This window comes from Martes martes, assembly GCF_963455335.1.
Source record: "Martes martes genome assembly, chromosome: 1".
In the NCBI taxonomy this organism is placed as follows: domain Eukaryota; kingdom Metazoa; phylum Chordata; class Mammalia; order Carnivora; family Mustelidae; genus Martes; species Martes martes.
Window position 1 is genome coordinate 45,642,920 of NC_137888.1, and position 72,089 is coordinate 45,715,008.

At 37.6% G+C, this 72,089-nt stretch overlaps 2 protein-coding genes and 1 pseudogene across 3 annotated transcripts; 1 reads left to right on the forward strand and 2 right to left on the reverse strand.

The window, feature by feature from the left end:
- Positions 1–16,501: 16,501 nt before the first annotated feature.
- LOC308345748 (olfactory receptor 5K1-like) lies at positions 16,502–17,430 on the forward strand (the record flags this gene model as incomplete). Its single annotated transcript, XM_080808195.1, is given in 3 exon segments — positions 16,502–17,281; positions 17,285–17,408; positions 17,411–17,430. Coding segments are annotated over 3 exon segments (924 nt in total).
- Positions 17,431–27,332: 9,902 nt separating this feature from the next.
- On the reverse strand, positions 27,333–28,300 carry LOC308345739 (olfactory receptor 5K1-like; the record flags this gene model as incomplete). The annotated part of the gene is given in 3 exon segments (XM_080808181.1): positions 27,333–27,383; positions 27,385–27,930; positions 27,932–28,300. Coding segments are annotated over 3 exon segments (966 nt in total).
- A 21,227-nt stretch (positions 28,301–49,527) lies between these two features.
- Positions 49,528–50,250, reverse strand: LOC308345763 (olfactory receptor 5K1-like; annotated as a pseudogene). Its single transcript has one exon. The product of its transcript is annotated as an olfactory receptor 5K1-like (transcript).
- Between the last annotated feature and the right edge of the window lie 21,839 nt (positions 50,251–72,089).

Genomic DNA, 72,089 nt, shown 5'->3' on the forward strand with positions numbered 1-72,089 from the left:
ACTTAGAGAAAGAGAAAAATCTTAAATCTTGATAGGATTTTTGAGATGGGTTGCCTGGATGGCTAAGATATTTAAGCATCTTCCTTTGGTTCAGGTCATGATTCTCCAGGTCCTGGGACTGAGCCCCATGTCTGGCTCCCAGCTCAGTGGGAGTTCTCCTTGTTCCTCTCCCTCTGCCTCTCCTGCTGCTTGAGCTCTCTCTGTCTCTCTGTTTCTCTCTCTCAAATGAATAAATTTTTAAAAAATCTTAAAATAATTATGATTTTGGAGAACAAATTTTGTTTTACCTCAAAGGCTCTCTTCTATTATTACTTAGGGATCCATTAGGATATTTTGACTGATGTGTCTAATTATGTACATTCTATGGTCAAAATGGGTTTATTTTTCCATACTCAAAACATCAAAATAAAAGCACAGGCTGAAGGTTTCACTTTCTTGTTTTAAAGTACTAAAGGTAAGCCATTTAATTATTCAGCTATGTTAGAAATAACTTTCAATGTACTTTAAAAGAATTAAGCTGCACTCTTACCCGTATGTTTTGAAGATCTACCTTATAATCAGAAAAGGTCGGCATGAACTGAGTTCAAATCTCATGCTAATTTACAATAGCCTTCAGTTTTGACGGTGAGAATTGAAACCTGAGAACAATTAAAAAATGCTAAATAATTCAGATAAATCAATATTTGTGGATGCTAATTGTAAAGGTAAAGATAAATCTGAATACTTCCTTACCTGAATGCTCTGAGAAGAGTTTTGTAACAGCACGTTGCTTTTGTGTGTGTGTGATGTTAAGTCTCATTCAATTTCAGGATATAAGTTTTTGCCTCAGAAATATTTGAGATTAAAAGAATGAAAATCTGGGAGATGACTAATAAGTCAGTGTCAATAATTATGTTTCTTTCAATGCAAAATTAAGCTTTCCATCAAATGCTTATGGGACTTCCCTATGATGACATCAGTGTATTTCTATGGGGAGATTCAGTTCCCAAAACATATTAACTCTGTGACATATATTAAAGATGACCTGTGAGAAATGAGGTTAAAGTAAATGACCTTTGCTAAAGTCACTAAGTCATTTGATGATCATCTTGCTGATTCTTATGTAACTGACATAATTTTTAGAATTCTGTTCTTTATCCTGTGCCTAAAATGTAAAATGAGCTGAAGGGACTCTCAGGTTGGTTTGGACAGTTACTGGAGAGAATAATAGGGTTTATGAAAGATGATTAGCATTTAGAGTGAAGAACAAAACTTGTGGTGGTGATAGCTATCTCATCAACTCCTTCACTCTGAGTTGAAGTTGTTCCCATGTATTGAAAAATCCTCATGGAGACTTCGTTGTTACCCTTCAGCCACACATATGATTTACTGAGTTAATATCTCTGTTCTTTTCCGTTACACCAATTCCTTTACCTTTCTTACCCTGTCTTGACCCTTCAATCCACTAATCATATAAATGTACTTATATTTAATAAAATTTAATTTAATAAAAATAATACACATAGAGTATGTCTATAATCCATCATTTGTTGCCTGCTGCTACCATTAGCTATAGACATAAGAGGGAAGGGATTTCTGTTATGTTCTTTCCTTCTTTCTGAACACCTTGAACAGTGGTACTTTGTAGTGCTTAACAAATGTTTCTTGAATGAGTGAAAAAATGATAGTCTACTGCTCAGGAATCTGAAATGGTCTCTAATTAGTTTCAAACCAAATCCTTTTTTCTTTTTTTTAAGTGTTTTTTAAATTTTGTTTTAGCTTTTTTTGGTTTTACTTATTTACTTGAAATAGAGTAAGTGAGAGAGAGAGAGAAGGAGCAGAGGGATAGGTAGAAGGAGAAGGAGAGAGAGAATCCAACTCTCTGTTGAGCAGAGAGCTGGACATGTGGCTCTGGAGCTTGATCCCAGGACTCCAGGATCATGACTCATGCTGAAGGCAGACACTTAACTGACTGAGCCACCCAGGTACCACCAAATCCATTTTTCTTGTTTTGGTATTCCAGATTCTCCACAGTCAACCTGTGTCTTATCTATTTCTTTCTTTTCTTCCTCTTACATCAGGGCACTTGGCCATGTGCATCCCTTCACGGCCCTACTGGCAGTTGCTTCAACTAATTCACTTTCAACGTTTCCCTCAACTAAAACTCCTTCTCTCTTTCCTTCCATCTCAGTACTACTCATCCTTGACCTCAAATCAGATTTCCATGGGGACTTTCCTAGGTCCTTAAATAGAATTGATTCTTTCTTTTCCTGATTTACATATGACACTTCACTGCTTTTATAATGCATTCACCACCATATCAAGTGTGACTCATATGTGTCTTGATTGTAAAAGTGTTGACTGCAAATTAAGTCAACAATCATGTCATGCATCTTTCTGAGAAACTGACTACAAACTGAGCTAAATCCTGCTGCATTAACTGCTGACATTACCATTCTGTTTAACTTTTATCAAGTACTTTCAATATGTAGGGTATAGGAAAAGACAATGGAGAGCGTGTACACAGGATGTGAGGACTGATGGGGATAATTTCCTAGTTTTTATATAAGGCTTCTGACAAGATGCTCATCATCTAGTGGGGAGAAAGAAAGGCACTTACATTGCTAACCAGAGTGCAATTTAGGCTGTAATATATAAGAAGTGTAAACAAGCTGTGTAAAAATATAGTGAGGGAAGTGAATAGTGACCTGGAGGAAGAAAGAAATGTTTCCCAGTGGAAGTATTTCAGATAACTTTATAGGACATGTAGGATAAGAATTGGGGAAGAACATGAGGAAAAGCAGTAGACTGAGGCAACCATGTTTAAAAGCTTGGACTCTCAAAAGACACAGACCAAATTTTTTCTTAAAAATGGATAGTAAACTAAAAAGGCTCAAGTTTATTCATACATGGTACAAGTAGACACAAGATGTAACATAAAAGGAATAGGAAAAGGGATTGGAAAATGTCCTGTTTGATTTCTTTGCATATTTTCTCTGCTCTACCAATTCATTAAAACCTCTCTGTAAGGCAACGACTAAATTTAAATACCAAAAGTAAAGAATATTTAATCATTTTCCTAATCAAGTGTAGTGATTGGTACTATTAAAGTCATCTCTGGCTTCTTATGATAACCCTCTCTGCTTCTATCTTCTTGATAGCTGCATCTCAGTATTTCACACTAGGTCATGTTTCCCTCTTTGCCCCTAATGATGCTTCCTTCTGATTGTTCCTTGACCTCCCTGTATTTATATTCTAGAGTTTTCCCCATATTATTTTGTCTACTCTGTTTTCCACTATCTTTCTTCTGATGGCTTCACTAGAGAAGATATTTCAAACTATGTTTTTTTCATTAACATATAATGTATTATTTGCCCAGGGGTACAGGTCTGTGAATCATCAGGCTTACACACTTTAGAAAACTCACCACAGCACATACCCTCCCAAATATCCATAAACCAGTCACCCTACTCCTCACCTTCCAACTCTTAGCAACCCTCCATTTGTTTCATGAGATTAAGAGTCTCTTATACTTTGTCTCCCTCCTGAAACCATCTTGTTTCATTTTTTCCCTCCCTACCCCCCACAACCTGTGCCCTGCCTCTCAAATTCCTCATGTCAGAGAGATCATATGATAATTGTCTTTCTCTGATTGACTTTTTTTGCTTAGCATAATACCCTCTAGTTCCATCCAGGCCATTGCAAATGGAAAGATTTCAATTTTTGATGTTGTATTGTATTCTGCTGTATACATATACCACATCTTCTTTATCCATTCATCTGTTCATGGACTTCTAGGTTTTTTCCATAGTTTGGATATTGACAACATTGCTGCTATAAACGTTTGGGTGCATGTGTCCCTTTGGCTCTCTACATTTGTATCAAAAGGTACAAATAAAGGGCCCTTGGTTGGCTCAGTTGGTTAACCATCTGGTTTGGGCTCTAGTCATGAACCCAAGGTCCTGGGATCTAGCCCTTTGTCAGGGTCCCTGCTCAGGGGGGAGTCTGCTTCACCCTCTCCTTCTGCCCCTCACCCCTACTCATGCTGTCTCTCTGTCAAAAAAACTTTAAAAAGTCATTTAAAAACATCAACAAATAGCAACCTAAGCATATTTAAAAGTTCAGACATGTCTAACCAAAGGACAGATAAATGACATGAAAGTGGTGTGAGAATTCATATTTCTTCGTTAAAAACTCTGAAGTTTTATGGGGATAAAGTGATCTTGAATAAGTAGATGAAATAATTAATGAATACTTATAATTAAGAGCAAGGATGAGCTGGCCCAATATGACACAATTTGTAAGTGACGGAACCTGGATTGAGACGCAGGGAAAGGTTGGGAGAACTAGAGCAGAGTAAAATCCAGTCAGTAACCTAGGGCTAGAAGGGGAATTTTTTCAACTTGGTGAGAACATTTCTGAAAAAGCCATAGCTTAGGTCCACTTCCGAATGGCAGTATGAGAAGTTCCACAGCCCAGTTCCCAACAGAACAGCATAAGTGGTGACAATTTTATGTTATAAAACATGATTTAAAAATCTTTGGGAAGTGAAGGCGACTGTGCTAGTGCTCTGGCTGGTTCCAGTCCCAGAGTCATGCTGCCACAAGACTGTGCAATGGGCCAGGGTGCCACAGGGTGGTGAGGAAGACTGGCTCAGGGTCCCCAGGGGACTGGGGCTCTTCTGGATGAGCTTATGAGTGCATACACCCATATATAAGAAGGAGGAGGAAGAGAGCAGCTACTACAGCTGCAAGCGCCTCTGTACGCTCAAGAATATGCTTGCATACAGTGCGGGGCAATGTGCTGGCCTCTGATTTTCCCCTGGGCCCCTGTAGATGCAGCAGAGCCTGCACTATGATGAGAACTACCACCAGGTGAACTATCACAACATGGGGCTACCTGACATCAACAGCATTGTGAGGATGGAGATCAACATGGCACCTACCGCTGCTTTGCTCTACACACCTGTGCTCATCAGAGGCCATGACTGCCTTGTGCTTTGGGTTCTATGCCCACATTAAGCTGTGAAAGCTGAAGTGTTGTGAGCACAGGACTCACCTGAAAGCACCAGTGAGTCCATATCTATGCTATTCCATCTTAGGGCCCCTGACTCCCAGATCAGGGTTTGCTGCAAACCTCACACTTCCTCATGAGCTGAGACCTGGAGCTGTGGCCACTCTGGTTTCAGGCCATAGCACTTTGGGTAAGCTCATGGTGTCTGCATCCCTCCCACTGCCCACAGGTTTCTTTGGTACCAAGTGGATGATGTTCCGGGCTGTGGGTATTTATGTTCTCTTTAAAAAAAAAAAAAAAAAAAAAAAAAAAAAAAAAAAAAAGAATGAAAGAAAGAAAAGAAAAAAGTCTCTGGTGGGAAATTGTGCTAGGGTATGCAGCAAATGAAACATTCATTCACAAAAATGTATTAAAATTTGGTAAGAACAGTGAGAATCTACAGCATTTGAATCATAACCCTGTGCCTTCCCAGCTCAGTGTGAGGAAAGGTCCACTTTATTCAGGTTCAGTCAAGAACACAAAACTCCCTCCCCACATCCCCTCTACCTCCTAATAGTTGACTGTGTTACCTCCCAGGAGGGCTGCACCCAACAGCTTTTCTCACCTCTTTCCAGCTATGTATTGTGGAAGTTAAATTCTAGGCAATTGTGATCAAGAGTCTGGGGCTCTCTTCTACCCAGTCCGCACTCTTATGATAGAGACTCTATCTTAGGTATGATTTCTATAGCAGGGGTATCATATGCAGGGAAGTGGGTCACTATCACTACTCCCATGTCTAAAAGTTGAGTCTCAGAGATTTTACCCCAAAGGGAAGAAAGGTCTTAAGAACAGGGACCTACAAAGGATCCCTCAAAGAAAGTGATTATATTGGCAAAAGATGATTAGTGGAGAATGGTGGAACTATTGGTGTAACATCCAGCTGGTTTACCTAGAAAAATGCAGGATGGGAGAAAATAAGAAAGAGCTTGCCCTGAGTCAGAAAGACCCTCAAGCATTAGCCTCAAAAACCATCCTTTAAAGGGGCCCAAATGTAATTGCTTATGAATATGGAACAACTTATTCCCCAAGGCATTAAAAAGAGAGAGAGAGAGAGACAGAGAATGCTCATGCTATTGCTGGGAGTTTATGGGGCCTAAGAGCTGGATGTGATCAAAGTAGGAAATAAGAGGACTTCTGTTAAAGCCATGGTCATCCCAAGGGAATGTGTGCATGCTGCATCCCCTGAAGGGCAGTATCAGAGGCTTTACACTGCAGAGGAAATGGACTTCACACGCACACACACTCCACCAAGTCACTGAGCAAACAAAAATATAACAATACCCAAGGATGAATGAGTATCCAGAGTTCTACAGTGCACTATCTTAAATGCCCTGTTCTCCATAAGAAAAGGTCATGAGATAGGCAAAAAGTGTCACCCATCTATCAGAAAATTAACATTAAACATAAACTGCCTGTGAGAGCAATCATATACTGGATTTAACAGAAAAAAACTTAAAAACAATTTTTAAGTGGTTTAGTCCTTTAGTCTGTGACTATTTTTAGTCACAGACTAAAGGAAACCAGGATTAAATAAACAAAGGATTAAATAACCAGGTTAATAAACAGGTTAATAAACAAAGGATTAAATAAACCAGGATTAAATAAACAAAGGAAGGTATGAATACAGTGTTATATGAAACAGAGACTATCAATAAAGAGAAAGTTTAAAGAAAAAGTGAAGTGGAAATTCTGTAGTTGATAAGTACAACTGAAATTTTTTAAAAAATCGCTGAAGAAAATCAACTGTAGATGTAAACTGACAGAAGAAAAATCTATGAAATTGAAGTTTTATCAACAGAGAGTATGCAATCCAAAGAAGAAAGGAAAAAAAAGAATGAGGAGACATGCCATACACTCAGAGAAATAAAGCCAGCACTAAGTGCCTCAGCATGTGCTTTTGGGAATACCAGGAAAACATGTTTCTTTTTTTTTTTGTAATAAACATATAATGTATTTTTATCCCCAGGGGTACAGGTCTGTGAATCGCTAGGTTTACACATTTCACAGCACTCATCATAGCAGGTACCCTCCCCAATGTCCATATCCCCACCACCCTCCCCAGCCCCCCTCCCCCCAGCAACCCTCAGTCTGTTTTTGGAGATTGAGTCTTTTATGGTTTGTCTCCCTCCCAATTCCATCTTTTCATTTTTTCTTTTCCTAGCTCCCCCGCCCCACATTGCATCTCCACTTCCTCATATCAAAGAGATCATATGATAGTTGTCTTTCTCCGATTGACTTATTTCGCTAAGCATAATACCCTCTAGTTCCATCCACGTTGTCGCAAATCGCAAATTTCATATCTTTTGATGGCTGCAGAGTATTCCATTGTGTATACATACCACATCTTCTTTAAACATTCATCTGTTGATGGACATCTAGGTTCTTTCCATAGTTTGGCTATTGTGGATATTGCTGCTATAAACATTCGGGTGCACATGCCCCTTCGGAGCACCACGTTTGTATCTTTAGGTTATATACCCAGTAGTGCCATTGCTGGGTCATAGGGTAGCTCTATTTTCAGTTTTTTGAGGAACCTCCACACTGTTTCCCAGAGTGGTTGCACCAGCTTGCATTCCCACCAGCAGTGTAGGAGGGTTCCCCTCTCTCCGCATCCTCGCCAGCATCTGTCATTTCTTGACTTGTTAATTTTAAGCATTCTGGCTGGTGTGAGGTGGTATCTCATTGTGGATTTTGATTTGTATTTCCCTGATGCCGAGTGATGTGGAGCACTTTTTCATGTGTCTGTTGGCCATCTGGATGTCTTCTTTGCAGAAATGTCTGTTCATGTCCTCTGCCCATTTCTTGATTGGATTATTTGTTCTTTGGGTGTTGAGTTTGATAAGCTCTTTATAGATTTTGGATACTAGCCCTTTATCTGATTTGTCATTTGCAAATATCTTCTCCCATTCTGTCAGTTGTCTTTTGGTTTTGTTAACTGTTTCCTTTGCTGTGCAAAAGCTTTTGATCTTGATGAAATCCCAATAGTTCATTTTTGCCCTTGCTTCTGTTGCCTTTGGTGATGTTCCTAGGAAGAAGTTGCTGCGGTTGAGGTCAAAGAGGTTGCTGCCTGTGTTCCCCTCAAGGATTTTGATGGATTCCTTTCTCACATTGAGGTCCTTCCTCCATTTTGAGTCTATTCTTGTGTGTGGTGTAAGGAAATAGTCCAATTTCATTTTTCTGCATGTGGCTGTCCAATTTTCCCAACACCATTTGTTGAAGAGGCTGTCTTTTTTCCATTGGATATTCTTTCCTGCTTTGTCAAAGATTAGTTGACCATAGAGTTGAGGGTCTATTTCTGGGCTCTCTATTCTGTTCCATTGATCTATATGTCAGTACCATACTGTCTTGATGATGACAGCTTTGTAATAGAGCTTGAAGTCTGGAATTATGATGCCACCGACTTTGGCTTTCTTTTTCAATACTCCTTTGGCTATTCGAGGTCTTTTCTGGTTCCATATAAATTTTAGGATTATTTGTTCTATTTCTTTAAAAACATGGATGGGATTTTGATAGGGATTGCATTAAATGTGTAGATTGCTTTACGTAGAATAGACATTTTCACAATGTTTGTTATTCCAATCCATGAGCATGGAATGTTTTTCCATTTCTTTGTGTCTTCCTCAATTTCTTTCATGAGTACTTTATAGTTTCCTGAGTATAGATTCTTTGCCTCTTTGGTTAGATTTATTCCTACGTATCTTATGGCTTTGGGAGCAATTGTAAATGGGACTGAGTCCTCAATTTCTCTTTCTTCTGTCTTGTTGTTAGTGTAAAGAAATGCGACTGATTTCTGTGCATTGACTTTATATCCTGACCCTTTACTGAATTCCTGTACAAGTTCTAGCAGTTTTGGAGTGGAGCCTTTTGGGTTTTCCACATACAGTATCATATCATCTGCAAAGAGTGATAGTTTGACTTCTTCTTTGCCAATTTGGATGCCTTTAATTTCTTTTTGTTGTCTGATTGCTGAGGCTAGGACTTCTAGTACAATGTTGAACAGCAGTGATGATAACGGACAGCCCTGCCGTGTTCCTGACCTTAGCTGAAAAGCTTTCAGTTTTTCTCCATTGAGAATGATATTTGCAGTGGGTTTTTCATAGATGGCTTTGATAATATTGAGGTATGTGCCTTCTCTCCCTACACTTTGAAGAGTTTTAATCAGGAAGGGATGCTGCACTTTGTCAAATGCTTTTTCAGCATCTATTGAGGGTATCATATGGTTCTTACTCTTTCTTTTATTAATGTATTGTATCACATTGATGGATTTGTGGATGTTGAACCAACCTTGCAGCCCTGGAATAAATGTCACTTGGTTGTGGTGAATAATCCTTTTAATGTACTGTTGGATCCTATTGGCCAGTATTTTGGTGAGAATTTTCGCATCTGTTTTCATTAAGAATATTGGTCTGTAATTCTCTTTTTTTGGTGGGATCCTTGTCTGGTTTTGGGATCAAGGTGATGCTGGCCTCATAAAATGAGTTTGGAAGTTTTCCTTCCATTTCTATTTTTTGGAACAGTTTCAGGAGAATAGGAATTATTTCTTCTTTAAATGTTTGGCAGAATTCCCCTGGGAAGCTGTCTTGTCCTGGACTTTTGTTTGTTTGGAGATTTTTGATGACTGTTTCAATCTCCTTACTGGGTATGGGTCTGTTCAGGTTATCTATTTCTTCCTGGTTCAGTTGTGGTAGTTTATATGTCTCTAGAAATGTATCCATTTCTTTCAGGTTGTCTAATTTGTTGGCGTAGAGTTGCTCGTAGTATGTTCTTATAATTGTTTGTATTTCTTTGGTGTTGGTTGTGATCTCTCCTCTTTCATTTATGATTTTATTTATTTGCATCCTTTCTCTTTTCTTTTTGATAAGTCTGGCCAGGGGTTTGTCAATCATATTAATTCTTTCAAAGAACCAGCTCCTAGTTTCGTTGATTTGTTCTATTGATTTTTTAGTTTCTATTTCATTGATTTCTGCTCTGATCTTTATGATTTCTCTTCTCCTGCTGGGTTTAGGCTTTCTTTGTTGTTCTCTCTCCAGCTCCTTTAGGTGTAGGGTTAGGTTGTGTATTTGAGACCTTTCTTGTTTCTTGAGAAAGGCTTGTACTGCTATATATTTTCCTCTCAGGACTGCCTTTGAACCGTTGTGTTTTCATTATCATTTGTTTCCATGAATTTTTTTCAATTCTTCTTTAATTTCCTGGTTGACCCATTCATTTTTTAGAAGGATGCTGTTTAGTCTCCATGTATTTGCGTTCTTTCCAAATTTCCTCTTGTGATTGAGTTCTAGCTTCAGAGCATTGTGGTCTGAAAATATGCAGGGAATGATCCCCATCTTTTGATACTGGTTGAGACCTGATTTATGACCCAGGATGTGGTCTATTCTGGAGAATGTTCCATGAGCACTAGAGAAGAATGTGTATTCTGTTGCTTTGGGATGGAATGTTCTGAATATATCTGTGATGTCCATCTGGTCCAGTGTGTCATTTAAGGCCTTTATTTCCTTGTTGATCTTTTGCTTAGATGATCTGTCCTTTTCAGTGAGGGGAGTGTTAAAATCCCCTGCTATTATTGTATTACTGTCGATGTATTTCTTTGATTTTGTTATTAATTGGTTTATATAGTTGGCTGCTCCCATGTTAGGGGCATAGATATTTAAGATTCTTAGGTCTTCTTGTTGGACAGACCCTTTGAGTATGATATAGTGTCCTTCCTCATCTCTTATTATAGTCTTTGGCTTAAAATCTAATTGATCTGATATAAGGATTGCCACCCCAGCTTTCTTCTGATGTCCATTAGCATGGTCCATTGTTTTCCACCCCCTCACTTTAAATCTGGAGGTGTCTTTGGGTCTACAATGAGTTTCTTGTAGGAAGAATATTGATGGGTTTTATTTTTTTTATCCATTCTGATACCCTGTGTCTTTTGATTGGGGCATTTAGCCCATTAACATTCAGGGTAACTATTGAGAGATATGAATTTAGTGCCATTGTATTGCCTGTAAGGTGACTGTTACTGTATGTTGTTTCTGTTTCTTTCTGATCTACTACTTTTGGGGTCTCTCTTTGCTTAGAGGACCCCTTTCAATATTTCCTGTAGAGCTGGTTTGGTGTTTGCAAATTCTTTCAGTTTTTGTTTGTCTTGGAAGCTCTTTATCTCTCCTTCTATTTTCAATGATAGCCTAGCTGGATATAGTATTCTTGGCTGCATGTTTTTCTCGTTTAGTGCTCTGAATATATCATGCCAGTTCTTTCTGGCCTGCCAGATCTCTGTGGATAGGTCTGCTGCCAATCTAATGTTTTTACCCTTGTATGTTACAGACTTCTTTTCCCGGGCTGCTTTCAGGATTTTCTCTTTGTCGCTCAGACTTGTAAATTTCACTATCGGGTGACGAGGTGTGGACCTATTTTTATTGATTTTGAGGGGTGTTCTTAGCATCTCCTGGATTTTGATGTTTGTTCCCTTTGCCATATTAGGGAAATTCTCTCCAATAATTGTCTCCAATATACCTTCTGCTTCCCTTTCTCTTTCTTCTTCTTCTGAAATCCCAATTATCCTAATGCCAATTATCCTAATAAGATGACTAATGCTGTGTCGTCTTATGGTGTCACTTATCTCTCAAATTCTCTCCTCGTGATCCAGTATTTGTCTCTTTTTTGCTCCACTTCTTTATTCTCTGTCATTTGGTCTTCTATGTCACTAATTCTTTCTTCTGCCTCATTTATCCTACCAGTAAGAGCTTCCATTTTTTATTGCACCTCATTAATAGCTTTTTTTATTTCAACTTGGTTAGATTTTAGTTCTTTTATTTCTCCAGAAAGGGCTTTTATCTCTCCGGAGAGGTTTTCTCTAATATCTTCTATGCCTTTTTCGAGCTGGGCTAGAACCTTGAGAATCATCATTCTGAACTCTAGATCTGTCATATTACCAATGTCCATATTGATTAGGTCCCGAGCCTTTGGTACTGCCTCTTGTTCCTTTTTTGTGTGTGAGTTTTTCTGCCTTGTCATTTTGTCCAGATAAGATTTGCTTTCTCCTCCTCTGGAATTCCGCTGTTCTTGGTGAGTGAAGTTGATGTTGGCTGGATTTCCTGTTGATCTTCTGGGGAAGGGGCAATTTGTTCTCCTCTTATCTGTTTTTCCAATGATTCTTTTAACCTGCAGATAAAATCAATGTATGGCTCTTTAGGCCCTTTTATTTTTGTATAACTGGCAGTATAATCAGTGTCTGAATGAATTTTTTGCCAGGTTTGTAAGGCCACATCACATACATGGGGAAGGGCTGCAGGAGGGATGTTATGAATTTGATGATTAGAAGTCATCCAAACTCTTATTCCCATGAGCATATCATAAGAACAGCAGCTACATTCCCTCTCTGTCCTAACCTCCTGACCTTTTCATGTGCCTCCTCAGAAAGCCACATCTTCCATTGTAGAAATTCAGAAGAGGTTAATACCATTTTAGATATGAGTTGAAAATCATAGGGAATCCAGTGCGTATTGCTCCAACTGGATAAATGTTTATAACAATAAGGAGAAGTAGGCCCCTACATGGAAAATACCTTTTCAAATTCTCTTACATTCTCCATCAGCATCCTATCGTAAGTATTTGGCCCATTAGTATGAAAAGTTTCAGGGAAAACTAAGTGAAGCTCATGGGGGAAGACAGTGTAGAAATAGAATTTTGTTTTTTAGATTTTGTTGGTCCTAATTGTAACATGCATAAATTATCATCCAACCCAGTGTCACTTCCCTCATTGCCAAAGAGGTCTGCTGCTCTTTCCTTTTCCTCATCCCTGTAGGAAATTGGAGGTGTGGGGGCCATAGGAGAAACATGGCATTTGTCCTTTTTGCCAAAAAATAATTTTTTACTTTCGGTTTGAATTTATTGGGTCGTTTCATCATCTAACTCATATGTATGTAGAGAGGCACTGTTTCAGCCTTAAGATCCTCTTTGTTATGTTCACCTCTAAGAGTTAAACCAACGTCCATGTAACCCAAAACTCCACAGGAATTTTTGCACATTGTCTATAGGCCTTCTCCACATTACGGCATGCATGCTACCAAATTGTCTCTTCCAAGGTTCTTTCATTGGGAAACTAAGGATTATATTCACTAATAACATCCAGATAAGTTCTTAATTGACATCTGGATACTCGAGTACCTTCCGGAGATAAAAGGTGTTGTATTAATGCTAGAAAAGGCTGGGGGCAACTTTGATTCTGCCCCATCGTTCTCACTTACCTCCTTCTGTGAGGGTCTCTGGATCCCTGCATGACTCTTCCTTTATTTCAGTGCCCTGTTCAGGCGCCAGTTGTCACCTTCACGAGGTGGGGATCCTGGTGATCAGAGCCTACGTGATGGGGGAACTACCGACTGAGGATCAGTAGAGGTCTTTATTTCTTACAATCACTTCTTTTATACCTTCCCTAAGATCCCATTAGAAACAGGATATAGATTTATGTGTAGGGTGTGGGCTACACATGTGGGATGTGATTTATATGCAGGCAATCGAGTGAGACAAGTGAACAACAATGATTATCTCTTAGCTTTAAATGACAATATCTCTTAGCTTTAAATGACCAGAGAAAGTTAAGGATTTTCCACACTTATCAGATCTATCTGAAGGAGGACAAGAAAACACTCCAGGGATCCTCCCATGTTTATCCCTGGTGTGGGCCCAGGAAAACACTTGCCCTCCATTTTTTGGAGTTTTCTCACAGGATTCAACAGGACTCCAGTCACCATGGCGAGGATCCAGGTTTTGTTCCAACACAGGGGGAAAATAGGGTAAGAAAGGTGAGGGAATTGGGGTGAACTGAAAAGAACATAGATTAACTCAATAAATCATATGTGTGGCTAAAGGGTAACTACAAAGTTCCCACAAAGGTTTTGCAATACATGGGAACAACTTCAATTCAGGGTGAAGGAGTTGATGAGACTAGCTAACACTATCACAACTTTTGTTCTCCTCTCTAAATGCTAATCATCATTCATAAACCCTATTATTCTCTCCAGTAACTGTCCAAACCAACCTGAGAGTCCCTTCAGCTCATTTAATATTTTATGCACAAGTAAAGAAAAGAATTCTAGAAATGATGTCAGTTACATAAGAATCAGCAAGATGATCATCAAATGACTTAGTGACTTTAGCGAGGGTCATTTACTTTAACCTCATTTCTCACAGGTCATCTTTAACTTATGTCACACAGTTAATATGTTTTGGGAACTGAATCTCCCCATAGAAATACACTGATGTCATCATAGGCAAGTCGCATAAATGTTTGATGGAAGGTTTAATTTTGCATTGAAAGAAACATAATTATCGACACTGACTTATTGGTACTCTCCAAGACTTTCATTCTTTTAGTCCCAAAAGTTTCTGAGACAAAAACTTATATCCTGAAATTATGTGAGACTTCACACCACACAGACACATACCAATATGATGTTATAAAACTCTTCTCAGAGCATTCAGGTAAATGAAGTAGTCAGATTTATCTTTACCTTACCATTAGTGTCCATAAGTATTGTTTTATCTGAATTAGTTAGCATTTCTTAACTGTTCTCAGGTTTCAACTTCTCACCTTTCTGGTCTTCCCACACTTGAAAACTTTGTCAAATTAGCATGAGATTTGAACTCAGTTCATATCGTCCTTTTCTGATTATAAGGTAGATCTTCAAAACATACGGGTAAGAGTGCAGCTTAATTCTTTTAAAGTACATTGAAAGTTATTTCTAACATAGCTGAATAATTAAATGGCTTACCTTTAGTACTTTAAAACAAGAAAGTGAAACCTTCAGCCTGTGCTTTTATTTTGATGTTTTGAGTATGGAAAAATAAACCCATTTTGACCATAGAATGTACATAATTAGACACATCAGTCAAAATATCCTAATGGATCCCTAAGTAATAATAGAAGAGAGCCTTTGAGGTAAAACAAAATTTGTTCTCCAAAATCATAATTATTTTAAGATTTTTAAAAAATTTATTCATTTGAGAGAGAGAAACAGAGAGACAGAGGGAGCTCAAGCAGAGGGAGAGGCAGAGGGAGAGGAACAAGGAGAACTCCCACTGAGCTGGGAGCCAGACATGGGGCTCAGTCCCAGGACCTGGAGAATCATGACCTGAACCAAAGGAAGATGCTTAAATATCTTAGCCATCCAGGCAACCCATCTCAAAAATCATATCAAGATTTAAGATTTTTCTCTTTCTCTAAGTGTTATAAAACTAAAATATACAGGCAAGCTTATTTTTATTAGCTTTCAAACTACTGTGATATACTTCAGAAAATATTACATATGTTTCTTAGGAAAAGGGAAAATAATAGCTGAGTCACTTCCAATAAGAGAATGATACATAAGAATTTTTGTGATAAATTTCCAAGAATTTCCTTTGTAGCCTGTTCTTCAAAACTAGCAGTCTCAATTTGTGGGGACCAAAGAGGTCACTAAGGATCAGTGATAGTATACTGACAACAAGTTCACCTATCTCGGGTCTTTGAAGCTAGGACTGGATTTAATACTTTTTTTTCCCCCTCTCTATAGCATTAAATAACTCTTATGAGAAGTAGAAGTCATAGCTGAACTCAAATGTCTACAATTCTAATAAAGAAACTGTACATGCATATGTTTAAAAAAAGCCATGTGTATTATTCATAAACAACGCTAGATTGTATTGGGTATATAGGATATGCTTGAGGATGCAAGAAGTGACAATCAGTGTGGTCTAGGGCATTTAGTTAAAGCTTTCCTAAGGAGCATAGTATGTAAGCTATGCTTTATGTAAAGACGGAAAGGATTTAGAGATCTGGGCAAAAATCAACAGGAATGATGGTATGGACAAAATCAGTTATTATGGAAAGGATCTAATACCTGGAACAGGGATGAGAGAGGTGAAAATACATAGATTTTTGTTTCCTTGGATATCCCAAGGAACTTTCTCTAAAGATGAAAGTCCTACTCTTAAATCTTTATGATCTTCATACAACTCCTAAGGTATAAATTTAACATATCTGTTATATGCTCTTTTCAAGCATTCATTCCACTGGAAGAGTCTATAAAACTTTTTGCTCAGTTAAAAAAATGTGTATACATGAAGATTGATAGTAAATTTATTTTAAGGATCTTAAATACAAAAACTGACACTGATATTGTTTGTCAACATTGAACGAAATATGGGAATGTTAGATTTCTACATTATTCATGCATGAAGTCATCAAGACAAACCTTTTCCTCTGTCAGCATTCTTCTTGAAATTACAAAAATATTCGTGGCAATGCAGATTTTCAGAGTTGAGCTTATAAAACTGACATTTTTAGGGGAATGACTATCCCCTAGATTTCTCTCCCCAGAGAAACTGAGGGGAGTTTGGAAAAGCTCCTCTCTTTGTTGTAAAAAGAATAGTATGGAAGGAAAGTTATACACACCTTAAATTACACTGTTATATCTTCAGAATTCCTATCTCAACAGAGAAGGCAAATATGACTGAAGATAACTACTCCTTGACCACTGAATTTATCCTCATAGGATTTACAGATCGCCCAGAGTTGAAGAGCCTCCTATTTGTGGTGTTTCTCACTATCTATGTGATCACTATGGTGGGGAATCTTGGCCTGGTGGCATTGATTTTTATGGAGCATCGTCTTCACACACCAATGTACATCTTTCTGGGCAACCTGGCTCTGATGGATTCCTGTTGCTCCTGTGCCATTACCCCCAAAATGTTAGAGAACTTCTTTTCTAAGGACAGAATGATTTCCCTTTATGAATGCATGGCACAATTTTATTTTCTCTGCCTTGCTGGAACTACAGACTGCTTTCTCCTGGCAGCAATGGCCTATGATCACTATGTGGCCATATGCAGCCCACTGCAGTACCACACCATGATGTCAAAGAAACTCTGCATTCAGGTGACCACAGGGGTCTACATAGCTGGAAACCTGCATCCCATAATTCATGTGGGGTTTCTCTTTAGGTTAACTTTCTGTGGGTCAAATGAAATTAATCAGCTTTTTTGTGATGTTTTTCCATTATACAGACATTCCTGTGTTGACCTTTATATCAATGAATTGATGATATTTATCTTTTCAGGTTCAGTTCAAGTCTTCACCATTGGTAGTGTCTTAATATCTTACTTCTACATTCTCTTTACTGTTTTCAAAATGAAATCCAAAGAGGAAGGAGGCAAAGCCCTATCTACATGTGCATCCCACTTTCTCTCTGTCTCAATATTCTATGGCTCTCTTCTCTTTGTGTACATTTGACCACATTCAGTTAAAGAAGAGGATGAAGATATACCTGGTGCTGTTTTTTATACTCTACTGATCCCTTTATTAAACCCTTTTATTTATAGTCTAAGAAATAAGGAAGTAATAAATGCTATGAAAAAATTATAAAGAAAATTTTATAACATTTTAAAAGAAATATAATTACCCATGGAAAATTAACTTTAATTTGGTAAAATGTTTTTCAAAATCATGGAATGTTGACAAAGTAGAAAAGGACCACTTTGTCCATAGAATATTCAATTACTAAAACATGATATTATAAGAGTCAAATAAGTTCCATAAGGAGAGATTCTGGTATAATGTACTGCAAAATCTAAGCTCTAGTTCCTAGCAAGAATGAACTATATATTCTTCAGGTCACACACTGTGTCACAAAAATATTAGCTTAACTATTAGCTAATTGTTTCAATGGGTAATGAATTACAATTTTCAACAAATACAAAAAGTACTATGTATAGAAATCAGCTAGATAAAGATTGCCTTCAATTAAATTCATTAAAACAATGACTCGTGGAACACTGAAAAATTTAAAAATAAATAATTTTGTTGACAAATTTCTGGAATTCCAAAGCATAATCTGACAATCTCTAGCACATTGCAGGTTCTCAAGAATTAATCCCTTCTTAAACACCACCAACTGTCAGAAGTAAACAGTAGATCTTTGATACTTAATTTTCTTTGAGTTTATTCAAGAGAAGATATTTGAATATCAGTTCACACAGAATATTCTCAAATCAAGAATATGTTCACCTTTAAAAGGGGAATTTTTGTTGTATATATTTTACCACAATTAAAAAATGTTGAAACTAAGAAAAGAATGCTAGTAAAAATGTACAATAAAAAAAGACTATTTTCATCTTTAGTGTTAGTCAATTTTACTTTCAAGTTCTCTGAAATAGAGTATCTGTATACTGGTGATTTAGCACTCTGTAGTTGCCATAAATGGTATTTATGGATTGGATGTCCATATGGCTTTGGCTGTTTTCATATAATTTGATTAGGGTGTCCATCAGAAATGCAGTGTATTCCTGAATACACTAAATTAAACAAAGTCGTTTTTCTCTCTGATATTATTTATCTTGTTTGTTACCAGGAATTCCAACAACCTGTACTTATTCCAGTGTAAATTACTGATACATTCACAGCAATAACAAAAAATTGGAGTTGCTATAAAGCATAAATGCAGCACAAAATAGTGACAATTCTAAATTCCTAAACATAAATATTTATTGATCATTTATATATGCAAATATGAAAGAAAATCATATATTACTGAGAACATGTTATCTGCTGGGCACAAAACTACACCTTTCATATATATTACCTACCAATTGGTTAGAAATGATTTTTCATGCATCTTCTCAGTAAAATCCTCATACTTTGAGACATTGAGTGGCTTGCTCAAGTTCAGCCAGGTGATTGAAATTGAGCTAGAATTTGTATCAATGATGCTTGGGAGTTCAGAAAATGGAGACGCTTGTCCCCTGGGCTATTTAGACCTTATGCAGCATCAGAAGTTAGATGTGCCTTGAAAATGATTTTAAAATAGGATGTTTTGAGGAAAAAATGAATGAGGATGACCACAGTCAATGTTTATGGAAATTAGTGTGACACTGGAAACTGGGGTGAAGGAGGTGAATCATGGACAGAGTCAGAAACTTGACAAAACTTTTGTTAAAAGCTGTTGTTGAATGTGGGAAATAAGGGTGGGAGGGAATCAGGTTACTGAGAATCTTCAATGCCAACCCTTAAGAATCTGAATTTATCTCAGAGGCCTCAGACACACAGGTAATATGATTGTATTTTTCAGAAAAGTCATCTGGTGATCAGAATGATGCTAGAAACAATGAGGTTAACTTCAAGAATCCTTATACTAGACGGTGAGAGTTGAAATTGGAGGATAATAGAAGAGGAGTGCACAGATATAAGCAACATTTTAAAGGGAAAATAATGAATTATAACTATTGGACAATAAAATGAAGGCCTATCTTCTTCCTGAGAGTACTGATTTCCTTCACTAATACTTAAAAAGGTACCCGACACATTTGGCCATTCACTAGCCATTTCTTTAATATATTTTAAGATAATCATTTAAGGTAACATATAATAGGTTTGTTATTTTTATTTTTAACAAGTCAATAAATATTTTTAATTTCTTGGTTTTAATTTATAATATTGCAAGTACTATTAGATACTACCCACAGACACAAAGCTCTACAGGGTCCTAAACACTTTTTTAAGGGTGTAAAAGAATCCAAATACTTGCGTTTCATGAATGCTGTTTCTTTGTTTCCACTCTCTATTTTAGTGGATATTTTCAGTTGTCACATTCACATACATTGAGCTCTTTCCCTTTTCCAGGTGTACCACAAGTTCTGTTTATATATTTCTGCATCACCCACTGCTAACCATTAGTAACACTGAAACCTAGAGGTATGCTAAGGGAAGAATCTGTGACTTATTTGGGGCCAGTGAGACCAAAGAGGGAATTTTGTGGGAGTTTCTGGGAAATGTTTTCTTGGTTTTTAAGAGATCCACAAAAAAGTAGTCTTCCTCTGAATGTCACGTTTTGTGGATATGAAAGGTGGCGCAGTCTACAACCATTTTGCCATCAAGAGACACCAGCCTGGAGGTGAAGTCAATACACATGGAGGGCATAGCTGAGGGAATCACAGAGAAGCAGACCCAGGGTTTCTGGAATTAACCACCCCTTCTCATTTCAAAATCCAATAGATCTCCTTACTGTTAACCTTGTTTGGAAAAAATGTTTTTAATGCAACTGAATAAATATTAACAGATACACTTATGTCTCTTGTCTCATCTCTCATTTTAGCTTTATTTATTTATTTTTTTAATCTTTTTTTTTAAAGATTTTATTTATTTGTTTGACAGAGAGAGAGATCACAAGTAGGCAGAGAGGCAGGCAGAGAGAGAGGAGGAAGCAGGCTAACCGCAGAGCAGAGGAGCCTGATGTGCGGGGCTTGATCCCAGAACTCTGGGATCATGACCTGAGCCAAAGGCAGAGGCTTTAACCCACTGAGCCACCCAGGTGCCCCCTCATTTTTGCTTTATTATAAATTAATTCTAAGACAACCTTTTAGCTTGTAAATAACATTTCATCAGTATCTATTTAACTACTCAGCAAATCTATTATATTTTTTACTTTAACATCTATATTTTAATTTCCTATAACCTCACTGAAAAAATGGGAACAAAGAGGTTTCTTAATTTGTCTACAGAAATATTAAGGTGGAGCTCAGGGATCAAATTGAGGGATCCAATACAAAGTCCATGTTCTTAACCACTAAGTCATATTGTACACAACATAGAGAAATGAAAGTAGCAGGAGAGGAAAACTTTCAAGAAACTAAGCTATTAAGTGGATAGAGAATCAGGGCACAGAGTCAAGAAAAATGTGAATCAATGACATTTTCCTCCAGATTTGTTTTGGAAAATTTCAAACCTACAGATAAGTTGAGAAAATGCCCATGAATTTTTAAAATCATGATTAGTAATTATTGATCATTTCACCACTTTTGCCTAACAATCCATCTGGAAAATATGTATACATACATATTGAATACAGGTATGTATACGTGACTATACATATATATGAGATTATGATAATTTATCCAAAATTCTTCTATATATATCTCAAAAGAACAAAGACATTTCCTACACTGTCATATCATTTTTTAAAGATTTTATTTAATTATTTGAGAGAGAGAGAGAAGAGGGAGCCGTCAGTGGATGGGGCTTGATCCCAGGACCCCAGGATCATGACTGGAGCTAAAGGCAGAGACTTAACTGGCTGAGCCACCCAGGCATTCCATCATATCATTATTACCCCCAAGAAATTTAACATCACCTAATATGATGTTCACACTAAAATATTCCCCAAATTGTCCTTCTTAGCAATTTATGTTTTCATCAAGAATTCAATTAAATGCCACTACTTGGTGTATTATCATTTTTCAATCTCCTGTAATCTAGAAGAAAACTCTTGCTTTTTTCTCCTTTCATGACATTTAAAAGTTTTTGAATCTTTGTGTCAGACATCATGTAAAACATCCCACCATATCTATTTTTATGATGTTTCCTCATGATTAGATTAGGTTATATAATTCAGCCATCACAAGTGTGCTGTTTTAAGGTGAGGCCTATAACATTAGCTTGCCTTGTTAACTGAAGCCATTTACTGATTACTTCATTAAGGTGGTACCATCACCATCTGCTCTACGATACAGATAGCATAGTTCCTTCCTATGAAAATCTAATCCGTAGGGTGGTACCTGGACACCATGTGATTTTCTTGTTCCCTAATAATTTTTCATCAACAGTTTTAGCATCCAATGACAATAATTTTTGAATCAATTGTTATCATTGGAAGCATAAAACTGGTGATTGTTTTTCCCCAAGTGTTCTCTGGCTGCATTCTGAGAAATGAGAATTAAAAAAAAAAATTGAACAGTTATGGATTTATAGAAAATAGTAAAGATAGTATAGGGAATTCCCATATCTGACACATCCATCTTCCTATATTATTAATATCCTACATTGGTATGGTACTTTTGCTATAATTAGTGAGCCAATATTGATACATTATGATGAAGTGAAATTCATACTTGGTTCAGATTTCCATAGTTTAATCTAGTGTCCTTGCATCCAGAATCCCATTCAGCATATCACTTTATATTTAGTCGTCACGTCCCTTTAGTCATCAGCTGTCTGGAACAGCTTTTCAACATTCCTTGTTTTTGAAGTCCTTGGTAAGTTTTGAGATGTACTAATTGGGCATTTTGTAGAATGTCTCTGAAATGGGATTCTTCTGATGTTTTTCTCCTGATTACACTGGGGGGATAGGTTTTGAGGAGAAAGGCCCCAGAGGTAAATCACCATTTTCATTACATCCTGTCAGTGGCAACTACTGTCCTCATCACTTGTAACACTTGATGTTGACCTTGACCACCTGGTTAAGGTAGTGTTGTTAGGTTCCTCCGTGGTGAAGCTGCTTTGTCTCCACCCTCTCTTACTGTGTTCTGTGTAAGGAAGTAACTATCCACAGTCCACACTTACAGAGAGGAAAGAAATGGACCACCTCCCTGGGGCAAAGTATCCATACAAACTGGAATTCTTCTGCATGGAAGATTTATCTAGTCACCTCACTTATTTATATATTCAATCCTCTATTTACATAAATATGGAATCATGGATATTTATTTATACTTTGATAAAATTACACAGTACTTTATTAATTTTGCTGCTCAAATCATAGGATCTTTGGCCACAGGAAGCTGTTTCCATTGGCTCCTTGTCCCTTTGACATACACGCATCATTGTGTATGCGGGGTGGGTTTGCGTTTGTTTGTTGTTTAGCTTTTGTGTTGTTGTTGTTGTTGTTGTTGTTGTTCTCTGGCATTCCAAGATGTTCCAGGCTCATCTTGCATATTTACTTCCTGCCCTAATCACTGAATTGGCTATTTCTCCAAGTAGATCTAATTCCTTTGACTGGAAAATGATATTAAGAACAAAATGGGCCATAGGTATGCTAATTTTTTCTGCAATGTCATTGCTTCTGGGCTCTGTCAGCTGGCAGTGTGAGGGTATGTATGTGTGTTCCTGTCATCCATTATCTTGCCAGTAACTGGTATGTATTTATTTATTTATTTTTTTAATTTTAGCCAATCTTTTACATATGCCATTATTGTTTTAGTTAACAATTTTCTATGGCAAATAATGTGGAGGAGATTTTCATATGCTTATTTACCATCTATATTTCTTCTTTGATAAAATGCTTGTTCAGGGGCCACCTGGGTGGCTCAATGGGTTAAAGCCTCTGCCTTTGGCTCAGGTCATGATCCCAGAGTCCTGGGATCGAACCCCACATCAGGCTCTCTGCTCAGCGGGGTGCCTGCTTCCTCCTCTCTCTCTCTCTGCCTGCCTCTCTGCCTACTTGTGATCTCTGGCTGTCAAATAAATAAAATCATAAAAAAAAATGCTGTTCAGAACTTTTGCCCAATTTTTATTGGATTGTTTGTGTACTTTCTGTTCATTGTTTATCAACAAACAACTTGCTTTTTTTTAATACAAGTCTTTTATCAGAAACATGTTTTCCTGGTATTCCCAAAAGCACATGCTGATGCACTTAGTGCTGGCTTTATTTCTCTGAGGGTCTGTGCATGTCTCCTCATTCTTTCTTTCCTTCATCCTTTGGATTGCATACTCTCTGTTGATAAAACTTCAATTTCACAGACCTTTCTTATGTCAGTTTAAATCTACAGTTGAGTTTTTTCAGTGATTTTTTTAATTTGAGTTGTGAACTCCCATGCAATAATCATAAAGATCAAGACATGGAATATTAGATTCACATGTTTCCCTGTGTATATTTTTTCAATCCCATATTCCTTCCTTGACCTCTCGTCTCCAAAAAATGGCATTATTCTTTCCTCATTCTTAATTCTTTAGTTTCTATTTTTTTCTTTTTTTTTATTTGCTCCTATTTCAGTGGCTATTAACATTCATTATGAAACTGAATACAAGTGATGAGAATAGACATCCTGGTGTCACTCCTGTACTCAAAAGGAAGCATACACTGTTTACTATTAGGGCAATATTTATTTAAGTTATTGGTACTTAACTTTTTTATTAAAGAACTTTTTTTTAATTCCAAATTTGTTAAGTGTTTTTTGATAGAAGATGACTAAATTTATTATGCCTCCATCAGAAAGAATGAATACCCAACTTTTCTATCAACATGGACCAGAGTGGAAGAGATTATGCTGAATGAAACAGGTCAAGAAGAGAGAGTCAATCATCATATGGTTTATTTATTTGCGGAGCACAAGAAATAACACGGAGGACATGGGGAGATGGAGAAGAGGTGAGTTGAGGGAAACTGGAGGGGGACAGAAACCATGACAGACTATGGACTCTGAAAACCAAAATGAGGGTTTTGGAGGGGACGGGGTTGGGAGGTTGGGTGAGCCTGATGGTGGGTATTATGGAGGGCACATATTGCATGGAGCACTGGATGTGGTGCATAAACAATGAATTCTGGAACACTGAAAAGAAATTAAAAATAAATAAATAAAATTTTTTTAAAAAGATGATTAAATCTGACCAAACTCTTTTTTTGCATCTGTTTAAACTGCCATATTATTTTCTTTTAATCTAATAATGAGACAAATTATACTGATCAATTGTCAAGCACTAAAGCATCCTTAAATCCCTGGAAGGCACCAATTTGGTCATATTATACTTTTCATAGAATGCAATATTCTGCTTGCCAATTTTAAGAATCTGAGGAGGTATGGCTTTATGAATCAGACTGTCTTACAATTTTCCTTTCACATCTCCAGGTTTTTTCAACTTCATAAATGTATTTGGGAGTCTATCCTCTCTTTGGATTTTCTGTTTTTAACCAGTGCAGTATTCATGAGAAAGATTGTAAGCTTCCAAATGACATCATGTTCCTTAATTTAGTAACATTCATTAGTAACCGAGGCAGCGTGCTTTGCATTAACAGAGAGTTTGCTATTTAGAAATTAGTGCTGGCAGTTGTTTGAGAGGTTCTATTGATAGTCCCAAGGACCTGTGACTGATCTTTGCCAATCTGATCCATTCTTACTAGAATGTATCTTTGACGTTGCCAATTATATGAGAGGCATTTAAGGTATTAAAATATTTGGTTTCCTTTAGTGATGAGAGCTGGCTCTCCCAAAATACTCTAATGGACCAACCATTTTCTCTTCAAATAACTGTAGTTGGTAGTTTCTGATGAATATATTTTCTGATGACTCCAAAATCACATTATTCAATGCTAGAGGCTGAGGGTTCAGTGGAAAACTTTTGCCAAAGATTCTAGTTTGCATGCATAGGGATATTTGCTTAAAAAGGCATTTGGGTCATATGGTCTTTAAAGCACTGTTTGGGATACAGCCTGCTCCATAGTTCTCAGAGCGTGTTTTTTCTCCAGACTAAATTGAAAAATAGATTTCATTTTGGTTCCTTATGCCCAAAAGTGAATTAAGGATGGAACATGGGGTGTGTCCGGGGGGCTCAGTTGGTTAAACATCTGACTTTGGCTCACATCATGACCTCAGGATCCTGGGATCGAGCCTCAAGGTGGGCTCCATGCTCAGCAGGGACTCTGACTGTCCCTCTGTATCATTAGTTTTGATGTAGTCTCTCATGTAGACTAGTACTAGTATAGAGACTTGTAGACTAGTCTCTCTTTGGTGTAACCTCTCATGCTTCCTCTCCCACTCTGATTTCTCCCCCTTCATTTTTCCCTTCTCATAATGCTTAGGAGACAGGAATAGAATTTAGTGATTCATCACTTAACATATAATACCCAGTGCTTATCCCAAGTGCCCTCTTTAATGCCCATCACCCATTTACCCCATCCCATCATCCATCTCTCCTCTAGCAAACCTGTTATCCTCTATATAAGAGCACCTTATGGTTTGCCTTCTTTTCTATTTTTATCTTATTTTTCCTTCCTTTCCCCTATGTTCATCTGTTTTGTTTCTTAAATTCCACATATGAGTGAAGTCATGATATTTTTCTTTCTCTAAATGACTTATTTTGCTTAGCCTAATATACTTTAGTTCAATCTTTGATGTTGCAAATGGCAAGATGAGCTCATGAATGAATGAATAAAGAAGAAATGATATATATGTATATGTGTATGTATGTATGTATGTATGTATACATATGGATATATATCTCCATACATATGGATATATATGGAGATATATATCCATATGTATATATCCATATGTATATATGGATATATACATATGGATATATACATACATATACATATATACACATACATACATACATATACACATATATATGTATATATACACATACATACATACATATACATATATATGTATAATATATGTATAATATATATATAACTGTATATCTACAGTGCAATATTAGCACTGTAGATATACAGTTATATGTAGATACACAATATTAGCAATATTAGCCATCAGAAAGAATAAAATCTTGCCATTTGGGTGATGAACCATGATAGACTCCTTCACATTGCCGTATGTGACTGATCAATAAATATTTATATTTTGGTATTTAGAATGTTCCCAATTCTGTGCCTCATTTATGCTTATAGCATCTCCAACTTTTTCTTAATGCTGTGAATGTATCAGTAATTTACATTGGAATCAGTACAAGTTGGTGGAATTCCCGGTAACAAACATAGTAAGTAATATTAGAGAGAAAGAAATAGGGATTTCTGTATAAATTCCATCTATTTCAACTACATTTTGAGAAATCATGAGTATACAGATACTCTATTTCAGAGAATCTGAGAGTAAAGTTGACTAACAATAAATATGAAAGTAGTTTTTCTTTATTATACACTTTGCCTAGCATTCTTTTCTTGTTTTTAATATTTTTTAATTGTGGTAAAAGATATATAACAAAATTTCCCATTTTAATGATGAAAATATTCTTGATTTAAGAATAGATACTTCATATGAATTGATATTCAAATATAGTCCCCTGAATAAACTCAAAGAAAATTAAGAACCAAATATATACCGTGTACTTCCGACGGATGGTGTTGTTTAAGAAGGGATTACTTCTTGAGAACCTGGAATGGGGCAAACTTTGTAAAATTACGCTTTGAAATTCTAGAAACTTGTCAACAATATTAATGGAGGTGGAGTTTACATATACTGACTTCTATTCCTAGTATTTGTTATATTATTTGAAAATTGTAACTCATTACTCTTTGAAACAGTTAGTTAATAATTTAGCTAATTTTTCTGTGGCACAGTATGGGACCTCAACAATAATCATTTAATTCATTCTTGAAGGGAACTAGTAGCTACAATGTTGGAATACATATTAACAGAATCTCTCCTTGCAGAACTTATTTGTTTGATTCCTATACTATCATGTTTAGTAACTGAAGATTTTATGGATGAAGTGGTCCTTTTCTACTTTCTCAATATTCCATGATCTTGAAAAACATTTTATCAAATTTAAGCTAATTTTCCACAGACGATGATGTTTCTTTTATAATGTTATAAAATTTTCTTTATAATTTTTTTCATAGCATTCATTACTTCCTTATTTCTTAGACTATAAATAAAAGGATTTAATAAAGGGATCACTATGGTATAAAAAACAGCAACAGGTATATCTTCATCCTCTTCTTTAACTGAATGTGGTCGAATGTACACAAAGATAAGAGAACCATAGAATATTGAGACAGAGAGAAAGTGGGATGCACATGTAGATAAGGCTTTGCTTCTTCCCTCTTTGGATTTCATTTTAAAAATAGTAAAGAGAATGTAGAAGTAAGATACTAAGACACTACCGATGGTGAAGAGTTGAACGGAACCTGCAAAGATAAATATCATCAGTTCATTGATATAAGGGTCAACACAAGAGAGTCTATATAATGGTAAAACGTCACAAAAAAAGTGATTAATTTCATTTGACCCACAGAAAGTTAACCTAAAGAGAAACCCCACATGAATTATGGAATGCAGGTTTCCAGCTATGTAGGCCCCTGTGGTCATCTGAATGCAGAGTTTCTTTGACATCATGGTGTGGTACTGCAGTGGGCTACATATGGCCACAATAGCGATCATAGGCCATTGCTGCCAGGAGAAAACAATCTGCAGTTTCAGCAAGGCAGAGAAAATAAAATTGTGCCATGCATTCATAAAGGGAAATCATTCTGTCTTTAGAAAAGGAGTTCTCTAACATTTTGGGGGTAATGGCACAGGAACAACAGGAATCCATCAGAGCCAGGTTGCCCAGGAAGATGTACATTGGTGTGTGAAGACGACGCTCCATAAAAATCAATGCCACCAGGCCAAGATTCCCCACCATAGTGATCACATAGATAGTGAGAAACAGCACAAACAATAGGCTCTTTAACTCTGGGCGATCTGTAAATCCTTTGAGGATAAATTCAGTGGTCAAGGAGTAGTTATCTTCAGTCATATTTGCCTTCTCTGTTGAGATAGGCATTCTGGAGATATAAGATTAAAGGAAATTAGAGAATCTATTCCATTTACTATAGCACCAAGAACAGTAAGATACCTAGGAATAAACCTAACAAAAGAGATAAAGGATCTGTACTTGAGGAACTAGAGAACGCTTGTAAAAGAAATTGAAGAAGACACAAGAAGATGGAAGAGCATTCCATGTTCATGGATCAGAAGAATAAACATCATAAGATTGTAATTAAGTGTGTAAAACTTTCCTTCCAAATTTTTCTTTTTACAACAAAGAGAGAAGCTTCTTCAAACTCCTCTTAGTATCTCTGGATACAGGCACAAAATCCTCTAGGGAATAGCCATTCCCCTAAAATGTCAGTTTGATAACTGAATTCTGAAAATCAGCATTCACATGAATATTTTTGTAATTCCAAGAAGAATGCTTACAGAGGAAAAGGTTTGTCTTTATGAATTCACATATGAATAGTGTAGAAATCTAGCATTCTCATATTTGATTCATGGTTGACAAAAAATTTCAGTGTCAGTTTTGATATTAAAGACCCTTAAAATAAATTTACTATTAATTTTCATGTATACAAATTTTTTAACTAAGCAAAAAGTTTTCCTCTACTCTCCAAGTGGAATGAATCCTTGAAGAGGGCATACAACAGATATGTTGTTAAATTTATACCTTAGGTATTGTATGAAGATCACAAAGATTTAAGAATAGGACTTTCATCTTTAGAGGAAATTCCTTGGGATATCCAAGGAAATAAATACCTATGTATTTTCACCTCTCTCATCCCTGTTCCCGTATTAGACCCATTTCCATAAAAACTGATTTTGTCCTTGCCATTATTCCTGTTGATTTTTGCCCAGATCTCTAAATCCTTTCCATCTTTACATAAAGCATATTTTACATATTATGCTACTTAAGAAAGCTTTAACTAAATGCTCTAGACCACACTGATTGTCACTTCTTGCATCCTCAAGCATATCCTATATAACCAACACAATCTAGAGTTGTTTATGAATAATACATATGGCTTTTTAAAAAATATTCATGTACAGTTTCTTTATTAGAATTGTAGACATTTGAGTTCAGCTATGACTTTTACTTCTCATAAGAGTTATTCAATTCTATAGTGGGGGAAAAAAAAAGTATTGATTCCAGTCCTAGCTTCAAAGACCAGAGATAGGTGAACTTGTTGTCAGTGTACTATCACTGATCCTTAGTGACCTCTTTGATCTCCACAAATTGAGACTGCTAGTTATGAAGAACAGGACTCAAAGGAAATTCTTCGAAATTTATCATGAAAAACCTTATGTATCATTCTCTTTTTGGAAGTGACCCAGCTACTATTTTCCTGCTTCCTAAGAAACTTATGTAATATTTTCTGATGTATATCACAGTAGTTTGAAAGCTAATAAAAATAAGCTTGCCTGTATATTTTAGTTTTATAACACTTAGAGAAAGAGAAAAATCTTAAATCTTGATAGGATTTTTGAGATGGGTTGCCTGGATGGCTAAGATATTTAAGCATCTTCCTTTGGTTCAGGTCATGATTCTCCAGGTCCTGGGACTGAGCCCCATGTCTGGCTCCCAGCTCGGTGGGAGTTCTCCTTGTTCCTCTCCCTCTGCCTCTCCCTCTGCTTGAGCTCTCTCTCTCTCTCTCTGTTTCTCTCTCTTAAATGAATAAATTTTTAAAAAATCTTAAACAAAATATGATTTTTGAGAACAAATTTTGTTTTACCTCAAAGGCTCTCTTCTATTATTACTTAGGGATCCATTAGGATATTTTGACCAATGTGTCTAATTATGTACATTCTGGGGCGCCCAGGTGGCTCAGTGAGTTAAAGCCTCTGCCTTCGGCTTGGGTCATGATCTCAGGGTCCTGGGATCGAGCCCCGCATCGGGCTCTCTGCTCAGCGGGGAGCCTGCTTCCTCCTCTCTCTCTCTGCCACCTTGTGATCTCTGTCTGTCAAATAAATAAATAAAATCTTTAGAAAAAAATAATTATGTACATTCTATGATCAAAATGGGTTTATTTTTCAATACTCAAAACATCAAAATAAAAGCACAGGCTGAATGTTTCACTTTCTTGTTTTAAAGTACTGAAGATAAGCCATTTAATCATTCAACTATGTTAGAAATAACTTTCAATGTACTTGTCTGAATTATGTCACAGAATTAAGCTGCACTCTTACCTGTATGTTTTGAAGATCTACCTTATAATCAGAAAAGGTCGGCATGAACTGAGTTCAAATCTCATGCTAATTTGCCATAGCCTTCAGTTGTGATGGTGAGAATTGAAACCTGAGAACAAATAAAAAATGCTAAATAATTCAGATAAATCAATATTTATGGATGCTAATTGTAAAGGTAAAGATAAATCTGAATACCTCCTTACCTGAATGCTCTGAGAAGAGTTTTATAACATCACATTGCTTTTGTGTGTGTGTGTGATGTTAAGTCTCATACAATTTCAGGATATAAGTTTTTGTCTCAGAAACATTTGAGATTAAAAGAATGAAAATCTAGGAGACAACTAATAAGTCAGTGTCAATAGTTAAGTTTCTTTCAATGCAAAATTAAGCTTTCCATCAAATGCTTATGGGACTTGCCTATGATGACATCAGTGTATTTCTATGGGGAGATTCAGTTCCCAAAACATATTAACTCTGTGACATATATTAAGGATGACCTGTGAGAAATCAGGTTAAAATAAATGACCGTCACTAAAGTCACTAAGTCATTTGATGATCATCTTGCTGATTCTTATGTAACTGACATCATTTTTAGAATTCTAAATTCTGTGTCTAATATGTAAATGAGCTGAAGGGACTCTCAGGTTGGTTTGGACAGTTACTGGAGAGAATAATAGGGTTTATGAAAGATGATTAACATTTAGAGTGAAGAGCAAAAGTTGTGGTAGTGTTAGCTATCTCATCAACTCCTTCACGCTGATCTGAAGTAGTTCCCATGTATTGAAAAATCTTCATGGAGACTTTGCTGTTACCCTTTAGTCACACATATGATTTACTGAGTTAATCTCTGTTCTTTTCAGTTACCCCAATTCCTTTACCTTTCTTTACCTGCTTTCACCCTTCATTCCATTAATCATATAAGTATACTGTATATTTAATAAAATTTAATAAAGATACTATACATAGAGTATGTCTATAATCCATCACTTGTTGCCTGCTGCTGCCATTAGCTATGGACATAAGAGGGAAAGGATTTCTCTGTTATGTTCATTCCTTCATTCTGAACACCTTGAACAGTGGTACTTTGTAGTGCTTAACAAATGTTTCTTGAATGAGTGAGAAAATGATAGTCTACTGCTCAGGAATCTGAAATGGTCTCTAATTGGTTTCTAACAAAATCCATTTTTCTTTTTTTAAGTGTTTTTTTTTTAATTTTGTTTTAACTTTTTTTTTGTTTTGTTTTACTTATTTACTTGAAATAGAGTAAGTGAGAGAGAGAGAAGGAGCAAAGGGATAGGTAGAAGGAGAAGGAGAGAGAGAATCCAACTCTCTGTTGAGCAGAGAACTGGACATGAAGTTCTGGGGCTTGATCTCAGGACTCCAGAATCATGACTCATGCTGAAGACAGACACTTAACTGACTGAGCCACCCCCAAATCCATTTTTCTTATTTTGGTATTCCAGATGCTCCATTGTCAACCTGTGTCTTATCTATCTCTTTCCTTTCTTCCTCTTACATCAGGGCACTTGGCCACATGCATCCCTTCATGGTCCTTCTGGGCAGTTGCTTCAACTAATTCACTTAGCAATGTTTCCCTCATCTTAAACTCCTCTCTTTCATTCCATCTCAGTACTACTCATCCTTGAACTCAAATCTGATCTCCATGGGGACTTTCCTAGGTCCTTCAAATAGAATTGATTCTTTCTTTTCCTGATTTACATGGCACTTCACTACTTTTATAATGCATTCATCACCATATCAAGTGTGACTCATATGTGTCTTGATTGTAAAAGACTTGACTACGTATTAAGTCACCAATCATGTCATGCATCTTTCTGAGAAACTGACTACAAACTGAGCTAGATCCTGCTGCATTAACTGCTGACATTACCATTCTGTTTAACTTTTATCAAGTACTTTTAATATGCAGGGTATTGGAAAAGACAATGGGTGTGTGAGCACAAGATGTGAGACTGAAGGGGATACTTTTCTCGTTTTTATATATGGCTGCTGACAAGAAGCTCATCCTCTTGTGGGGAGAAAGAAAGGCACTTACATTGCTAACCAGAGTGCAATTTAAGCTGTAATATATAAGAAGTGTAAACAAGTTGTGTAAAAATATAGTGAGGGAAGTGAATAGTGACCTGGAGGAAGAAAGAAACATTTCCCAGTGGAAATATAATTTCAGATAACTTTATAGGATATGCAGGATAAGAATTGGGGAAGAACATGAGGAAAAGCAGTAGACTGAGGCAACCATGTTTAAAAGCTTGGACTCTCAAAAGACACAGACCAAATTTTTTCTTAAAAATGGATAGTAAACTAAAAAGGCTCAAGTTTATTCATACATGATACAAGTGGACACAAGAGGTAACATAAAAGGAATAGGAAAAGGGATTGGAAAATGTCCTGTTTGATTTCTTCGCATATTTTCTCTACTCTACCAATTCATTAAAACCTCACTCCAGGGCCACAAATAACTTTAAATGCCAAAAGTAAAGAATTATTTAATCATTTTCCTAATCAAGTGTAGTGATTGGTACTATTAAAGTCCTCTCTGGCTTCTTATGATAACCCTCTCTGTGTCTATCTTCTTCATAGCTGCATCTTGGTATTTCACACTAGGTCATGTTTCCCTCTTTCCCCCTAATGATGCTTCCTTTTGATTGTTCCTTGACCTCCCTCTATTTGTATTCTAGAGTTTTCCCCATATTATTTTGTCTACTCTTGTGTTTTCAACTATCTTTCATCTACTGATGGCTTCACTAGAGAAGATATTTCAAACTATTTTGGTGTACATTTATGTTTTTTTCATTAACATATAATGTATTACTTGCCCCAGGGGTACAGGTCTGTGAATCATCAGGATTACACATTTTAGAAAAATCACCACAGCACATACCCTCCCCAAAGTCCATAACCCACTCACCCTATTCCTCACCTCCCACACCCCAGCAAACCTCCATTTGTTTCATGAGATTAATAGTCTATTATAGGTTGTCTCCCTCCTAATGCCATCTTGTTTCATTTTTTCCCTCCCTATCCCTCATGACCTGTGCCCTGCCTCTCAAATTCCTCATGTCAGAGAGATCATATGATAATTGTCTTTCTCTGACTTTTTTTGCTTTGCATAATACCCTCTAGTTCCATCCAGTCGTTGCAAATGGCAAGATTGAACTTTTTGATGTTGCATTGTATTCTATTATATATATATACTACATCTTCTTTATCCATTCATCTGTTCATGGACTTCTAGTTTTTTTCCAAGTTTGGCTATTGAAGACATTGCTACTATAAACATTTGGGTGCATGTGCCCCTTTGGATCCCTAAATTTGTATCAAAAGGTACAAATAAAGGGCCCTTGGTTGGCTCAGTTGGTTAACCATCTGTTTTGGGCTCCAGTCATGAACCCAAGGTCCTGGGATCTAGTCCTTTGTCAGGCTCCCTGCTCAGGGGGGAGTCTGCTTCACCCTCTCCTTCTGTCCCTCACTCATGCTGTCTCTCTATAAAAAAAACTTTAAAAAGTCATTTAAAAACATCAACAGATAGCAACCTAAGCATATTTAAAAGTTCAGACATGTCTAACCAAAGGACAGATAAAGGACATGAAAGTGGTGTGAGAATTGATATTTCTTCATTAAAAACTCTGAAGTTTTGTGGGGATAAAGTGATCTTCAATAAGTAATTGAAATATTTAACAAATACTTATAATTAAGAGCAAGGATGAGCTGGCCCAATATGCTACAATTCGTAAGTAACACATCCTGGATTGAGATGCAGGGAAAGATTGGGAGAACTAGAGCAGCATAAAAACCAGTCAGTAACCTAGGGCCAGAAGGGGAACTTTTTCAACTTGACGAGAACATTAATGAAAAAGCCATAGCTTAGGTCCACTTTTGAATGGCAGCATGAGAAGTTCCATGGCTCGGTTCCCAACAGAACAATATAAATGGTGACAATTTTTTGTTAAAAAACATGATTTAAAAATCTTTGGGAAGTTGGGACAGCTGTGCTAGTGTTCTGGCGAGTTCTGGCCAAGGAGGCGGTGCTACCATAGAACCACACAACAGGGGCCAGGGCACCACATGGTGGTGAGGAGGACTGGCTTGGCGTCCCCCATGGGCCTGGGGCTCATCTGGATGAGTTGGTGGATGCATATACCCAGGTACAAGGAGGAGGAGGAAGAGAGCAGCTACTACAGCTGCAAGCGCCACTGCCTGCTCAAGAACGTACTTGCATCAGTGTGGGGGAACGTGCTGACCACTCTGGCTTTCCTCCTGGGACCCCTGCAGATGCAGCTGAGTCTGCACTATGATGAGAACTAACACCAGGTGAAGTATGGCAACAGGGGACTGCCTGACATCGACAGCAAGGTGAGGATGGAGATCAACATGGCACCTACTGCTGCTTTGCTCCACACACCTGTGCCCATCAGAGGCCATGAAAGGCTTGTGCTTTGGGCTCTGTGCCCACATTAGGCTGTGAAAGCTGAAGTGTTGTGAGCACAGGACTCACCTGAGAGCACCAGCGAGTCCATATCTATGCTATTCCATCTTAGGGACCCTCACTCCCAGATCAGGGATTACTGCAAACCTCACGTTTCCTCATGAGCTGGAACCTGGATCTGAGGCCACTTTGGTTTCAGGCCATAGCAGTCTGGGCAAGCTCATGGTGTCTGCTTCCCTCCCACCGCCCACAGGTTTTTTTGGCACCAAGTGGATGATGTTCCGGGCTGTGGGTATTTATGTCCTCTAAAAAAAAAAAAGAAAGAAAGAAAGAAAAGAAAAATTCTCTGTCAGGAAATTGTGCTAGGGTATGCAGCAAATGAAACACTCGTTCATGAAAATGTATTAATATTTGGTAGGAACAGTGAGATTCTATAGCATTCGAATCATAACCTGTGCCTTCCTAGCTCAGTGTGAGGAAAGTCCACTTTATTCAGGTGCAGACAAGAACACAAAACTCCCTCCCCACATCCCCTTTACCTCCTAGTAGTTGACTTTGTTACCTCCCAGGAGGGCCACACTCACCTCTTTCCAGCTATGTATTGTGGAAGTTAAATTCTAGGCAATTGTGATCCTGAGTTTGGGGATCCCTTCTACCCAGTCCACACTCTTATGATAGAGACTCTATCTTAGGTATGACTTCTATAGCAAGGGTATCACATTGAAGGAAATGGGTCACTATCACTACTCCCATGTCTAAAAGTTGAGTCTCAGAGATTTTACCCTAAAGGGAACAAAGGTCTTAAGAACAGAGACCTACAAAGGATCCCTCAAAGAACGTGATTCTATTGGCAAAAGATGATTAGTGGGGGAATGGTGGAACTATTGATGAAACATCCAGCTGGTTTACCTAGAAAAATGCAGGATGGGAGAAAATAAGGAAGAGCTTGCCCTGAGTCAGAAAGACCCTCAAGCATTAGCCTCAAAAACTATGCTTCAAAGGGGCCCAAATTCAATTGCTTATGAATATGGAACAACTTATTCCCAAAGGCATCAAAAAGAGAGAGAGAGAGAGAGAGCATGCTCATGCTATTGCTGGGAGTTCATGGGGCCTAAGAGCTGGATGTGTTCAAAGAAAGAGATAAGAGGACTTCTGATAAAGCCATGGTCATCCCAAGGGACTGTGTGCATGCTGCATTGTCTAAAGGGCAGCATTAGAGGCTTTACACTGCAGAGGAAATGGACTTCACACACACACTTGCCCACACACTCCATCAAGTCACTGAACAAACAAAAATATAACAAGACCCAAGGATGAGTGAGTATCCAGAGTTCTAGCATATATTATCTTAAATGCCCTGTTCTCAACAACAGAAAGTCATGATTAGGCAAAAATTGTCACCCATCCATCAGAAAATTAACAGAAAACATAAACTGCCTGTGAGAGCAATCATATACTGGGTTTAACAGAAAAAAAACTTAAAAATTATCATGATGGGGGAGGAATCAAGATGGCTGAGAAGTAGAAGGCTGAGACAACATCAGGTAGCAGGAGATCAGCTAGATAGCTTATCAAACCATTGCGAATGGTTTTTATCTCCAACAGGAGATAAAAAAGAAGAAGAGCAACAATTCTAGAATCAGAAAATAGACCACTATCTGAAAGGCAGGACAGGCGGAGAAATGAATACAAAGCGACAGGAAGATAGACCTCAGGGGGAGGGGCTGGGCCCCAGCAAGTGGTGGAACAACAGAGCACAAAATCAGGACTTTAAAAATCTGCTCTGCTGAGGGACATGGCTCCAGAGGCTAAACCGGGGTGAAGCCCACGTGGGGTCAGCATGGCCCCAGGTCCTGTGGGGTCACAGAAGGATTGGGGGTGTCTGAGTGTCACAGAGCTCACAGGTATTAGAGTGGGGAAGCCAGCTACAGAGACAGAGATGAGGAGTGAGCGCTCAACTCGGGGTTACCTTGAATTATAATCCATGGCACAGGCCACTGCTCTGTGAGTGGGGTCCCCACAAGATCCGGGGAGACACCCCCTGGGGGAGCTCAGGGATCTGTGGGGTTCAGAGACTCCAGGCGGAGAGATGTGTCCGAGACAGAGATGCTTGGTCACAGGCTGGGTGAGCTCGGAGCACGGCCGGAGGCCAGGGAGACGGGAGTGATTGAGCACTTTTCTCTTAGGGTACACTGAGGAGTGGGACCCTGAGCTCTCGGCTCCTCTGGGCAGGAGATTGGGAGGCCGGCATTTTCATTCCTGTCCTCTGGAATTGTATGGAAAGCATTCAGGGAACAAAAGCTTCCCAAAGCGAACCCGAGCGGATTACTTAGCCTTGCCCCTGGTAAGGTTAGTAAAATTCTGCCTTGGGCAAAGACACTTGAGAATCACTACAACAGGCCTCTCCCCCAGAAGATCAATAAGAAATCCAGCGAAGACCAAGTGCACTTACCAAAGAGAAGAGCGGAATTCCAGAGGAGGAGAAAGCAAAGCATGGAATTCATGGCTTTCTCCCTATGATTCTTTAGGCTTGCAGTTAGTTAATTTTTTTTAAATTTTTTCTGCTAATTTTTTTAAACTTTTAACCTTTCCTCTTTTAATGTTTTTTAACTGGTTTATCATAACAATGCCTTTCATAAAAAAATATATTTTTGAACCTTCATGAGTATAGTCATATTTTATCTTTCATTGTATCTAACTTTATTTTTTGTATACACATAGATTTCTTTCTTCTAAAAAATTTGGGGTACAACTTCTTCTAATAGATCAAAATATACCCTAAATCTAGCTCTGGGCTTGTTCTAGTCTCCAGCGTAAGCAAATTCTCTCCACTTTCTTTTTCTTTATTCTCCCAATGAACTTACTTTATCAACTCCTTTTTAGAAATTAAAAAAAAAAAGTTTTTTTTTCATCTTTATAGGCATATTCCATCCCTTCATTGTGTTTACCCTTATATATGTTTTTCATTCCTTAAAATTTTGGGAGGTAGTTTCTTCTAAGAGACCAAAATACTCCCAAAATTAAGTGGGTCACCCTGTTCTAGTCACCAGTCTAATATACATATATACTTTTTTCATTTTATATTTTTTCTTTATTTGTTTTAATTGTTTTTTCTGAAATTCTTTTTATTACCTTCCTACCACCCCCCAACGATTTGGGGTCTCTTCTGATTAGGTTAAAGCACATTTTCCTTGAGTTTTGACACACTTTTACTATTTTATTTCCTCCTTCATATATTCTTATCTGGACAAAATGACAAGGCAAAAAAACTCACACCAAAAAAAAAAAAAAACAAGAGACAGTACTGAAGGCTAGGGACCTAATCAATATGGACATTGGTAATATGTCAGATCTAGAGTTCAGAATGACGATTCTCAAGGTTCCAGCTGGGCTCGAAAAAGGTATTGCAGATATTAGAGAAACCCTCTCCAAAGAGATAAAAGCCCTTTCTAGAGAAATAAAAGAACTGAAATCTAATGAAGTTGAAATCAAAAGAGCTATTAATGAGGTACAATAAAAAATGGAGGCTCTTACTGCTAGGATAAATGAGGCAACAGAGAGAATTAGTGATATAGAAGACCAAATGACAGAGAATAAAGAAGCTGAGCAAAATAGAGACAAACAAATACTGGACCACAAGGAGAGAATTAGAGATAAGTGACAACATAAGACGAAACAACATTAAAATAATTGGGATTCCAGAAGAAGAAGGAAGAGATAGGGGAGCAGAAGGTATATTGGAGAGAATTATTGTAGAGAATTTCCCTAATATGGCAAATGAAACAAGCATCAAAATCCAGGAGGTGCAGAGAATCTGCCTAAAAATCAATAAGAATAGGTCCACACCCCATCACCTAATAGGAAAACTTAGAAGTCTTAGTGACAAAGAGAAAATCCTGAAAGCAGCCCGGGAAAAGAAGTCTGTAACATACAATGATAAAAATATGAGATTGGCAGTGGACTTATCCACAGAGACCTGGCAGGCCAGAAAGAACTGGCATGATATATTCAGAGCACTAAACAAGAAAAACATGCAGCCAAGAATACAATATCCAGCTAGGCTATCTTTGAAAGTAGAAGGAGATATAAAAAGCTTCCAGGACAAAAAAAAAAAAAAAACTGAAAGAATTTGCAAACACCAAACCAGCTCTACAGGAAATATTGAAAGTGATCCTCTAAGCAAAGAGAGAGCCTAAAAGTAGTAGATCAGAAAGGAACAGAGACAATATACAGGAAGAGTCACCTTAAAGACAATACAATGACACTAAATTCATACCTCTCAATAGTTACCCTGAAAGTAAATAGGCTAAATGCCCCAATCAAAAGACACAGGGTAGCAGAGTGGATAAAAATACAAAACCCATCAATATGCTGTCTACAGGAAATGCATTTTAGACCCGAAGACACCTCCAGATTTAAAGTGAGGGGGTGGAAAACAATGTACCATGCTAAAGGACATCAGAAAAAGGTCAGGTGGGCAATCCCTATATCAGATCAATTAGATTTTAAGCCAAAGGCTATAATAAGAGATGAGGTAGGACACTATATCATACTCAAAGGGTCTGTCCAACAAGAAGATCTAACAATTTTAAATATCTATCCCCTAACATGGGAGCAGCCAACTATATAAACCAATTAATAACAAAATCAAAGAAAACCATCAACAACAATACAATAATAGTAGGGGACTTTAACACCCCCCTCAATGAAATGGACAGATCATCCAAGCAAAAGATCTATAAGGAAATAAAGGCCTTAAATGACACGCTGAACCAGGTTGACATCACAGATCTTTTCAGAATATTCCATCCCAAAGCAACAGAATACACATTCTTCTCTAGTGCACATGGAACATTCTCCAGAATAGATCACATCATGGGTCATAAATCTGGTCTCAACTGGTATCAAAAGATTGGGATCATTCCCTGCATATTTTCAGACCACAATGCTCTGAAGCTAAAACTCAATCACAAGAGGAAATTTGGAAAGAACCCAAATACATGGAGACTAAAGAGCACTCTACTAAGGAATGAATGGGTCAACCAGGAAATTAAAGAAGAATTGATAAAATTAATGGAAACAAATGATAATGAATACACAATGGTTCAAAATCTGGGGGACACAGCAAAGGCAGTCCTGAGAGGGAAAATATATAGTGATATAAGCCCTTCTCAAGAAACAAGAAAGATCTCAAATACACAACCTAACCCTACACTTAAAGGGGCTGGACAAAGAAGAACAAAGAAAGCCTACACCCAGCAGGAGAAGAGAAATAATAAAGATCAGATAAAAAATCAATGAAATAGAAACCAAAAAAGCAATAGAACAAATCAACAAAATTAGCAACTTGTTCATTGAAAATATTAATAACATTGATAAACCCCTGGACAGACATATCGAAAAGAAATCAGAAAGGACCCAAATAAATAAAATCATGAGAAAGAGGAGAGATCACAACCAACACCAAAGAAATACACACAATTATAAGAAGATATTATGAGCAACTCTATGCCAACAAATTTGACAATCTGGAAGAAATGGATGTATTCCAAAAGACATATAAACTACCACAACTGAACCAGGAAGAAATAGGAAACCTGAACAGACCCATAACCATGAAGGAGATTGAAGCAGTCATCAATAATCTCCAAACAAACAAAAGCCCAGGGCCAAATGACTTCCCAGGGGAATGCTACCAAACATTTAAAGAAGAATTAATTCCTATTCTCCTGAAACTGTTCCAAAAAACAGAAACGGAAGGAAAACTTCCAAACACATTTTATGAGACCAGCATCACCTTGATCCCAAAGCCAGACAAGGATCCCATCAAAAAAGAGAATTACAGACCGATATCCTTGATGAACACAGATGCGAAAATTCTCACCAAAATACTGGCCAATAGGATCCAACAGTACATTAAAAGGATTATTCACCACGACCAAGTGGGATTTATTCCAGGGCTGCAAGGTTGGTTCAACATCCGCAAATCCATCAATGTGATACAATACATTAATAAAAGAAAGACTAAGAACCATATGATACCCTCAATAGATGCTGAAAAAGCATTTGACAAAGTGCAGCATCCCTTCCTGATTAAAACTCTTCAAAGTGTAGGGATAGAAGGCACATACCTCAATATTATCAAAGCCATCTATGAAAAACCCACCGCAAATATCATTCTCAATGGAGAAAAACTGAAAGCTTTTCCGCTAAGGTCAGGAACACAGCAAGGATGTCCCTTATCACCACTGCTGTTCAACATAGTACTAGATGTCCTAGCCTCAGCAATCAGACAACAAAAAGAAATTAAAGGCATCCAAATTGGCAAAGAAGAAGTCAAACTATCACTCTTTGCAGATGATATGATACTGTATGTGGAAAACCCAAAAGGCTCCACTCCAAAACTGCTAGAATGTGTACAGGAATTCAGTAAAGTGTCAGGATATAAAGTCAATGCACAGAAATCAGTTGCATTTCTTTACACTAACAACAAGACAGAAGAAAGAGAAATTGAGGACTCAGTCCCATTTACAATTGCACCCAAAACCATAAGATACCTAAGAATAAACCTCACCAAAGAGTCAAAGAATCTCTACTCAGAAAACTATAAAGTACTCATGAAAGAAATTGAGGAAGACACAAAGAAATGGAATAATGTTCTATGTTCCTCAATTGGAAGAATGAATATTGTGAAAATGTCTAAGCTACCTAAAGCAATCTACACGTTTAATGCAATCCCTATCAAAATTCCATCCATTTTTTCAAAGAAATGGAACAAATCATCCTAAAATTTATATTGAACTAGAAAAGACCTCGAATAGCCAAAGGAATATTCAAAAAGAAAGCCAGTGTTGATGGCATCACAATTCCAGATTTCAAGCTCTTTTACAAAGCTGCGATCATCAAGACAGTATGGTAGTGGCACAAAAACAGACACATAGATCAATGGAACAGAATAGAGAGCCAAGAAATAGGCCCTCAACTCTATGGTCAACTAATCTTCGACAAAGCAGGAAAGAATGTCCAATGGAAAAAAGACAGTCTCTTCAACAAATGGTGTTGGGAAAATTGGACAGCCACATGCAGAAAAATGAAACTGGACCATTTCCTTACACCACATATGAAAATAGACTTAAAATGGGTGAAGGACCTCAATGTGAGAAAGGAATCCATCAAAATCCTTGAGCAGAACACAGGCAGCAACCTCTTTGACCTCAGCCACAGCAACTTCTTCCTACGAGCATCGCCAAAGGCAAGGGAAGCAAGGGCAAAAATGAACTATGGGGAAGAAGTTGCTTTGTCCAGCTCCTTTAAGTGTAGGGTTAGGTTGTGTATTTGAGACCTTTCTTGTTTCTTGAGAAAGGCTTGTATCACTATATATTTTCCTTTCAGGAGGTCTTTGCTGTGTCCCACAGATATTGAACCATTGTGTTTTCATTATCGTTTGTTTCCATGAATTTTTTCAATTCTTCTTTAATTTCCTGGTGGACCCATTCATTCTTTAGAAGGATGCTGTTTAGTCTCCATGTATTTGGGTTCTTTCCAAATTTCCTCTTGTGATGACTTCTAGCTTCAGAACATTGTGTTCTGAATATATGCAGGAAATCATCCCAATCTTTTGTTACCGGTTGAGACCTGATTTATGACCCATGATGTGATCTATTCTGGAGAATGTTCTATGTGCACTAGAGAAGAATGTGTATTCTGTTGCTTTGGGATGGAATGTTCTGAATATATCTGTGATGTCAACCTGTTCCAGTGTGTCATTTAAGGCCTTTATTTCCTTGTAGATCGTTTGCTTGAATGATTTGTCCATTTCAGTGAGGGGAGTGTTAAACTCCCCTACTATTATTGTGTTATTGTCGATGTGTTTCTTTGTTTTTGTTATTAATTGGTTTATATAGTTGGCTGCTCCCATGTTAGGGGCATAGATATTTAAAATTGTTAGATCTCCTTGTTGGACAGACCCTTTGAGTATGATATAGTGTCCTACCTCATCTCTTATTATAGTCTTTGGCTTAAAATCTAATTGATCTGATATAGGGATGGCCACCCGAGCTTTCTTCTGACGTCCATTAGCATGGTACATTGTTTTCCACCCCCTCACTTCAAATTTGGAGGTGTCTTTGGGTCTAAAATGCGTTTTCTGTAGACAGCATATTGATGGGTTTTGTATTTTTATCCACTCTGCTACCCTGTGTCTTTTGATTGGGGCATTTAGCCCACTTACATTCAGGGTTACTATTGAGAGTTATGAATTTAGTGCCATTGTATTGTCTGTAAGGTGACTGTTACTGTATATTGCCTCTGTCCCTTTCTGGTCTACAACTTTTAGGGTCTTTCTTTGCTTAGAGGACGCCTTTCAATATTTCCTGTAGTGCTAGTTTGGTGTTTACAAATTCTTTTAGTTTTTGTTTGTACTGGAAGCTTTTAATATCTCCTTCTATTTTCAATGATAGCCTAGCTGGATATTGTATTCTTGGCTGCATGTTTTTCTCATTTAGTGCTCTGAATATATCATGCCAGTTCTTTCTGGCCTGCCATGTCTCTGTGGATAAGTCTGCTGCCAATCTAATAATGTTACCATTGTATGTTACAGACTTCTTTTCCCAGGCTGCTTTCAGGATTTTCTCTTTGTCACTAAAACTTGAAAATTTTAGTATGAGATGATGGGGTGTGGAACTATTCTTATTGATTTTGAGGGGGGTTCTCCACACCTCCTGGATTTTGATGCTTGTTTCATTTGCCATATTAGGGAAATTCTCTACAGTAATTCTCACCAATATACCTTCTTCTCCCTTCTCTATTTCTTCTTCTTCTGGAATCCCAATTATTCTAATGTTGTTTCATCTTATGGTATCACATATCTTTAATTCTTCCCTCATGGCCCATTAGTTGTTTGTCTCTCTTTTTTCTCTTTTGCTCAGCTTCTTTATTCTCTGTCATTTGGTCTTCTATATCACTAATTCTCTCTGTTTCCTCATTTATCCTAGCAGTAAGAACCTCCATTTTTTTATTGCACCTCATTACCGCCTTTTTTTTTTTTTTTTAATTTCAACTTGGTTCAAGTTTAGTTCTTTTATTTCTCCTGAAAGGGCTTTATTTTTCCAGACAGTATTTTCCTAATATCTTCCATGGCTTTTTGGAGCCCATCTAGCACCTTGAATATTGTCATTCAGAACTCTAGATCTGACATATTACTAATGTCCATATTTATTAGGTCCCTAACCTTTGGTATTGCCTCTTGTTCTTTTTGTTGTTGTTGTTGTGAGTTTTTCTGTCTTGTCCTTTTATCCAGATGAGAATATAAAAAGGAGTAAATAAAATACAAGAAGGGTGGCAAAGACCCCAGAAAAAATGTGCTTTAACCAAATCAGAAGAGACCCCAAATCATGGGGGGATGAAAGGGGGCATAAAGAGGTTCAGAAAAAAAAAACATTAAAAAAAGAAAAAAAATAAGAAGAAATATAAAAAGAAAATATATATATATTAGAATGGTGAATAGAACAGAGTCACCCACTTAATTTTGGGAATATTTTGGTCTCTTAGAAGAAACTACCTTCCAAAATTAAACACAACAAAGGGATGGAATATGACTATAAAGATGAAAATTTTTAAAAAGTATTTCTTAAAAAGTAGTTGATAAGATAAGTTAGTTGGGAGAATAAAGAAAAAGAATGTGGAGAGAATTTGCTCAATCTGGAGAGTAGAACAAAACCCTGTGCCAGATTTAGGGTATATTTTGATCTATCAGAAGAAGTTGTATCCCAAATTTTTTAGAAGAAAAAACCTTTGTGTGTATAAAAAATAACGTCACATACAATGAAAGATAAAATATGACTATAATAATGAAGGTTCAAAAAAGTTTTTCTTTTTTTATGAAAGGTATTGTTAAGATAAACTAGTTAAAAAACATTAAAAGAGGAAAGAGTAAAAGTTAAAAAAATGTAGCATAAGAAAAAAATAAAATTAAAAAAAATCTAACTTTGAAAGACTAAGGAATCATGGGGAGAAAGCCACGAATTCCATGCTTTGCTTTCTCCTCCTCTGGAATTCCCCTATTCTCCTTGGTAAGTGAACTTGGTCTTGGCTGGATTTCTTGCTGAATTTCTGAAGGAGGGGCCTGTTGAAGTGATTCTCAAGTGTCTTTGCCTGAGGTGGAATTGCACCACCCTTACCAGGGGCCAGCTAAGTAATCTGCTCGGGTTTGCTTTCAGGAGGTTTTGTTCCCTGAATGCTTTCTGTAGAGTTCTGGAGGACAGGAATGAAAATGGTGACTTCCCAAACTCTGGCCTGGAGGAGCTGAGAGCTCAGGGCCCCACCTCTCGGTGCACCCTCCGAGAAAAGCGCTCAGTCACTCCAACCTCCCTGGCCTCCGTCCACTCAAGGAGCTCACCCAGCCTGTGACCAAGCATCTCTGTCTCTGGCACATTACCCACCTGGGGTCTCCAAACTCTGCCGATCCCTTTGCTCTTTCAGGGGGGTCTCCCCAGATCTTCTGATGTCCCTGTTCACAGAGCAATGGCCTGCCTGTGCCCCGGATCACAGTTTAAGGCACCCCTGAGTTGAGAACTCACTCCTCGGCTCTACCTCTGTAGCCAGCTTCCCCACTCTAATACCTGTGAACTCTATGAAACTCAGACACCCCCGATCCTTCTGTGATCCTGCGGGACCTGTGGGACATGTCAGTTTTATCCCGGTCTAGCCTCTGGTGCGATACCCCTAAGTGGAGCACACTTTTAAAAGTTCTGATTTTGTGCTCCATTGCTCTGCCACTTACCGGGAGCCAGCGCCTCTCCCCATGGTCTATCTTCCTGTCCCTTTGATTCACATCTCCGCTGGTCCTACCTTTCAGAAAGTGGTTGATTATCTGTTTCTAGAATTGCTGCTCTTCTCTTCAATCTTCTCTTGGATTTGCAGGTGTTCAGAATGGTTTAATAAACTAGCTACCTGATCTCCTGCTACCTGATGTCATCTCAATCTGCTACTCCTCTGCCATTTTGACTCAACCCCCAAGATTTTGGTTCTTAATACCATTTTCCAGTCAAAGGAATTAGATCTACTTGGAGAAATAGCTGACTCAGTTACTAGGGCAGGAAGTAAATACGCAAGATTAGCCTGGAACATCTTGGAATGCCAGAAAACAACAACAACAACAAAACACAAAAGCTAAACAACAAACACAAACCCACCCTGCATACACAATGATGTGTGTATGTCAAAGGGACAGGGAGTTAATGGAAACAGCTCCCTGTGGCCAAAGCTCCTATGATTTGAGCAGCAAAATTGATAAAGTACTGTGTAAGTTTTTAAAAAAGACTTTGTTTATTTGACAGACAGAGACCACAAGTAGGCAGAGAGGCAGGCAGAGAGACAGAGGGGGAAGCAGGCTTCCCACTGAGCAGAAAGCCCAATGTGGGGCTCAATTCCAGGACCCTGGGATCATGACCTGAGCTAAAGGCAGAGGCTTTAACCCACTGAGCCACCCAGGTGCCCCAGTACTGTGTAATTCTATCAAAGTATAAAATAAATATTGAATATATAAATTGATTGAATATATAAATAAGTGAGGTGACTAGATAAATCTCCCATGCCAAGAATTCCAGTTTATACAGATACTTTGCCCCAGGGAGGTGGTCCATTTCTTTCCTCTCTGTAAGTGTGGACTGTGGATAGTTACTTCCTTACACAGAACACAGTAAGAGAGGGTGGAGACAAAGCAGCTTCACCACAGAGGAACCTAACAACACTACCTCAACCAGGTGGTCAAGGTCAACATCAAGTGTTACAAGTGATGAGGACAGTAGTTGCCACTGACAGGATGTAATGAAAATGGTGATTTACCTCTGGGGCCTTTCTCCTCAAAACCTATCCCCCCAGTCTAATCATGAGAAAAACATCAGAAGAATCCCATTTCAGAGACATTCTACAAAACGTCCAATTAGTACTTCTCAAAACTTACCAAGGACTTCAAAAACAAGGAATGTTGAAAAGCTGTTCCAGACAGCTGATGACTAAAGGGACGTGACGACTAAATATAAAGTGATATGCTGAATGGGATTCTGGATGCAAGGACACTAGATTAAACTATGGAAATCTGAACCAAGTATGAATTTCACTTCATCATAATGTATCAATATTGGCTCACTAATTATAGCAAAAGTACCATACCAATGTAGGATATTAATAATATAGGAAGATGGATGTGCCAGATATGGGAATTCCCTATACCATCTTTACTATTTTCTATAAATCCATAACTGTTCAATTTTTTTTTTAATTCTCATTTCTCAGAATGCAGCCAGAGAACACTTGGGGAAAAATGATCACCAGTTTTTTGCTTCCAATGATAATAATTGATTCAAAAAATTATTGTCATTGGATGCTAAAACTGTTGATGAAAAATTATTAGGGAACAAGAAAATCACATGGTGTCCAGGTACCACCCTACAGATTAGATTTTCATAGGAAGGAACTATGCTATCTGTATCGTAGAGAGTGGATGGTGATGGTACCACCTTAATGAAGTAATTAGTAAATGGCTTCAGTTAACAAGGCAAGTTAATATCATAGACCTCACCTTAAAACAGCAAACATGTAATGGCTGAATTATTTAACCTAATCTAATCATGAGGAAACATCACAAAAATAGATATGGTAGGATATTTTACATGATGTCTGATAAAAGATTAAAAATTATTAACTGTCGAGAAAGGAAAAAAAAGCAAGAGGTTTGCTCTAGATTACAGGAGATTGAAAAATGATAATACACCAAGTAGTGGCATTTAATTGAATTCTTGATGATGAAAAAATAAATTGCTAAGAAAGACAATTTGGCGAAAATTTTAGTGTGAACATCATATTAGGTGATGTTAAATTTATTGGGGGGTAATAATGATATGATGATATGCCTGGGTGGCTCATTCAGTTAGGTCTCTGCCTTTAGCTCCAGTCATGATCCTGGGGTTATACTCATTCATTGTTTCCTCAAAACATCCTATTTTAAAATCATTTTCAAGGCACATCTAACTTCTGATGCTGCATAAGGACTAAATAGCCCAGGGGACAAGCGTCTCCATTTTCTGAACTCCCAAGCATCATTGATACAAATTCTAGCTCAATCTCAATCACCTGGCTGAACTTGAGCAAGCAACTCAATGTCTCAAAGTATGAGGATTTTGCTGAGATGATGAATGAAAAATCATTTCTAACCAATAGGTAGGTAATATATATGAAAGGTGTAGTTTTGTCCCCAGTAGATAACATGTTCTCAGTAATAAATGGTTTTCTTTCATATTTGCATATATAAATGATCAATAAATATTTTTGTTTAGGAATTTAGAATTGTCGCTATTTTGTGCTGCATTTATGCTTTATAACAACTCCAACTTTTTGTTATTGCTGTGAATGTATCAGTAATTTACACTGGAATAAGTACAGGTTGTTGGAATTCCTGGTAACAAACAAGATAAATAATATCAGAGAGAAAAACGACTTTGTTTAATTTAGTGTATTCAGGAATACACTGCATTTCTGATGGACACCCTAATCAAATTATATGAAAACAGCCAAAGCCATATGGACATCCAATCCATAAATACCATTTATGGCAACTACAGAGTGCTAAATCACCAGTATACAGATACTCTATTTCAGAGAACTTGAAAGTAAAATTGACTAACACTAAAGATGAAAATAGTCTCTTTTTATTGTGCATTTTTACTAGCATTCTTTTCTTAGTTTCAACATTTTTTAATTGTGGTAAAATATATATAACAAAATTTCCCCTTTTAAAGGTGAACATATTCTTTATTTGAGAATATTCCGTGTGAACCAGTATTCAAATATCTTCTCTTGAATAAACTCAAGGAAAATTATGAATCAAAGGTAGAGTGTTTACTTCTGACAGTTGGTGTTGTTTAAGAAGGGATTAATTCTTGAGAACCTGGTATGTGCCAGAGATTGTCAGATGATGCTTTGGAATTCCAGAAATTTGTCAACAAAATTTTTTTTTTCAATTTTTTCACTGTTCCAAGAGTCATTGTTTTAAATGAATTTAATTGGAGGCGATCATTATCTAACCGACTTCCTTTCATAGTACTTTTTGTATTTGTTGAAAATTGTAATTCATTATCCATTGAAACAATTAGCTAATAGTTTAGCTAATATTTTTGTGACACAGTGTGTGACCTGAAGAAGAATTATATAGTTCAATCTTGCTGGAAGCTAGAGCTTAGATTTTGCAATACATTGTAGCAGAATCTTTCCTTGTTGAACTTATTTATCTGACTCTTATAATATCATGTTTTAGTAATTGAATATTCTATGGACAAAGTGGTCCTTTTCTACTTTCTCAATATTCCATGATTTTGAAAAACATTTTACCAAATTTAAGTTAATTTTCCACAGGGGATTATATATTTTTTTAATGTTATAAAAATTTCATTACAATTTTTTATAGCATTTATTATTTCCTTATTTCTTAGACCATAAATAAAAGGGTTTAATAAAGGGATCACTAGAGTATAAAAAGCAGTACCAGATATATCTTCATCCTCTACTTTAACTGAATGTGGTCAAATGTACACAAAGATAAGAGAACCATAGAATATTGAGACAGAGAGAAAGTGGGATGCACAAGTAGATAAGGCTTTGCCTCTTCCCTCTTTGGATTTCATTTTGAAAATAGTAAAGAGAGCATAGAAGTAAGACATTAAGACACTACCAATGGTGAAGACTTGAACTGAACCTGAAAAGATAAATATTATCAATTCATTGATATAAGGGTCAACACAGTAACGTCTGGATAATGGAAAAACATCACAAAAAATGATTAATTTGATTTGACCCACAAAAAGTTAACCTAAAGAGAAACCCCACATGAGTTATGGAATGCAGATTTCGAGCTATGTAGACCCCTGTGGTCATCTGAATGCATACTTTCTTTGACATCATGGTGTGGTACTGCAGTGGGCTGCATATGGCCACATAGTGATCAGAGGCCATTGCTGCCAGGAGAAAGCAGTCTGTAGTTTCAGCAAGGCAGAGAAAATAAAATTGTGCCGTGCATTCATAAAGGGAAATCATTCTGTCATTAGAAAAGAAGTTCTCTAACACTTTGGGGGTAGTGTGTGAAGATGATGCTCCATAAAAATCAGTGCCACCAGGCCAAGATTCCCCACCATAGTGATCACATAGATAGTGAAAAACACCACAAACAGGAGGCTCCTCAACTCTGGATGATCTGTAAATCCTATGAGGATAAATTCAGTGGTCAAGGAGTAGTTATCCTCCGTCATCTCCACCTTCTCTGTTGAGACAGGAATTCTGGAGGTATAAGATTCTAATTTAGAGTGTGTATAATTTTCCATCCAAATTTTTCTTTTTACAACAAAGAGAGGAGCTTTTTCAAACTCCCCTTAGTATCTCTGGATACAGGTACCCAAACCTCTAGGGGATAGTCATTCCCCTAAAAATGTCAGTTTTATAAGCTCAACTCTGAAAATCAGCATTCCAATGAATATTTTTATAATTCCAAGAAGAATGCTTACAGAAGAAAAGGTTTGTCTTGATGAGTCATGCATGAATAGTGTAGAAATCTAGCATTCTTATACTTGGTTCAATGTTGACAAACAATATCAGTGTCAGTTTTTGTATTAAAGATCCTTAATATAAATTTACTATCAATCTTCATGTATAAACATTCTGTAACTGAACAAAAAGTTTTCATATACTTTCCGAGTGGAATGAATGCTTGAAAAGTGCATATAACATATATGTTAAATTTATACATTAGAAATTGTATGAGGATCACAAACGTTTAAGAGTAGGAACTTTATCTTTAGAGAGAATTCCTTGGGATATCCAAGGAAATAAATATCTATGTATTTTTACCTCTACCTCTCTCATCCCTGTTGCCGGTATTAGATCCATTTCCATAAAAACTGATTTTGTCCATGCCATCATTCCTGTTGATTTTTGCCCAGATCTCTAAATCCCCTTCATCTTTATGTAAAGCATAGTTTACATATAATGCTCCTTAAGAAAGCTTTAACTAAATGCCCCAGACCACAATGATTTTCACTTCTTGCATCCTCAAGCATATCCTATATACCCAACACAATCTAGAGTTGTTTATGTATAATACACATGACTTTTTAAAAAATATGCATATACAGTTTCTTTATTAAAATTGTAGACATTTGAGTTCAGCTATGACTTTTACTCCTTGTAAGAGTTATTTAATGCTATAGAGGGGGGAAAAGTATTAATTCCAGTCCTAGCTTCAAAGACCCGAGATAGGTGAACTTGTTGTCAGTATACTTTCATTGATCCTTAGTGACCTCTTTGGTCTCCACAAATTGAGACTGCTAGTTTTGAAGAACATGCTATAAAGGAAATTCTTGGAAATTTATCATGAAAAACCTTATGCATCATTCTCTTATTGGAAGTGACCCAGCTATTGTTTTCCCACTTCCTAAGAAATGTATGTAATATTTTCTGAAGTATATCACAGTAGTTTGAAAGCTAATAAAAATAAGCTTGCCTGTATATTTTAGTTTTATAACACTTAGAAAAAAAGAAAAACCTTAAATCTTGATATGATTTTTGAGATGGGTTGCCTGGATGGCTAAGATTTAAACATCTTCTTTTGGTTCAGGTCATGATTCTCCAGGTCCTGCGACTGAGCCCCATGTCTGGCTCCCAGCTCAGTGGGAGTTCTCCTTGTTCCTTGTTCCACTTTGTTCCTTGTTCTCCTTGTTCTGTCTCACCCTCTGCTTGAGCTCTCCCTCTCTCTCTGTTTCTCTTTCTCAAATGAATAAATTTATTTATTTCTTCTTTTTTTTTTCCTTGCAGTTTATTTATTTTTTTTAACTTAAACAAAGAAGGTAATTTATTATTTCATACAACTGTGCAAAGCCAGCCTGGAGTAGTCAACAAGCTAAAACTGTATTATTAGGACTTCCTCAGCATTTCTTTTCTTTTTTTTTTTTTTTTTGCATTTTTCATGTTTTATTTTATTTTTTTCTTAATTTCTTTTCAGCGTAACAGTAATAAATAAATTTTAAAAATCTTAAAATAAATATCATTTTTGAGAACAAATTTTGATTTACCTCAAAGGCTATCTTCTTTTATTACTTAGGGATCCGTTAGGATATTTTGACCAATGTGTCTAATTATGTAAATTCTATGGTCAAATGGTTTATTTTTCCATAATCAAAACATCAAAATAAAAGCACAGGCTGAAGGTTTCACTTTTTTATTTTAAATTACTAAAGATAAGCCATTTAATTATTCAGCTGTGTTAGAAATAACTTTCAATGTACTTGCTTGAATTCTTTAAGAGAATTAAGCTGCACTCTTACCTATATGTTTTGAAGATCTACCTTATAATCAGAAAAGGTAGATATGAACTGAGTTTAAATCTCATGCTGATTTGCCATAGCCTTCAGCTGTGGGAAGACCCAGAAAGGTAAGAAGTTGAAACCTGAGAACAATTAAAAAAAAAATGCTAACTAATTCAGATAAGACAGAATAATAGGGTTTATGAAAGATGATTAGCATTTAGAGAGGAGAACAAAAGTTGTGGTAGTGTTACCTAGTCTCATCAACTCCTTCACCCTGAGTTGAAGTTGTTCCCATGTATTGCAAAATCCTCATGGGAACTTTGCTGTTACCCTTTAGCCACATATATGATTTACTGAGTTAATCTCTGTGCTTTTCAGTTCACCCGAATTACTTTACCTTTCTTTCCCTGTTTTCCCCCTTTGTTGGAATACCACCTGGATCCTTGCCAATGTGACTGGGGTCCTGTCGAATCCTATGAGAAAACTCCAGGAAATGGAGAGTAATCATCCTCCTGGGCCCATGCCCAGAATAAACATGGGAGGATCACCGGAGTGTTTTCTTGTCCTTCTTTAGATAGATCTGATAAGTGTGGAGAATCCTTAACTTTCTATAGTCATTTAAAGCTAAGAGATATTGTCATTTAAAGCTAAGAGATAATCATTGTTGTTCACTTGTCTCACTTGATTGCCTGCAAGTAAATCACATCCCACAAGTAGCCCACACCCTGCACATAAATCTATATCCTGTTTCTAATGGGATCTTAGAAGTGATTGTAAGAAATAAAGACCTCTACTGATCCTCAGTCAGTAGTTCCCACATCATGAAGTCTCTGATCACCAGGATCCCCACCTTGCGAAGGTGACATGTGGCGCCCAAACAGGGCACTGAAATCAAGGAACAGTCATGCAGGGATCCAGAGACCCTCACAGAAGGAGGTAAGTGATAATGATGGGGCAGAATCAAAGTTGCCCCCAGCCTTTTCTAGCATTAATACAACACCTTTTATCTCGGGAAGATGCTCGAGTATCCTGATGTCAATTAAGAACTTATCTGGATGTTATTTGAGAATATAATCCTTGGTTTCCTGATGAAGGAACTTTGGAAGAGACAGTTTGGGAGTGCGTGTGCCGTAATGTGGAAAAGGCTTATAGACAAGGTGCAAAAATTCCTGTGGAGTTTTGGGTTACATGGGCGATGGTAAAAATGGTTATTTTAATTCTTAGAGGGGAACATAGCGAAGCAGATCTTAAGGCTGAAACAGCCTCCTCTCTGCATACATGAGTTAGATGATGAAACAACCCAACAAATTCAAACCAAAAGTAAAAAATTATTTTTCAGCATAAAGGACAAATGCTATGTTTCTCCTTTGGCCACTGCACCTCTGATTTCCTCCGGGGATAAGGACAAGGAAAGAGCAGCAGGCCTCTTTGGGAATGAGGGAAGTGACACTGGTTTGAATGATAAGTAATGCATGTTACAATTAGGACCAACAAAAACTAAAAAACAAAATTCTATTTCTACATCATCTCACCCCCATGAGCTACACTTAGTTTTCCCTGTGACTTTTCATGCTAATGGGCCAAATACTTACAATAGAATGCTGATGGAGACTGTAAGAGAATTTAAAAAGCATGTTCCATGTAGGGGCCTATTTCTCCCTATTGTTATGAATTATGAATATTTATTAGTTAGAGCAATAATGCCTGCTGGATTCCCTATGATTTTCAACTTATGGCTAAAATGGTATTATTAACCTCTTCTGAAATTTCACAATGGAAGATGTGGCTTTCTGAGGAGGCACATGAAAAGGTCAGGAGTTTAGGACAGAGAGGGAAAATGTAGCTGCTGTTACTTATGATATGCTTATGGGAACGGGAGTTTGGATGACTTCTAATCATCAAACTCCTAACATCCCTCCTGCAGCCCTTCCCCACGTACGTGATGTGGCCTTACAAACCTGGCAAAAAATTAAATCAGACACCAATTATACTGCCAGTTATACAAAAATACAAGGGCCTAAAGAGCCGTACATTGATTTTGTTGGCAGGTAAAAAAGAATCACTGGAAAAACAGATAAGAGGAGAACAAGTTCAGGAAATACTCTTAAGACAACTAGCATATGATAATGCTAATGAAGATTGCCAGGCCCTGATTCGACCTCTTAAATAATCCATGACATTGCCAGATTCTCTAAAAGCGTCTTGTAAGGTAGGACCCTTTAAACATCAGGCCCGAGTTACAGCGTTAGAAACCATGCCTGTTCAAAAACAATTGCAGGCAAAATGTTTTAATCGTGGACAAACAGGACACACACACAAAAATCAATGCCATCTCCATCCCTGTCTGGTTACCCCCTCTCTTGCCAATCACCTGAATAAATCCAAGACTCAACCCCCTAAAGTTTGTCCCTGCTCTCGATGAGGCAAACACTGGGCCAAGGAATGTAAGTCTAAAAACGAGAAAGATGAAAATCCTTTGGGGAACGCTCATCGGGGAAACTCCCTAAGGGGCAGCCCCAGGCTCCAATAAATAATGGGTCATGGAACTCTCTTATTCAGTTTGTACCCAAGAGCGATTCTCAGTAATGGACTTAGTCCCTGCTACTCAGGGGAGCATTGATATCCCTCTCTCTAAGGCTTGCGTTATACATCCATCTCAGTGTCCTTATAAATTGTCAACAAACCTATATGGACCTATACCCCCAAATATGATTGGTCTCCTGCTTGGACAGAGTAGTTTAACTATGAAAGGAGTTATAGTATATACTGGAGTAATAGGCTCTTGATTATTATGGTGAGATTCAAATTATGGCTTCTGTCACTGTTCCTTGGACCTTTTCAGCAGGCAAATGAGCCGCCCAACTTTTGCTACTTCCCTATATTATGCCTATTCAATCTTTACATTTTAGGGAAGGAGGATTCGGCAGTACTAATAAAAAGATTCATTTTCTAAGAAACTGTTTGAAGGAAGTCAACCCCAAATGAAGCTTTCTATTAAGGAATGAGTATTTGAAGAGCTTTTAGATTCTGGAGCAGATATCTCTATCATTTCTTGTCAATGTTGGCCATGCCTATGGCCTACAATGCCTGCTGCTTATGCCCTGGAGCATCTTGGCTATGTAACTACTCAGCAATTGAGACAAAGCAGCCAACCTCTGCTCTGTAAGGGCCCAGAGGGATTACAAGGTCATATTCAACCTTACATTGCCCCTATACCTATTAATCTCTGTGGATGAGATTTATTACAACAAAGGGATGCTGAAATTCACATACCTACAACCTCACTTGTAAAAGACATGATGAAAAACATGGGGCATATTCCTAGGAGAGACTTAGGTAAAAACTTACAAGGAGTGCCTGCACCTGTGGATCTTAATCCTAATGATACTTGTGCTGGGCTGGTTTTATATAGGGGTCATTGGGGTTGATAAAGCCCTTTCACCAATTCCAATCACCTGGAGAAGTAACGAGCCTATTTGGACACCCCAGTGGCTCCTCACATTAGAAAAACTGAAGGTTCTAAGACGTTTAATTCAAGAAAAATTGGAAAATGGATATATTGAACCTTCTTTTTCTCCTTGGAATTCTCCATTTTTTGCAGTAAAGAAAAGGTGAGGGAAATGGAGATTATAATAGTTCTCCATAATATTAATGCTGCCATGGTAACTATGGGTTCATTACAACCAGGACTTCCTGCTCTCTCTTGTATACCTACTAAATGGCCTTTAGTAGTTTTGGATTTATAGGACTGCTTTTACACTATTCCTATCCACCCCCAGACAAAGAGCATTTTGTGTTTTCAATTCCAACAGTAAATCAACAAGAAAACTTACAAAGATTTCAATGGAAAGTTCTCCCTCAAGGCATGACTAACTCTCCTAGTATGTGCCAGAATTTTGTCAGAAAGATTCTTCATCCCATTTAACAATTATATCCCACATTTTATATTATCCATTACATGGATGATATCTTACTAGCAGCCCCAACCCCAAGGTCTTACATCAAGTGTTTCTAAACAGACAACAATACCTACAACAGGGTAGTCTTACAATAGCTCCTGAAAAGGTACAATTTACTCCACCCTTCTTCTATTTAGATCGTATTATAGACCGTACCACCATTAGTCCTCAGTTTTCCATTTGTTGAGATACTTTAAGTAATCTAAATGATTTTCAAAAATTATTAGAAGATATTAATTGGTTATGCCCAGTGTTGGGTATTCCTACACATCAACTTACAAATCTGTTTGTCACTCTTGAGGGAGACCCTAACCTTGATAGTCTTCAAAGCTTAATACCACAGGCTGAACAGGAACTTCAGTTCCTTGAAGAATGCCTTCATCAAGTGTCCTTGTGTCGATATGATCCTGTGTTACTGTTACAGTTATTTCTAAATCCTACTTCCCATTCATCTACAGGGATGATAGCTCAACAATACTGTCCTTTAGAATGGATCTACTTGAAACACCAAGTTCCTAAGGTTTTAACTGCATATGTTGACCTTCTTGCAGATCTCATTATCCTTGGCCCAACCAGATGTCTTCAGATACTGAGATACGACCACATGTTATCATTCTTCCTATTTCTATAAAATATTTTTCTTCCCTATTTCCCTTAAATGATCATCTCCTTAATGCTTTAGCAGGATATTCTGGAACCATTGGAAACCATTGCCCTGTGGGTAAATTATGGGATTTCCTAAAAAAGTCATCATTTGTAATTTCTAATATGTGTGAAACTAGTCCAGTTGTAGGTGCTCCCATGTATTACATTGATGGCTCCTCATCTAGAAAACGAAGTATACATGGACCTGGCTTAAACCTCTCAATTCAAAGTGAGTATGCATCAGTGCAACAAACAGAAATATTCATTCTTACTACTCTGTTAATTCATATATCTTCTGCATTTAACATCATTTCTGATTCTGCTTATGTAGTTGGTCTCTTTCCTGCCATTGAAACAGCTCAGATATCTACAACACAAAAAACCATGTTACAACTTCTCACAAAATTACAGTCCCTTGTACAATCCTGTTCCCATCCTCTCTATGTCACCCATATTAGGGCCCATTCTTCTCTCCCACTATCTGTCGGTAGAAGGTAACCATCAAGCAGATATCCTGACATGTCCTATTTCCACATCACCTGCAAATGAACCCTCGGTTTTACATACTAATGCTAATTGACTGCATAACTGTTACCACATTTCACTTCAGAAGACGCATAACATTGTTCAATCCTGTATTATTTGTGTGCCTTTGCACTGTCGCCCACATCCTTCAGGAGCCAATCAGCGTGGCTCACAAGCCAATGAACTATGGCAAATGGATGTAACTCATTTCCATCTCTTCACTCGTCAACCTTATTTACATGTTACTGATACATTTTCTAAAATTCTTTGGGCAATTCCTTAATCCTCCAATTCCCTTTCTGCCATCCGCTCTATTCTCTTGCAATGTTTTAGTGTTATGGGGGTTCCTACTACCATAAAAACTGATAATACGCCAGCTTACACAAGACACAAATTTACTGCCTTTTATTCTGATTGGCAGATTCATCATATTACAGGTATACCTTATAACCCACAAGGACAAGGTATAGTTGAACGAGCTCATCGTACACTAAAACTGCAATTATTAAAAGAAAAATGGGGAGCCTGCAAGGATGTTTTAGCACTCTCTTTATTTACTCTTATTTTTGGAATTTAGCCCAAGGTGACATTCAGACAGCAGCAGAAAAACACTGCTCACAATCACAGTAATCCCTTGAAGCATCTATTCCTATTTGGTTCATATCTTTTAATGAATGGATCCCTGGCCTCCTATTAAGGAAAGGCAGAGGATCTGCTCTTATTTCCTCCGATTCCGGTGATGGACCCTCTGAAACACTACGGCTTCCTCTTTGGCTCATTGGGCCCAGAAAACCAATGACCCAGCTGATAACCACTGCATCCCTGATCTACAAGAAAGATGCCGAAATACAAGAGACACAGGAGGTCACTCACAAGATACATGTGGGGTTTAGGAGACCCCGACCATATCAGCATAGGGACGATCCACCACATGGGGTCAGATTAAGGCCCTGTCAGCTAAAAGCTAAAGGAGAAGCAGTTTTATGATCTACCTGAAGCCCACAGACCCCTGAGAACTTGTTTTGGGCTAGAGTTGCTCTTCTGACCTGTACATCAGCTGGTACTGTCTCTTCAAATGACGAGTAAACAAACAACAGGTGTGGAGGTTGGAATTGGCTCTTAAGATGTTGCAATTAAAAAACAAAAAAAAAGGGGAATTGTTGAAACACAACCCGGATCCTTGCCAACGTGACTGGGATCCTGTCGAATCCTGTGAGAAAACTCCAGGTTATGGAAGGCAAGCGTCTTCCTGGGCCCATGCCCGGAATAAAAATGGGAGGATCCCTGGAGTGCTTTCTTGTCCTCTTTTAGGAAGATCTAGTATATGTGGAGAATCCTTAACTTGCTCTTGTTATTAAAAGCTAAGAGATATTGTCATTTAAAGCTACGCAATAATCGTTGTTCACTTGTCTCACTTGATTGCCTGCATGTAAATCACATCCCACATATAGCCCACACCCTGCACATAAATCTATATCCTGTTTATAATTGGATCTCAAGGAATGTATAAAATAAGTGATTATGAGAAATAAAGACATTTACTGATCATCAGTCGGTATTCTCCCCATCACATCAGCTCTGATCACCAGGATCCCCACCTGGCGAAGGTAACACCCCTTCACTCCACTAATTGTATAAATATACTGTATATTTAATAAAATTTAGTTTAATAAAAATACTATACATAAAGTATGTCTATAATCCATCATTTGTTGCCTGCTGCTAGCATTAGCTATAGACATAAGAGGGAAGGGATTTCTCTGTTATGTCCATGCCTTCATTCCATTCCTTCATTTCTAACACCTTGAACAGTGTTGGAAATGGAGGAGTGTTAAAAAAGAATTCTTAAGCACTACTTTGTAGTGCTTAAATATTTGTTGAATGATTAAAAAAAAAAAAATGATAGTCTACCTCTCAGGATTTGCAGTGGTCTCTGTTTAGATTTCAAACCAAATCCATTTTTCTTTTTTTTTAAAGGGTTTTCTAAAATTTTCTTTTAGGTTTTTTTGTTTTTTGTTTTTTTGGTTTTTTTTTAGATTTTACTTATTTACTTGAAAGAGAGTAAGTGAGAGGGGATAGGTAGAAGGAGAGAAAGAAGCCAACTCTCTACGCAGCAGAGAGCTGGACATGTGGCTCTGGGGCTTGATCCCAGGACTGCAGGATCATGTAATTTTGTGGAAGTTCCTGCGAATATGTTTCCTTTGTTTTAAAAGAGATCCACAAAAAAGTAGTCTTCCTCTGAATGTCATGTTTTGTGGATATGAAATCTGGCACAGTCTACAACCATTTTGCCATCAAAGAGACACCAGCCTGGAGGTGAAGTCAGTACACAAAGGAGGGCATAGCTGAGGGAATCACAGAGAAGCAGACCCAGGGTTTCTGGAATTAACCACCCCTTCTCATTTCAAAATCTAATAGCTCTCCTTACTGTTAACCTTGTTTGGAAAAAATGCTTTGAATGCAACTGAATAAATATTAACAGATACATTTATGTCTCTTGTCTCATCTCTCATTTTTGCTTTATTTTAAATTAATTCTAAGACACCCTTTTAGCTTGTAAATAACATTTCATCTGTATCCATTTAACTACTCAGCAAATCTCCTATATTTGTTACTTTGACTTCTATATTTTAATTTCCTATAGGCCTTCTGAAAAAATGGGGAACAAAAAGGTTTCCTAATCTGTCTACAGAAATATTAAGGAGGTGCTTAGGGATAAAATAGAGGGATCCAATCCAAAGTCCATGCTCTTTTTTTTTTTTTTTTTACATATAATGTATTATTAGCCCCAGGGGTACAGATCTGTGGATCACCAAGTTTACACACTTCACAGCACTCACCATAGCACATACCTTCCCCCATGTCCATAACCCCACCACCCTCTCCCTACCCCCCTTCCCCCAGCAACCCTCAGTTTGTTTTGTGAGATTAAGAGTCTCTTATGGTTTGTCTCCATCCCGATCCCATCTTATTTCATTTATTCTTTTCCTACCCCCCAAGCCCCCCACGTTGCATCTCAACATCCTCATATCAGGGATATCATAAGACAGTTGTCTTTCTCCAATTGACTTATTTCCCTAAGCATAATACCCTCTAGTTCCATCCATGTTGTTGCAACTGGCAAGATTTCCCTTCTTTTGATGGCTGCATAGTATTCCATTGTATATATATATTCCACCACTTCTTCATCGATTCATCGGTTGATGGACATCCAGGTTCTTTCCATAGTTTGGCTCTTGTGGACATTGCTGCTATAAACATTTGGGTGCATGTGCCCCTTCGGATCACTACGTTTGTATCTTTTGGGTAAATTCCCAGTAGTGCAATTGCTGGTTCGTAGGGTAGCTCTATTTTCAACTTTTTGAGGAAACTCCATGCTGTTTTCCAGAGTGGTTGCACCAGCTTGCATTCCCACCAACAGTGTAGGGGGGTTCCCATTTCTCCGTTTCCTCACCAGCATCTGTCATTTCTTGACTTGTTAATTTTAGCCATTCTGACTGGTGTGAGGTGGTATCTCATTGTGGTTTTGATTTGTATTTCCCTGATGCCAAGTGATGTGGAGCACTTTTTCATGTGTCTGTTGGCCATCTGGGTGTCTTCTTTGCAGAAATGTCCTCTGCCCATTCTTTGATTGGATTATTTCTTCTTTGGGTGTTGACTTTGATAAGTTCTTTATAGATTTTGCATACTAGCCCTTTATCAGATATGTTGTTTGCAAATATCTTCTCCCATTCTGTCAGTTGTCTTTTGGTTTTGTTAACTGTTTCCTTTGATGTGCAAAAGCTTTTCATCTTGATGAAATCCCCATACTTCATTTTGCCCTTGCTTCCCTTGCCTTTGGCGATGTTCCAAGGAAAAAATTGCTGTGGCTGAGGTCAAAGAGGTTGCTGTCTGTGCTCTCCTCAAGGATTTTGATGGATTCCTTTCTCACATTGAGGTCCTTCATCCATTTTGAGTCTATTCTTGTGTGTGGTGTAAGGAAATGGTCCAGTTTCATTTTCCTGCATGTGGCTGTCGAATTTTCCCAGCACCATTTGTTGAAGAGACTGTCTTTTTTCCATTGGACATTCTTTCCTGCTTTGTCGAAGATTAGTTGACCATAGAGTTGAGGGTCTATTTCTGGACTCTCTATTCTGTTCCATTGATCTATGTGTCTGTTTTTGTGCCACTACCATACTGTCTTGATGATGACAGCTTTGTAATAGAGCTTGAAGTCTGGAATTGTGATGCCACCAACTTTGGCTTTCTTTTTCAATATTCCTCAGGCTATTTGAGTTCTTTTCTGGTTCCATATAAATTTTAGGATGCTTTGTTCCATTTTTTCAAAAAAAGTGGATGGGATTATGATAGGGATTGAATTAAATGTGTAGATTGTAAAGTCCATGTTCTTATCACTAAGTCATATTGTACACAACATAGAGAAGTGAAAGTAGCAGGAGAGGAAAACTTTCAAGAAACTAAGCAGTTAAGTGGATAGAGAAACAGGACAGAGAGTCAAGAAAAATGTGAATCAATGACATTTTCCTCCAGATTTATTATGAAAAATTTCAAACCTACAGAAAAGTTGAGAAAATGTCAATGAAGTTTGAAAATCATGATTAGCAATTTTTTTAAAGATTTTATTTATTTTCTTATTTGACAGAGATCACAAGTGGGCAGAGAGGCAAGCGGGGGGGGGGGGGAGCAGGCTCCCTGCTGAGCAGAAAGCCTGATGCGGGGCTCAATCTCAGGACCCTGAGACCATGACCTGAGCCAAAGGCAGAGGCTTTACCCCACTGAGCCACCCAGGCACCCCATGATTAGCAATTATTGACATTTCACCACATTTGCCTAACAATCCACCTGGAAAATGTGTATACATACATATTGAATACTGGTATGTATATGTGACTATACATATATATGAGATTAAGGCAGTTTACCCATAAATTCTTCAATACATATCTCAAAAGAACAAAGACATTTCCTACACTGTCATATCATTTTTTAAATATTTTATTTATTTATTTGAGAGAGAGAGAGAAAGCAAGAGGGAGCACAAGTAGGAAGGGGAGAAGCAGGAGCCCTAGGTGGATGGGCTTGATCCCAGGACCCCAGGATCATGACTGGAGCTAGAGGCAGAGACTTAAATGAATGAGCCACCCAGGCATCCCATCATATCATCATTACCCCCAAGAAATTTAACATCACCTAATATGATGTTCACACTAAAATTTTCCCCAAATTGTCCTTCTTAGTAATTCATTTTTTCATCAAGAATTCAATTAAATGCCACTACTTGCTGTATTATCATTTTTCACTCTCCTGTAATCTAGAACAAACCTCTTGCTTTTTTCTCCTTTCATGACATTTAAAAATTTTTGAATCTTTGTGTCAGACATCATGTAAAATATCCCACCATATCTATTTTTGTGATGTTTCCTCATGATTAGATTAGGTTAAATAATTCAGCCATCACAAGTGTGCTGTTTTAAGGTGAGGCCAATGACATTAGCTTGCCTTGTTAACTGGAGCCATTTACTGATTACTTCATTAAGGTGGTACCATCACCATCAGCTCTATGATAAAAATAGCATTTTTCCTTCCTATGAAAATCTAATCTGTAGGGTGGTACCTGGACACCATGTGAATTTCTTGTTCCCTAATAATTTTTCATCAACAGTTTTAGCATCCAATGACAATAAATTTTTTAATCAATTGTTATCATTGGAAGCATAAAACTGGTGATCGTTTTTCTCCAAGTGTTCTCTGGCTGCATTAGGAGAAAGAGAATTTAAAAAAATATTTGAAAAGTTTTGGATTTATAGAAAATAATAAAGTCAGTATAGAGCATTCCCATATCCAACACACCCATTTTCCTATGTCATTAATATCCTACATTGGTATGGTACTTTTGTTATAATTAGTGAGCCAATATTGATACATTGTGATGAAGTGAAATTCATACTGGATTCAGATTTCCATAGTTTAATCTAGTGTCCTTGCATCCAGAATACCATTCAACATATCACTTTATATTTAGTCATCAAGTCCCTTTAGTTACCATGTGTCTGGGACAGCTTTTCAACATTCCTTGTTTTTGAAGTCCTTGGTAAGTTTTGAGAAGTACTAATCGGGCGTTTTGTAGAATGTCTCTCAAATGGGATTCTTCTGATGTTTTTCTCCTGATTACACTGGGGGGATAGGTTTTGAGGAGAAAGGCCCCAGAGGTAAATCACCATTTTCATTACATCCTGTCAGTGACAACTACTGTCCTCATCACTTGTAACACTTGATGTTGACCTTGACCACCTGGTTGAGGTAGTGTTGTTAGGTTCCTCCGTGGTGAAGCTGCTTTGTCTCCACCCTCTCTTACTGTGTTCTGTGTAAGGAAGTAACTATCCACAGTCCACACTTACAGAGAGGAAAGAAATGGACCACCTCCCTAGGGCAAAGCATCTATACAAACTGGAATTCTTCTGCACGGAAGATTTATCTAGTCACCTCACTTATTTATATATCAACCCTCTATTTACATAAGTATGGAATCATGGATATTTATTTTATACTTTGATAAAATTACACAGTACTTTATTAATTTTGCTGCTCAAATCATAGGAGCTTTGGCCACAGGGAGCTGTTTCCATTGGCTCCTTTGTCCCTTTGACATACAGGCATCATTGTGTATGCAGGGTGGGTTTGTGTTTGTTTGTTGTTTAGCTTTGTTTTTTGTTGTTGTTTTCTTGTTTTTTTCTGCCATTCCAAGATGTTCCAGGCTAATCTTGCATATTTGCTTCCTGCCATTGTCACTGTATCAGCTATTTCACCAAGTAGATCTAATTCCTTTGACTGGAAAATGATATTAAGAACCAAAATCTGGGCTGTTAGTATGCTAATTGTTTCTGCAATGTCATTCCTTTTGGGCTCTATCAGCTGGCAGAGTGAGGGTATGTATGTTTCCTGTCATCCATTATCTTGCCAGTAACTGGTATTTATTTATTTATTGTTTAATTTTAGCCAGCGTTTTACATATGCCATTATTGTATTAATTTCCAATTTTCTATGGCAAATAATGTGAAGTTTTTCATATGCTTATTTACTATCTACATTTCTTCTTTGAAAAAGTGCTTGTTCAGAACTTTTGCCCAATTTTTATTGGATTGTTTGTTATTTTTCGTCATTTATCACGAAACAACTTTCATCTTTTTATACAAGTCTTTTATCAGAAACGTGTTTTCCTGGTACTCCCAAAAGCGTGTGCTGATGCACTTAGTGCTGCCTTTATTTCTCTGAGGGTCTGTGCATTTCTCCTCATTCTTTTTTCCTTTGTCCTTTGGATTGCACACTCTCTATTGATAAAACTTCAATTTCACAGATCTTTCTTCTTTTTTTTTATAGATTTTATTATTTATTTATTTGACAGAGATCACAAGTAGGCAGAGAGACAGGCAGAGAGAGTAGGGGAGGGGGAAGCAGGCTCTCTGCTAAGCAGAGAGCCTGATGCTGGGTTTGATCCCAGAACCCTGAGATCATGACCTGTGCTGAAGGCAGAGGCTTAACCCACTGAGACACTCAGGCCACCCCTCACAGATCTTTCTTCTGTCAGTTTAAATCTACAGTTGAGTTTCTTCAGTGATTTTTTTTTTAATTTCAATTGTACTTTTCAACTACAGAATTTCCACTTCATTTTTTCTTTATACTTTCTCTTTATTGATAGTCTGTTTCATATAACACTACATTCACACCTTCCTTTATTTATTTAATCCTGGTTTCCTTTAGTCTGTGACCATTTTTATCATGATTATTTAAATTTTTTTTCCATTAAATCCAGTATATGATTACTCTCAAAGGCAGTTTATGTTTTCTGTTAATTTTCTGATGGATGGGTTACAATTTTTGCCTATATCACGACTTTTTGTTGTTGAGAACTAGGCATTTAAGATAATATATGGTAGAACTCTGGATACTCATTCATCCTTGGGTCTTGTTATATTTTTGTTTGTTCAGTGACTTGGTGGAGTGTGTGTGTGTGTGTTTGTGTGTGTGTGTGTGTGTGTGTGTGAAGTCCATTTCCTCTGCAGTGTAAAGCCTCTGAAGCTGTCCTTCAGATGATGCAGCATGTACACAGTTCCTTGGGATGACCATGGCTTTATCAGAAGTCCTCTTATCTCCTTCTTTGATCACATCCAGCTCTTAGGCCCCATGAACTCCCAGCAAAAGCATGAGCATGTGCTCTCTCTCTCTCTCTCTCTCTCGCTCTCTCTCTCTTTAATGCCTTGGGGAATAAGTTGTTCCATATTCATACGCAATTGAATTGGGGCCCCCTTTGAAGAATGGTTTTTGAGGCTAATGCTTGAGGGTCTTTCTGACTCAGGGCAAGCTCTTTCTTATTTTCTCCCATCCTGCATTTTTCTAGGTAAACCAGCTGGATGTTACACCAATAGTTCCACCATTCTCCACTAATCATCTTTTGCCAATAGAATCACTTCCTTTGAGGGATCCTTTGTAGGTCCCTGTTATTAAGACCTTTCTTCCCTTTGGGGTAAAATCTCTGAGACTCAACTTTTAGACATGGGAGTAGTGATAGTGACCCACTTCCCTGCATGTGATACCCCTGCTATAGAAGCCATACCTAAGATAGAGTCTCTATCATAAGAGTGTGGACTGGGTAGAAGAGAGCCCCAGACTCTTGATCACAATTGCCTAGAATTTACCTTCTACAATACATAGCTGGAAAGAGGTGAGAAAAGCTGTTGGGTGCGGCCCTCCTGGGAGGTAACACAGTCAACTACTAGGAGGTGGAGGGGATGTGGGGAGGGAGTTTTGTGTTCTTGTCTGCACCTGAATAAAGTGGACCTTTCCTCACACTGAGCTGGGAAGGCACAGGTTATGATTCGAATGCTGTAGATTCTCACTGTTCTTACCAAATTTTAATACATTTTCTTGAATGAATGTTTCATTTGCTGCATACCCTAGCACAATTTCCTGACAGAGAATTTTTCTTTTCTTTCTTTCTTTCTTTTTTTTTTTTAGAGGACATAAATACCCACAGCCCAGAACATCATCCACTTGGTGCCAAAAAAACCTGTGGGCAGTGGGAGGGAAGCAGACACCATGAGCTTGCCCAGACTGCTATGGCCTGAAACCAAAGTGGCCTCAGATCCAGGTTCCAGCTCATGAGGAAACGTGAGGTTTGCAGTAATCCCTGATCTGGGAGTGAGGGTCCCTAAGATGGAATAGCATAGATATGGACTCGCTGGTGCTCTCAGGTGAGTTCTGTGCTCACAACACTTCAGCTTTCACAGCTTAATGTGAGCACAGAGCCCAAAGCACAGGCCTTTCATAGCCTCTGATGAGCACAGGTGTGTGGAGCAAAGCAGCAGTAGGTGCCATGTTGATCTCCATTCTCACCTTTCTGTTGAGGTCAGGCAGCCCATTGTTGCCATACTTCACCTGGAGGTAGTTCTCATCATAGTGCAGGCTCAGCTGCATCTACAGGGGCCAAGGGGGAAAGCCAGAGGTCAGCACAACCCCCTCACTGATTGCAAGCATGTTCTTGAGCAGGCAGAGGCGCTTACAGGTATATTAGTGGCTCTCTTCCTCCTTCTCCTAGTACATGGGGGTATGCACCCACCAGCTCATCCAGAGGAGGCCCAGGCCATGCAGTACCCCGAGCCAGTCCTCCTCACCCACCCTGTGGCGCCCTGGGCCCTGTGGCATGGTCCTCTGGCAGCACCACCTCTGAGGCCAGAACTCACCAGAACACTAGCACAGCAGCCCCCACTTCCCAAAGATTTTGAAATCATGTTTTTTAACACAAAATTGTCACCATATATGGTGTTCTGTTGGGAACTGGGACATGGATTTTCCCACACTGCCATTCAGAAGTGGACCTAAGCTATGGCTTTTTCAGAAATGTTCTCATCAACTTGAAAATGTTCCCATTCTTGTCCTCGGTTACTGACTGGTTTTTACTCTGCTTTAGTTCTCCCAACCTTTCACTGCATCTCAATCCAGGTTCTGTCACTTACGAACTGTGGCATATTGGGCAAGCTCATCCTTGCTCTTAATTATAAGTATTCATTAAATATTTCATCTGCTTATTCAAGATCACTTTATCCCCCTAAAACTTCACAGTTTTTAATGAAGAAATATCAATTCTCACACCACTTTCATGTCATTTATCTGTCCTTTGGTTAGACATGTCTGAACTTTTATATATGTTTATGTTGCTATTTTTTGATATTTATAAATGACTTTTTAAAATTTATTTGACAGAGAGAGAGAGCATGAGTAGGGGTGAGGGGCAGAAGGAGAGGGAGAAGCAGACTCCCCCCTGAGCAGGGAGCCTGACAAAGGACTAGATCCCAGGACCTTGGGTTCATGACTGGAGCCCAAAACAGATGGTTAACAAACTGAGCCAACCAAAGGCCCTTTATTTGTACCTTTTGATATAAATGTAGGGATCCGAAGGGGCACATGCACCCAAATGTTTATAGCACAATGTCCACAATAGCCAAACTATGGAAAGACCCTAAAAGTCCATGAACTCATGAATGGATAAAGATGATGTGGTATATATATACAATAGAACACTATGCAACATCAAAAATTGAAATCTTGCCATTTGCAACGACTGGATGGAACTAGAGGGTATTATGCTAAGTGAAACAAGTCAATCAGAGAAACACAATTATCATATGATCTCTCTGACATGAGGAATTTGAGAGGCAGGCAGGGGGCCTTGGGGGGTAGGGAGGGAAAAAATGAAACAAGATTGGATCTGGAGGGACACAAACCATAAGAGACTCTCAATCTTACAAAACAAACTGAGGGTTGCTGGGGATGGGAGGGGAGGGATAGGGTGGCTGGGTTATGGACATTGAGGAGGGTATGTGCTATGGGGAGTGTTCTGAAATGTGTAGGCCTGATGATTCACAGACCTGTACCCTTGGGGAAAATAATACATTTTATGTTAATAAAAAAAATATATGTACACCAGAATGGTTTGAAATATCTTCTCTAGTGAAGCCATGAGTAGATGAAAGATGGTTGAAAACACAAGCGTAGATGAGATAATATGGGGAAAAGTCTAGAATTAAAGAAGAGGGAGGTCAAGGATACAATCAGAAAGAAGCATCATTCAGGGCAAAGATGGAAACATGACCTAGTATGAAACACTGAGATGCAGCAATCAAGAAGATAGAAGTGGAGAGGGTTACCGTAAGAAGCCAGAGAATATTTTAATAGTACCAATCACTACACTTGGTTAGGAAAATGATTAAATATTATTTACCATTGGTATTTAAAGTTAGTTGTGGCCTTGGAGAGAGGTTTTAATGAATTGGTAGAACAGAGAAAATATGCAAAGAAATCAAATAGGATAATTTCCAATCTCTTTGCCTATTCTTTTTATGTTACCTGTTGTGTCTCTTTGTATCATTTATGAATAACCTTGAGCCTTTTTAGATTACTATCCTTTTAAAAAAAAAAAAAATTTGGTCTGTCTCTTTTAAGACTACAGGCTTTTATACATGGTTCCCTCAGTCTACTGCTTTTCCTCATGTTCTTCCCCAGTTCTTATCCTGCTTATCCTGTAAAGTTATCTGAAATTTTACTTCCACTGGGGAATATTTCTTTCTTCATCCAGGTCACTATTCACTTCCCTCACTATATTTTACATAACATAATCTTTTATATTACGCCTAAATTGCACACTGGTTAGCAATGCAAGTGCCTTTCTTTCTGCCCACTAAATGATGAGCATCTTGTCAGGAGCCATATATAAAAACTAGGAAGTTATCCCCATCATTTTCACATCCTGTGCACACGCCCTCCATTGTCTTTTCCAACACCCTGCATATTGAAAGTACCTGATAGAAGTTAAACAGAATGGTAATGTCAGCAGTTAATGCAGCAGGATCTAGCTCAGTTTGTAGTCAGTTTCTCAGAAAGATGCATGACATGATTGGTGACTTAATATGCAGTCAAGTCTTTTACCAATCAAGACACATAATGAGTCACACTTGATATAATGGTGAATTCATTATAAAAGCAGTGAAGTATCATGTAAATCAGGAAAAGAAAGAATCAATTTTATTTGAAGGACCTAGGAAAGTCCCCATGGGGATCTGATTTGAGTTCAAGGATGAGTAGTACTGAGATGGAATGAAAGAGAGGAGTTTTAGATGAGGGAAACATTGCTAAGTGAATTAGTTGAAACAACTGCCCAGAAGGGCCATGAAGGAATGCACATGGTCAAGTGCACTGATGTAACAGGAAGAAAGGAAAGAGATAGATAAGACACAAGTTGACTGTGGAGCATCTGGAATGCCAAAATAAGAAAAATGGATTTGGGGGTGCCTGGGTGGCTCAGTCAGTTAAGTGTCTGCCTTCAGCATGAGTCATGATTCTGGAGTCCTGGAATCAAGCCCTAGAGCCACATGTCCAGCTCTCTGCTCAGCAGAGAATTGGTTTCTCTCTCTCCTTCTCCTTCTACCCCACATCTGCTCCTTCTTTCTCTCTCTTACTCTCTTTCAATAAATAAGTTAAAAAAAAAAAAAACTAAAACAGATTTTAAGAAACCCTTAAAAAAAAGAAAAAAGGATTTGGTTTGAAACTAATTGAAGACCATTTCAAATTCCTGAGCATTAAACTAACATTTTTTTTACTCATTCAACAAACATTTGTTAAGCACTACAAAGTACCAATGTTCAAGGTGTTAGGAATGAAGGAATGAACATAAGAAAGAAATTCTTTCCCTCCTATGTCTATAGCTAATGCTAGCAGCAGGCAAACAAGTGATGGATTGTAGACATACTCTATGATGTACAGTATTTTTATTAAAGTAAATATTATTAAATATACAGTATATTTATACAATTAGTGGAGTGAAGGGTGAAAACAGAGTAAGAAAGTAAAGGAATTGGTGTAACTGAAAAGCACAGAGAATAACTCAGTAAATCATATATGTGGCTAAAGGGTAACAGCAAAGTTCCCATGAGGATTTTGCAATACATGGGAACAACTTCAACTCAGGGTGAAGGAGTTGATGAGACTAGCTAACACTACCACAACTTTTGTTCTCCTCTCTAAATGTTAATCATCTTTCATAAACCCTATTATTCTCTCTAATAATGGTCCAAACCAACCTGAGAGTTCCTTCAGCTCATTTTACATTTTAGGCACAGAATAAAAACAGAATTCTAGAAATGATGTCAGTTACATAAGAATCAGCAAGAAGATCATCAAATGACTTAGTGACTTGTGCAAAAGTCATTTACTTTAACCTCATTGTCTCACAGGTCATCTTTAATTTATGTCACAGAGTTAAAATGTTTTGGGAACTGAATCTCCCCATAGAAATACACTGATGTCATCATAGGCAAGTCCCATAAGCATTTGATGGAAAGCTAATTTTGCATTATGAGGAACATAATTATTGACACTGAACTATTAGTAGCCTTCCAGATTTTCATCCTTTTAATTCCAAATGTTTCTGAGACAAAAACTTATATCCTGAAATTATATGAGACTTAACATCACCCACACACAAAAGCAATTTGATGTTATAAAACTCTTCTCAGAGCATTCAGGTAAGGAAGTATTCAGATATATCTTTACCTGTTAGTGACCGTAAGTATTGATTTATCTGAATTAGTTAGCATTTTTTAATTGTTCTCAGGTTTCAACTTCTTACCTTTCTAGGTCTTCCCACAGCTGAAGGCTATGGCAAATTAGCATGAGATTTGAACTCAGTTCATGCCGACCTTTTCTGATTATAAGGTAGATCTTCAAAATATACAGGTAAGAGTGCAGCTTAATTCTGTTACATAATTCAGGCAAGTACATTGAAAGTTATTTCTAACATAGCTGAATAATTAAATGGCTTATCTTTAATACTTTAAAACAAGAAAGTGAAACGTTCAGCCTGTGCTTTTATTTTGATGTTTTGAGTATGGAAAAATAAACCCATTTTGACCATAGAATGTACATAATTAGACACGTTGGTCAAAATATCCTAACAGATCCCTAAGTAATAAAAGAAGATAGCCTTTGAGGTAAAACAAAATTTGCTCTCAAAAATCATATTTAGTTTAAGATTTTTTAAAAATTTATTCATTTGAGAAAGAGAAACAGAGAGACAGAGAGAACTCAAGTAGAGAGAGAGGCAGAGGGAGAGGAACAAGGAGAATCCCCACTGCGCTGGGAGCCAGATATGGGGCTCAGTCCCAGGACCTGGAGAATCATGACCTGAACCAAAGGAAGATGCTTAAATATCTTAGCCATCCAGGCAACCCATCTCAAAAATCATATTAAGATTTAAGATTTTTCTCTTTAAGTGTTATAAAACTAAAATATACAGGCAAGCTTATTTTTATTAGCTTTCAAACTACTGTGATATACTTCAGAAAATATTGTGTAAGTTTTTTAGGAAGCAGGAAAATAGTAGCTGGGTCACTTCCAAAAAGAGAATGATACATAAGATTTTTCATGATAAATTTCCAAGAATTTCCTTTATAGCATGTTCTTCAAAACTAGCAGTCTCAATTTGTGGAGACCAAAGAGGTCACTAAGGATCAGTGATAGTATACTGACAACAAGTTCACCTATCTCGGGTCTTTGAAGCTAGGACTGGAATCAATATATTTTTTCCCCATCTATAGCATTAAATAACTCTTA